The following is a 62776-nucleotide window of genomic DNA, read 5'->3' on the forward strand; positions in this document are numbered from 1 at the left end:
AGCAAGCCAAGTTTGTGGTGTCTTGGTAAGAGGACCAGTGTTGCTTTCCTATTTCGAGTTTGGGAGCAAATCTCTGCAGGTAGCACAGCCAGAAGTGCAGGAGTGCACTGTTTCAGATTGAGAGGCCCTTCGAGGTGACTTTATTTTTCTGATTTGAGGCCGTTTCGGGGCCCGTTTTGAAGGCGGAAGTTCTTCGCAGGCACTCAGAAAAAGACCCTGTTTTTCGCTGTGCGACCACTGCGCGGCTAGTCGGTGGAAAGGTGCCACAGAAATTGCATCGTATGCCTATGTGCAGAGATATTGGGAGTTGCTGATTCATGCCTGTTGCCAGTTGATGCAAAATCGTCACTAGGAAGTGACTGTGTGGTGAAATACCACTTTCGTCAGTGTTGCAGATCTGCCCCTGTGAGGCTTTTTGTAGAAGTTTTGCTACTTGCCCTTGTGAGGCATTTGCTGTGTTTACAGGTTGCTGTTGCAATTCGTGATTTGTAAAATGTCTGAGAATCTGTCTACCATTGTCAGTGAGAAGCTTGACAAGAACAACTTCCAAGCATGGAAGTTCAGGATGACAAACTTCCTTATGGGAAAGGGAGTTTGGGATTACATCAGTGGTGAAACTACAGAACCAGTTTTGGGTAATGCTCCCACTCCTGCTGAATTGAAGGCCTTTAAAGAATGGCATGAAAAAGTTAGAAAATGCTTGTATTGGCTGTCTGTTAGCATTTCAGATTCTATGATTGTGCATATACAGGATGTAGAGATGCCTAAGGAGGCATGGGATACATTGGTGAAGCTGTATAGCACAAATACCAAAGCACGAAAGATGCAGCTAAAGCAGGAGTTGCACAATGTGCAAAGGAAAAATATGAATATAAATGAGTATTCCTTGAAGGTGAAAGGCCTTGCAGATTCTCTTGCCTCCATTGGAGCACCTGTTGATGATGAGGACTTAGTGTCTGTGACCTTGAATGGTCTTGGGAAAGATTATGCACAGTTTCGGACATCCATTGGAGTCCATGAAACATTTCCTGATTTTCAGGAACTTATTGCTCTCTTGCTAAGTGAAGAGCAAAGGAATGGTGGTTCAGCCACCTCAACTTCTCAAGAGACTGCTTTCTACTCAAATACAGGTAGAGGCAGGGGTAGAGGAAGAGGCCGTTTTGGTGGCCGTGCAGGAAATCAGAATCAGCAGCAACAACAGGAAAACCAGTCCTATGGAGGAGGACGTGGTAGTTCTAGAGGCAGGGGGAGCCAAAGAGGCCGTGGTTCATGGCAAAGGAACCAGCAAGTAAATAGCAGCATAGAATGCTATTATTGTGGAAAGCCTGGACACAAGGAGAATACATGCTATAAAAAGCAGAATGACATCAAAAGTGGGAAGTTGCAGCAAAGCAACTATGCATCATCAAGTGGGCATGGTGACGACAGAAATGAGCACCTTTTTGTGATGCAGCATATGGTTAACTCCATGTCAGGAGATGCTGCAGCTTGCAATGATGTTTGGTATATTGATTCAGGTGCCTCTAACCACATGACCAGTCATGGTGAGTGGTTTCATGATGTTAGAAATTTGGATAAGCCAGGTTATGTTGAAACAGGTGATGATACTGCGCACCCAATTACGCAGGTTGGTAAAGTGCCATTGGCTATGCAGGATGGCAAAACGAAGTACTTGGCAGATGTACTTCATGTTCCAAAAATCACTAAGAACCTGGTTTCAGTTGGCCAGATGGTTGAGCAAGGTCTGCAGGTTAGATTTAATCCTGATGGATGCTTCGTTGAGGACTTGAAAAATAAGTGCCGCTTGGTTGCGAAAGGCAACAAAAATGGCAGAATGTTCACCTTGGATGTTGATATGCCTGAGGTGAAAGCTGCTATGTTTGCACATGGGAGAGGTGTCATTGCAGATATTGAGATATGGCACAAGCGCATTGGGCATGTGAATATACAAAGGCTGAAATCTATGCAAACGAAAAACATTGTTGCAGGTTTGCCTAAATTCAGAGTTGAGGGAATGCAAAAGGTATGTGAAGCATGCCAAATGGGTAAGCAGGCCAGACATGCATTTCCCAAAAATGCTAAGGTGAGTAGAAGACCTTTGGAAGTGATCCATTCAGATGTTTGGACAACCAAAGCTGCTTCTATTGGTGGATGCCATTATTATGTGACGTTTATTGATGACTACACTAGGAAGGTGTGGATTTATTTTATGAAGCACAAAAGTGAAGTGTTCAGCCATTTCAAGGCTTTTAAGGCCATGGTTGAAAAAGAGAAAGGTGTGCATATTAAAGTGCTAAGATCTGATGGAGGGGGAGAGTACTTTTCAGAAGAATTTTGTGAATATCTGAAAGAACAGGGAATTCAAAGGAAGTACTCATGCAGGTCTACCCCTCAGCAGAATGGGGTTGCAGAAAGGAAGAACAGGCATATTGCAGAAGTAGGACGGGCGATCCTAAATGAGAAAAACATGCCTGATTATTTTTGGGCTGAAGCAGTAGCAACTGCTGTTTATATTATGAACAGAACCCCCACTGCAGCTGTCCATGGCATGACACCTGAAGAAATGTATACAGGCCAAAAACTAGATATTTCTCACTTGAAGGTATTTGGTTGCATAGCTTATGTTCATGTTCCTGATGAGAAGAGAACAAAGCTAGATCCAAAGGCAGAAAAATGTATCTTTATTGGATATGCTCAGCACCAGAAAGGGTATCGCTGTTATAACCCTTCCACTCGCAAAATGCAAGTGAGCAGAGATGTTGTTTTTTATGAAATGAGCAGCTGGTATGCACCAACTGTTATGGTAGGAGATGCAGATGCAGGAAATGGGAATGCTGCAATAAATGCAGAGCAGCAATCTCAAGCCTTGAGTGGACCCAGAGAGTCCTCTACTAGTGGATCTAATGCATGGACAGGGAGATTGAGATCTAGTGAATCGTCACATGGCAGTCCTGATAGTGTTGTGCAGGTATCACATAAGGGAAAAGAAAAAGTGGACCATACTCCAGTGTTTGATGTGTCTGCTGGTAGCTCTCATGTTGATGGAGAGTCAAGCGGCTCTGAAATGAGCCTTGATGAGGAACTTGGGATTCCTTCTGTTGTTACACCTGGTGCAAGGAAAAGCAGGCATGATTTAAAGACTCCTGCAACTGATCCAGTTGTACGGAGGTCCACTCGTATTAAGTATCCAGTTGACAGGCTGAGATATGATGGGTATACAGCACATCACTATGCTTATATGGTCAAGGTTCTAGAGGAGACAGAGCCCACATGTTTTGAGGATGCAGCAGGGCATAAAAATTGGGAAGCAGCTATGGATGAAGAGATGGCTGCCTTGGATGCAAACCACACTTGGGATTTGATGCCTTTGCCTCATGATAAGAAGGCTATTGGCTGCAAGTGGGTTTACAAAGTAAAGCACAATGCTGATGGGTCTGTTAGCAGGTACAAGGCAAGATTGGTTGCCAAAGGTTTTGCGCAGACATATGGAATTGACTATGAGGAAACTTTCAGCCCAGTTGCAAGGATGGCAACCGTGAGAGCAGTAATTGCTATGGCTGCTGCAAAGGGATGGTCTTTGCATCAGATGGATGTGAAAAATGCCTTCTTGCATGGTGATTTGCAGGAAGAGGTTTATATGATGCAGCCAGAAGGTTATGAGGATAATGCACACCCCGATTTTGTATGCAGGTTGCGCAAAGCCTTGTATGGCTTAAAACAGGCGCCGAGGGCATGGTCAGACAAGATAGGGCAATATCTTGTCACTATTGGATTTCAGATTTCCAATTCAGATTTTTCACTTTATGTGAAAAGGACAAACAGAGGGATTGTGCTTATAGTCATCTATGTTGATGACTTGATTATTACAGGTGATAGTGATGCAGACATTAATGAAGTGAAGCTGCTGTTGAAGCAAAAATTTGAGATGAAGGATTTGGGAGAGCTGCGTTACTTCTTGGGCATTGAGGTTATTAGATCCCCGAGTGGGATATGGCTGTTGCAAAGGCAATACGGTTTGGACATGCTGTCCAAATATGGGATGACAGGCTGTAAGCCTATCTCTGTTCCATTGGAGCAGAATGTGAAGCTCAATGCAGAGACAGGTGAGCTTCTTGAAGATATTACTATGTACAGGCGCATAGTAGGTAGCTTGATTTACATGACTATAACCAGACCAGATTTGAGTTATGCTGTGGGGCTGGTGAGTCAGTTTATGCAGGCACCGAGGAAGCCACATTTGGATGCGGCTAGACGCATACTGCGGTATGTGAAGTCCACATTGCATTATGGACTGTTTTATGAAGCTGGGTGTGCATTACAGGTACATGGATACACAGATGCTGACTGGGCTGGTAGTGTCTCAGACAGGAGATCTACTAGTGGTTTTATGTTTTCTCTTGGGAGTGCTGCCATCAGTTGGAGCAGCAAGAAGCAGCCAACAGTTGCCTTGTCGAGCACAGAGGTTGAGTACAGGGGTGCAGCAATGGCTACATGTGAGGTAGCTTGGTTACGGAAGCTACTTGCAGATATGGGATAGTCAGTTCATGCAGCAGTTGTCATTCATTGTGACAACATTAGCAGCATCATGCTTGCTAATAACCCAGTTTATCATGCTAGAACGAAGCACATTGAGGTGCACTATCACTTTGTGAGAGAGAAGGTTCTAGCTGGTGAGATTGATCTTGTCTATGTCAGCACTGAGGAGCAGGTGGCTGATATTTTTACGAAGGCATTGGGTACCAAGAAGCTTCGCAGATTTAGGAGCTTGCTTGGTGTACGTGAGATGGATTTGAGCTTGAGGGGGAGTGTTGAGATATCAAGCTCTATCCCCGACATATCTCCTGGATGACTATCATTTATGTCACCGCCTATGTTAGTTGTACTCGTGGTGTAGTTAGACTACCACGTATGTTTTGGTTTGGGTTCACATATGAACCACGTATTCTAGGGTTTGACATATAGGGTATTTCCCTCTTCTATTGTATTGTTGTTGTGTGCAAAAGTGAAGAAAGGCTTCACCCTCCAACCTTGTGTCCTCTCTCTTTTGAGTGTTGTGAAGAAAGTTGAACTTGAGTCTCCTATCTCTCTCCCTTATTCTTTACACTTGGAGTGACTTTTGTGATCACATGAAGTGTGTAAATTGTCTAACGTATCGTGGGCTGCAACAAGCTTGGTCAAGCTGAGCAAACAAGTCCCCATACAATCTCATAGTTTGATCTCTGTTGTCCTAGAGACTATTTGAATAGTTGCAATAAGTTGTATCAATATTAAGTGTGGAAGCTTTGTTGTAAGTTCATTTGTGATTTTGGTTCTCTTTTTTTCGACAAGGAATACTTTGATAACATCAACCACACCAAAAAAAAAGTTAAGATCAATTGTTGACCAATCTGACCTTGACAATTAGAGAACTCTATCAAATTCCTTGGAAAGCATAAGGTGAGAGGAGGATGAGGCAAGGAGAAGCTAGGAGCAAAGGAGGAAGAGGATGGGAAAGAGGATTTGGAATGAGGAGGAGTAGAAATGAAGGAGGAAAGGAGGAGGAGGAGGAGGAAAAGTAAGTCTTGTAAGATGAAAGCATGCTAGTGCACATTGATAGTGTAATTGAGCATGGACACAAGGAGATCGAGCACATGATTATTATTAGAAGTGAAACTGAGCCCCAAAAAGTGAGAGATTCATTCCATTAAGAGATATCTATACATGTTCTTGAGTTCCTGTCTTTATGTGGAACATGTATCAATGATTTTGTCTTTCTACATGAATCATGTATCAATATTTTTCTCTTTCCACACAAAAGACATTAAAATAAAGAAAGAAAAGTTAGGATTAAGACAATTAAAGTGGGAAAATGCCAAAAAAGAAGAAATTTAGGGGTAAGGAGGGGATGAAAAAATTGGGGAAAAAGCTGAGTACTTTGGAACTAGGGGGTTTGAGGAAAAAAGCTAAGAGTACTTTGGAACGGGGGGGGGGGGGGGGTGTAATTAAATACAATACAAGAGAATTATGACAAACCAGAGTTCAAAAAAGGAGGGGAAATTTGGAACCTGAGAATCCGCAGGGAATAGATGGTCGTGGGAAATGGTACGCGGTGTACATCGAGACAACCCGAGGACTATGTGGCATGCAGCAAGGTCAGTACACAATAGTGTGTGAGCGGTGCGGGGGCTAGCAAGGGCATCATAGCTAGCCTAGTACTATAGGCTACGCTGTTGCAATAAGGGTTGGAACTTCGGGAGGCTTAGAGGTGAGGAGCTATAGGATTAGGGGCAGTCCATCGAACAGTAGAGGCAGGTAGTCAACAGTACGATGAGCAATTGGAGAGGCAGCCAGTAGTATGATGAGCTAGTGGAGGGGCTACAGGACTCTGTGGGTAGAGGATAGTGTAGATAGTAGATTGCGGGCAGAAGGGGTATGGGTAGGGGAGCAAATAGGGAGTGCATCAGGGGTTTAAGTAGGAGGAGACAGGGGGTAGTCAGGAGGATTAGGTCGGGGAGGGGCACAAGGCCCATGAAAAGATTAGAAAAAGGTAGTTTAGATGCCTAAATAGTTTAGAGAAAAGACTAGGAAAAGGTAGTTTTTAGAAAAAATTAACCACTCTACCATTAGGAAAAGGTAATTACTTAATAAGAGGAACCGATAGTTTAGAAAAAATTTGGGGAATAATTAGGAAAAGTTTTAGAAATAATTAGGAAAAAAGGAAATAAATAGGAAAAATTAGGAAGACATAAATAGGAAATATATAAAAAATAGATAGGAAATAATTAAGGGGAATTTAAGTAAAATTAGGGGGAAATAAATGAGAAAATTAGGGAAAAATTAGAGGGGGGGGTAGGAAAATTAGAAAAAATATATAGGAAAATTTTAAGGGAAATTTAAGCAAAATTAGGGGGAATAAAGGAGAAAACTAGGGAAAAATTAGAGAGGGGGTGGGGGGAAGGAAGGGAAAAAGGAAGTGGGGGAAATTAAACATGGAAATAAATAGGAGGAAGGGATAAAAAGTAAATTGAATGTAAAGTGGGAAAGGGATAGTAAGTGTGTGTGTGTGTGTGTGTGTGCGTGAATGAGAGAGAGTGCAAGTGAGATAATTATTAAATTAATGTGTGTGTGTGTCCAACGGATATTTATTTTTTTGTTCTTTGTATCTGCTTAATTTATCATGAAAATGCGTATAAATGAATGATATTTTAGGTTACAATGATTAGTCAATACCTCTGGTCATGCTCAAGGATGAAGAATAATCATTACATTATCATGATGAGGTGCATAGCAGATCGAGTGGAGCCACAACTCATTGTAGGCATGCAATGGTGTGCTTGCCATTTGATGTAGTAGTGGTGACTCCTTGCCATGACCTACGAGTATTGATCATGTTGTAATTGAGATTGCTATTGCCTATTTGCTTTCGAGAGCACTCATAAGGAGTTACAATCGTATGGCATATGGTGCTTGGGTATACATTTTAGAGGAGGTCACATTGCCAAGGAATCACGTTATCACATTTATTCAAAATTTTTGCCTCAATTATTCAACTATTTGCTTGGAGTGATTGGCATCAACTATCTACTTACATCCATAGTTTGTCAACCTATGGCATACGTATAAATGTTGGATTGCCTATAAAGGGAGAGGGAGCAAGCTATGGTGATCATTTCTATATAAATGGCAGGCCTTAAATGCAGCATTATAGGATTAATAAAAGATCTATGAGAGATATGCCCTAAACAGCCCCAAAACAAAGGCAAGCTCAATGGAGCAAGTAGTTGTAGCTCAACCTTCAAAAACAAGATCTACTCCATGTGGAATGATGGCATAGTGAGAGATGCCAAGCACAAGAGTAATAGCACAAAGCCCAATAACCTGCTTTGATACCAAACTTTGGCGGACACACAAAGCAATGTACTATATTGCAAGAGTGTGTTTTAACTATGGAAAGCCTTAATGAGGATACTTAACTGCTACACTAGTACATAAAGCTTGCCTCATGTAATTGATCACCCTTGTTATCCTCACACATTAGAGAAGGGCTTATTATAGCCACGATGTCCTCTCACACTTAGAGAAGAGCACATCAATGCTAGGAGGTGATTATCCAATGGTCAAACCTTGTTATGGCATGTAGTGCTCAATGTGCTACCATCTAGCAACCTGGATCTTGTTCAAAGTGAGAAACTCATAAAGAAGCTAGAAGACAATGTTTTCAAACTCAAGTTGAGGTAGCAAACAATCGATAAACAAGTTGCCAATAAGTAATGAGGCAGTGATTCTCACAGCATATGTTAAGAATCCTCTAGAGATGTGACTTGGTCAGGGAAACTAAGACTCAATCATCCCTAATTTGAAATTGATTAGGTCTTCCTAAATGTGCAAACACTCCCTTGATAGGGAAGCTCCGTTTTCATGTATAGAGTTATGTGAATCAGGAAGACTTCTTCATTTCTCCACTGAAACATCATACTGTAGTCTTGGGTATGCCTTGGTTTCATCGCAAGGCAGTGAAGTTGACTCTTCTTGAAAGAGTGTTGGAGTTTGTACATAGGGGCAATGTACATCATGTGGTTGCTAGGAATAGAGGGGAAACTATTCCCATTGTATTAAATAGCTTTGTTGGAAAAGAAATAAAGTCTATAGTTTCAGCTTACATGATTTTTGTAAAAGAGAGAGATGTGGAAATGCATGTTGAAATAAGTGAGGCAGATCAGAATAAATTTCAATTTCTTGAAAATTTTAAAGATTACATTTCTGATGCTTTGCCAAGGGAGCTACCCCCTGAGAGACCTAAGGATCATGGCATAAAACTCATTCCTGGTAGCGAGCCACCCAATAGGCCCCCATACAAAGTTAGTGCAACTCAGCGAGAAGAGATTATGACTCAAGTGTAGGACTTGTTGTCCAAGGGGTTGATTCAGCCTAGTTCTTCTCATTTTTGTTCCCTTGTACTGCTAGTATAGAAGAAAGATGGTTCATTCCATATGTGCGTTGATTACCGCGCACTTAACAAAATGACCATCAAGAATAGATTCCCTATTCTGCGCATTGATGATGTGCTAGATCAGTTAAATGGAGCTTCAGTTTTCAGCAGGATAGACTTAAAGAGTGGCTATCACCAAGTGAGGATACAGCCTTAGGATGTGCATAAGACAGTGTTCCGCACTACTTTTGGGTTGTATGAATATCTGGTGATGCCTTTTGGATTAACAAATGCCCCAGCTACTTTCAATAGGATGATGGATCATATCTTCTGACCCTACAGACAGTTCCCTGGTACCTTCTTCAATGACATAATTTCTTTTCTAAATCCAAAGAAGAGCACAAGGAACATCTTGCTATAGTGTTTCAAGAGATTTCTAAGAGGGATTATTTCTAGCCTTATGCAAGTACAAGTGGAGCTTTGCTGCTACTCTACACATACATTCTGTTCTACCTAAGTCCATGTTGGCACAGAGACAACATGCTCCCGGATCCATTTTATTACTTGTCCTCCGGTTATGGCTTATTTTGATTCAGGAGTTGGGATGACATATGCGTAACCCAGTGGCTATTGAGCTTGTGGCATGCAAGTCATTCCTACTGTAATGCTTTTGCACCATACAATTTGTGGTCTATAGTCAGGGAAGCTTATCTCCTCTTAAGGAGGGGTAGATGGCTGTGAATTTCAGAGGGGATCTTGTAGCTGAGGTTGCGGACTCTGCCATCAAATCTTCTTGGGAAGAGGTTTGGCGGGGGTCTCGTTGTTGAGGCTAGCATTTCTTGCTATCTTGCATACATGTTGGATGTGATTGCACCCGTATCATTGAGCTTGTAGATAATTTGTATGCAAGTCTGATATTTTTGCATATAGGAGATGACTATGATGTTTGGCGGGGGGTGTCGTTGTTGAGGCTATAGACTCTTTTGCCAATTCATCTTGAGTTTTGGCATAGCTTCTTGTCTTGCTTGTGAATTCATTGCATGCTTTGAGAGTATGGAATGAAAGTGTGTGATACTATTATTGATGCAATCTATTATGTGCCTACACAAAAATAAAAGATTTCACTAAAAAAAGTGTGTGTGTGTGTATGTATGTGGTGTGTGCTGAGATTTCACCCCCAAGAAAAAAAAAAGTGTGTGGTGTGTGGTGTGTGTGTGTGTGGTGTGTGAGGAGTGATGGAGGTGACCTGCTTGCAGCCAGCACCTTACACAGGATGAGATTGAACCGTAGCCCATCATTCATATTGGCAAAACTATTTTACATATTGTCTCATTGAGTGTTTGGCAAGAGTACTCAATGAAATGAACAGAAGAGAAAGATAGATAGTAGAGTGCAGTGGAAATGAACAGAAGAGAAAGATAGATAGCACACCTCACGCACACTGAGAAGGAGAGAAAGGAGAGAGAGGCACAAGAGAACTGCAAGTGATCTCTGGAGAAAACCCCGCTACAACTAGGGGGAAAACCTTGGAAATGATGGGCTGCTCAAGAGCTCGGAACACATAGCTCAACAACCAAGTGAACTAGGAGCACGAGGTAGTGGATGAACTGCTCCACAAGTGATGTGTGGTCTGGCTCTGCACCTGTGCCAGGCTCCACTAGATGATGGACTGAACTTCTCCACTGGATGCACTATTGGAAGAACTGCTCTAGCTCTAGAAGATGCTCTAACAAGGAGTGGAGGGGGGGCTATACATAGCCCCTCACCTTGCTCCAGTCAGCTACAGCATTCAGGCTAACTCACTGTCCCTATGAGGGCTGACTCTAGCTCATAGGGCTGGGCACATCCCTATAACAAGGGCACCTAGGGGGCCGACCCCCTGCAGCATATGGGCCAACTAGGCCAGGTGGGCTGACCCACCTGAAGGGCTGCCTACCACCCTATAAGGAGGGCTCAAGCCCCCCTGCACATGGCCAGCAATGTGACCGACGGCCCACCCTCTGCTCCATAGCCCAGACAAGAGGCACCTATAAGGTATAGAGAAGTTTCAATAGGCCTATCACCTCTTTAGTTGGCAAGTGATTGGCTACCAACAATCAACCTTGAGTCTTCCCTCTATTGAGCTTTGTCTCCTTGTTCCACTCGTTCTTATTAGTTACCTAATATAGAGACTCATGTGCGTTGATGCACCACTATCAACATACCAAACTATTACTCATACTGAACGAACTGTCCTCTAGATTGGGAAAATAACTTTTTAAAAGAAAGGCCACTCTTCAACCACATAGTTGGCTGAAGCATTGTCTTTGTCAGCATTTGAATCTTTAGAAGCTGCAACTGACCTTCCAATTTCCTTCTTCTCTTTTTCCAATCTTTTCTTGCAGTCATGGATATAATGACTTAGCTTCTTTAGTAATGACATCTTCCCTTCCGTGCTTTACCTACTTTATCCTTTGACCTGTGAGGAGTATTTTTAAACTGTGCACCATTTTAGGCTTTCGTTTACTCCTCTCATGGACTACAAGAAGACTTATTCTTCCTTGTCTACTCCTCACATAATAACAAACCCACTAGCTCCTCAAATTGCAGAGGATAAGCATTGCCTCTCAAAGACAATTTGAGAAAATTGTGGAACCTTAGGTAGGACTCCAGTAGTGATTGAAATGTCTTGGAAATCAAGTCTTTTTCTGAAATGATCTCGTCACATGGAAGAAAAACCTCACTATGAGCATTGGTAGGACAATTCACCGGGTACACGCCATGTATAGGATGAAAGTCTCTTTCACTCTAGACTTAAAAACTTACTTTCTAACTCTATGAAAAAGGACAAATAGAATGGAAACCGGCGACCAACCTGTTAGAGTTAGCTCAAATGTCCACCTCTCATGTAACCCACCAATATTCTGTGTACCCAATGTTGTAAGGCCCCCATATGAGGAGAAGCCATGATGGGTATCAGATATTGGGAGGGATCCCCAGTTTAGACACTGGAAGGGGTCTTAGAGTAGACCAGATGGTTATGAGACGGCTTAGGAGCCAAGAGTAGATACCCGTCTGCACAAAGGGGGGGTTCGGGGGGGCGATAGCCCCCCCGATAGCAGGGGGTCCGGGGGGCGCAGGCCCCCGGTGGGGGTCTGGGGGCAAAGCCCCCAGCGGCAGGGTCCAAGGGCTGCCGGTAGCCCCAGGCCCGACGGTATGACCTATGCGCGATCCTTCATCTGCCCGACGGCATGTTTTCTGAAGGGTCGGTTGGTCTTCCAGGCCGACTGTCTATTAGGCCGACTACCTATTACAGGGCCGACCGTCAACCACTTACACTATATAAGTGGCCACCCCCTATCATCAGATCACCAGTTCTTCACACTCATAGTCCTCCGTCCAGCATCTGTCTAGATCACCATCGAAGCTCTGTCTGTAGAGCGCACGGGTGGACAGCCAACCATCAGTTGTATCAGCAGTTTGGTATATCAGAATTTTTGTATTCTCTCCAGCTTTCCATCGTGTACTTGCGTTTTGTTGTTATCTTCCGCTGCGTACTATTTTCTTACATGGTATCAGAGCTCAGGCTATCTGAGTAACGACTTTATTGCAAGTTCAACGAGCTTTGTTAGCAAAGGCTACTAGGAGTGATGGCTGCACCAACCCCGTTGCGAATTCGTCCACCTGCCTTCAATGAAGGCAAGCTTGATGGGACGAATTATACTTTGTGGAAATTCAAGATCAGCGCGATCTTGGATTCATATGAGCTTCTGGATACTGTTCTGGGATTGGATCCAGAACCGGTTGGATCACCGAATCCAAACAACCCCAACGTCATAACGCCACCGAATGCAGATCTTCTTCGGGCATGGAAACGAAGGAACGCAGATGCACTCTGTGCTCTTGTTACCAGTTCAAGTGATTCTGTTTTGACTCTGATTCAGCACACAGACAAGGCAAGTGAGGCTTGGAACATACTGAAAGGTCAGTATGAAACGCGGAATCAGACCAGAATTCAAAATCTGGAGAATATGCTTGCTGCAGAGAGGTGCTCTGATGGAGAATCAGCTGAGACATTCATCACACGGATCAAGAATCTACGTGATCAGATGGCGGCGGTTGGGATTACAAAGACCAGCGAAGAGTTGGCCAGAAGGTGCATTCGGATCCTTCCACAAAAGTACGATGCGTTGGTCATGACACTCAACACGCAGGTAAGAAATCCACCCCTCACTTTTGAAGAGTTCAGCGCGATGCTTCTAGAGGAGGAGATGCGAATGAAGACCCGCGATGGCGGAAGTGATGCAGCATTCTCAACCACATCCAAAGGGAAGGGTGGAGAGAAGAAGAATGGTAAGAAGAAGAAGTTTTCAGGTAAGTGCCACTACTGCAACAAAAGCGGTCACATGATCAAGGATTGCAGAAAGAAGCAGCAGGATGAAAAGAATGGCACTACACAGTCTTCTTCGAAAGGCAAGGAATCTGCCAACACAGTTGAGACTGAGTTGGAGCTATGGGTTGCAATTGAAGAAATATGCTCCTCAACAGAAGTTTCAACAACGAATGATTCGTGGCTCCTTGATAGTGGAGCGTCCCGTCACATGACCAGAAAGAAGGACTGGTATAGCTCTTTCAAGCCTCTACAAGAGCCCATGAACGTGACGGTCGGTAATAATGCAAAATGCCCTGTGGAAGGTACAGGTACTATCTCTCTTTCCATTCAAGAGGGTGAAACTAAAGAGCTTTCTGATGTATTACTAGTTCCTCAGCTAAAGAAGAACTTGCTTTCGGTTGCTGCGATAACTGATCGCAACTTGGAGGTGCGTTTCAAGAGGACCGGAGCAGAAATCCTTAATGCAGCGGGCAAGGTGGTCGGCAAGGCAGTAAGGAAGAACAATCTCTACGAGCTGACGGCACTAACAGTCTCTTCAGGAGTGGGCATCAGTAAGGTATGGCATGAAAGATTTGGTCATCTTAGTTATCCTATTCTTTTGGAAATGCAGAAAACAGGGATGGTTGCACACTTGCCTGCACTCTCAAAGGTGCAGGAACCTTGTGAAGCTTGTATGATGGGCAAGCAACAAAGGAAGGCTTTTCCACATGAGAGCGGCTATCGGGCAAAGGCTCCTCTAGAATTGGTTCATGCTGATCTCAGTGGGAAAGCTCCGACTCAAGCTTTGGGGGGATGTAACTACTATATGCTTATCGTCGACGACTACAGTAGATACATGTGGGTGTATTTTTTACGAGATAAGGCTGAAGCTCTTGGAAAATTCAAACAGTGGCAAAAGATGGTGGAAAACGAAAGCGGGCTGAAGGTAAAGAAGCTTCGCACGGATCGAGGAGGAGAGTTCCTGTCAAAAGAGTTCGACACATACTTGCACGAGAATGGCATTAAGCGCCAACTCACGAGACTGCACATACTCCGCAACAAAATGGTGTTGTAGAGCGTCGCAATCGTACTGCCATGGAGATGGCACGATGCATGGCACTAGGTAAAGGATTGCCTAAGTCTTTTTGGGCTGAGGCAGTCAATATAGCAGTCTACATCCTCAATCGAAGCTTCACAAAGGCCTTGACGGGCAAAACACCTTTGGAGGCTTACTCAGGTAAAAAGCCTTCCGCTTCTCATTTCAGAACATTTGGATGTGAGTGCTTTGTTCATGTTCCAGATAGCACCAGAAAGAAATTAGATCCAAAGAGCAGAAAGTGTATCTTCATGGGCTATAGCCAGGAGTCAAAGGCGTACCGGCTATATGATCCAGAGGCAAAGAAGATCGTGGTCAGTCGTGATGTGGTGTTTTGGGAACAGCCACATACAGTGGAGGAGGAGGTATGCCCTTCCACTTTATCATCAGCCGTAAAAGTAACTCACCTTGTGCCCGTATCTAAAGCAGAGTTGCAGAATGAGGAGGAGTACTTCGAGGAACAGACTCCACCAACACCACAACATGCCTTGGCTCCACAAGGTAAGCCACTTCCAAAGTGGGCAAGGCAGCTCTTTGATGAGAAGAATCCGGTTCCAGACTTGGCGGAGTCATCTGCAGATGGACTTCGACGATCAAAGAGGATAGAGGAGCAGAAAAGGGCTTCTGAACACATAGTCAATATGGCCTTGATGGCTGAGATTATGAAAGTTCAAGAGCCTACGAATTTGGATGAGGCAATGGACGATCCAAATTGGAAAGCTGCCATGCAAGAGGAGTATGACAGCATCATGAAGAATCAGACTTGGGACTTGGTTGATCGTCCAGAAAAAAGGAAGATCATTGGTACCAAATGGGTATGGAAGGCCAAGTACAAATCTGATGGATCTTTGGAAAAGTACAAGGCTAGGCTTGTTGCACAAGGATACTCTCAAGTTGAAGGCTTTGATTTTGAGGATTCATTTGCTCCTACAGCAAGGATGACAACTATTCGGGTGGTACTTGCCTTGGCTGCTCATAAGCAGTGGCCGGTGTTTCAAATGGACGTGAAATCTGCGTTCTTGAATGGACATCTCAAGGAGGAGGTATATGTGTTCCAGCCACCAGGATTTGAGGTGCCCAATTCAGAGAACAAGGTTTGCAAACTAAAGAAGGCATTGTACGGGCTGAAACAGGCCCCAAGGGCATGGTACCAACGGATTGATAGCTTTCTCATATCTATTGGTTTCTCAAAAAGTGCTTCTGATGCTAACCTGTATGTTTGTAAGCAGGATGGCAAGTATGTGGTAATAGTCCTTTACGTGGATGACTTGATCATCACAGGAGATCATGAGAAGATGCTGCAAAAGTTGAGGGAGTCGTTGAGTTCCGAGTTTGAGATGACAGATTTGGGGCTCATGCACTTTTGCCTCGGCATTGAGGTTTGGCAAAAACCTGGCAGGATTTTCATCTCTCAGCAGAGATATGCTCGTGAGATCTTGAAGGCATTCGATATGACCGAGTGTAAGGACGTGGTCTCTCCCATGGAGGTGAATGGTAAGCTCTCAGTGGAGGATGCATCACCACTTGTCGACATCAAGGAGTATAGGAAACTTGTGGGGAGTCTCATTTTTCTGTGCAACACTAGACCTGATATCAGCTTTGCAGTTGGTGTACTTAGTAGGTTCTCAAATCAACCTCGAGAGAACCATTGGAAAGCAGGGATGCGTGTGCTAAAGTACGTGAAAGGTACACTGGAGTATGGCATTACCTACAGAGCAGGGAAGACCTTGGCGGGTTACTGTGACTCAGATTGGGCGGGAGATTGTGATTCTAGAAAGTCAGTTTCTGGATATTGTTTCTCACTTGGTTCAGGAGTGTTCTCTTGGATTAGCAAGAAGCAACCAACAGTGGCACTATCTTCGACGGAAGCTGAGTACAAGGCAGCATGCATTGCTGCTTGTGAAGCAGTTTGGCTAAGGAGGATCCTGCAAGACATAGGAGTTCCAATCGAAGATGCGACGGTTCTGAAATGCGACAATCAGAGTTGCATGGCCATTGCAAAGAATCATGTGTTCCATGCTCGTACAAAGCACATAGAGATCCAGTATCACTACGTACGAGAGCTCATCGAGGATGGAGTCATAGAGCTGGAGTATTGTCCCACAGAGGATAATTGCGCAGACATCTTCACGAAGGCTCTTGGGAGTGATTTATTGTTGCGGCATCTACATCGACTCGGCATTGGTCCGATCACATAGTTCATCTTCGGGTGAACATTGAGGGGGGGTGTTAGAGTTAGCTCAAATGTCCACCTCTCATGTAACCCACCAATATTCTGTGTACCCAATGTTGTAAGGCCCCCATATGAGGAGAAGCCATGATGGGTATCAGATATTGGGAGGGATCCCCAGTTTAGACACTGGAAGGGGTCTTAGAGTAGACCAGATGGTTATGAGACGGCTTAGGAGCCAAGAGTAGATACCCGTCTGCACAAAGGGGGGGTTCGGGGGGGCGATAGCCCCCCCGATAGCAGGGGGTCCGGGGGGCGCAGGCCCCCGGTGGGGGTCTGGGGGCAAAGCCCCCAGCGGCAGGGTCCAAGGGCTGCCGGTAGCCCCAGGCCCGACGGTATGACCTATGCGCGATCCTTCATCTGCCCGACGGCATGTTTTCTGAAGGGTCGGTTGGTCTTCCAGGCCGACTGTCTATTAGGCCGACTACCTATTACAGGGCCGACCGTCAACCACTTACACTATATAAGTGGCCACCCCCTATCATCAGATCACCAGTTCTTCACGCTCATAGTCCTCCGTCCAGCATCTGTCTAGATCACCATCGAAGCTCTGTCTGTAGAGCGCACGGGTGGACAGCCAACCATCAGTTGTATCAGCAGTTTGGTATATCAGAATTTTTGTATTCTCTCCAGCTTTCCATCGTGTACTTGCGTTTTGTTGTTATCTTCCGCTGCGTACTATTTTCTTACATGGTATCAGAGCCCGGGTCTGATCCCCGGCGGCCACCTCTCTCCATGATCGATTGGAGGGGGGTGTTGGAGGTGCAAATCTCTCATGGACAAAGGGGATAAGAAGAAGGAGAAAGGGTTGAATTATCCCACATACAAAGGTGTGTGGAAGATGAAGGGACATAAATAGTCCAAGTTACCCCTCCTATCTTCAATTCCCCCAAGCTTGCCTTTTGTGGAGGTTGGAGGGCTGGCTAGGCAAGGGTGCCTTATGGCAGGGGTGGGGACCTGCCATACACACATGCCAGAGCCTCCGTAGTGGCCATGAAGGTTGTGCACTTCCGTGAGGTGCTAGCGGTCTTGGCGGGGGGCACGCTAGGCACATGCTCTTGGATTCTAACACAACCTCCCAAGAAGGGGATAAAACACTATTGCAATATATACCTTTGTAAGACTAGAATATATCCAATCATACAAATTTAGATTTTTTGTTGTTCTAAAGTCCAAAAATCTACACAAAAAATAAAAGAGAATATGAAAGAGCAAAAAAAAGAGGTAACAAAAACTTTTTGAAAAACAAAAGGAAGACATACTTAGCAAGCAAAGCAACACTTATGTCATCATCAATGCCCAAGCATAAGCAGGTATACTGGGTTTCTCAAGACTCACGGAGTCTCTTCGGCAAACCCCGTGCTTACTAAAATACGTCAAATAAACAAAAGAGAAAGAAAACAACAAATAAAGAAGAAAGGAAGAAGGTGACTAAGGAAAAAAAAAAGCAAATCAAGAAACAAAATCTGCCAAAAAATAGGAATAAACTCTCTCTCTCTCTCTCTCTCTCTCTCTCTCTCTCTCTCTCTCTCTCTCTCTCTCTCTCTCTCTCTCTCTCTCTCTCTCTGAGACCCGCAATGCAGGCATGCTTGGGCAGAGGATACACTTCATTGGCCAGACTAGAGACGCAGTGCTTTCAGGAACCACGGACTAAGGGGCTGCTTTTTACTCCTTGGTTCGCCAAGCGAGGATGTATGGCAGCCCTTGCTAGGGTCCAAACTTGTCGGATACAAAGCGGGATCGTGTGGAGCGGCTACAAGTTCTCATGCTCTCACGGATGATTCGCGGTAAGTAATTTGTTCCTCACCAAATCATTCAGGCTGAGTTTGGGTCATCCCCATTACAGCTAGATGCTATATTTCAGGTCATCACGTATCTGTACCAAGTCAAGGAGTATGGGGATTACACGTCTGGGCATAGCAGGCTACCATGGCTAGCATTGTCCTCCTCTATGGCACTTTTAGCAGGAGGTGACCAGAGATGCTTTGAGCGATTGGGGCTCCACATGGATAGACTCCCTCCCTTCTAGTACAGTATGGATGATCCGTTTTCTCCCCTCCTGTCACACGAGGTCAACCAAGTAATCCGTGATGAGGATCTAGCTACACACATTCTGGACATGGTTGGGACCGAGAGAACTCTCAGTGAAGCTTAGCTTCTACAGAGATCACTGCTTACATATCACAGAGTAGGGTTTCATTGACCCACCAGGATACACGCAAATCCACTTACCCCCCTCACTAAGGATCTCTATTGGGCAATTCCAGGTCTCTTCACATAGACTTTGTATCGAGAGCGGCAGAGCAAAGCGCCTACCTAAGGAGAGGCGCATGTGCACATTATGTGACATGCAAGAGGTTTAGACGGAGGAGCACTTCATCTTTAGGTGTCCTATTTACTATGAGATCCAAGGGTGTTTCTACAGCCTCTTCAGAGATAGCTTTGGGGTTTTGTCTCGATTCCTCTCCTATCCAGATCAGAGATGCTTGGCACGCTTCAGTCATGAGGTAGTCAGGCACCGCAAGAGGATACTTCGATCATGGAGACAGGAGCAAACTTCTTCCATGGCAAATCCCTCTTAGAGCTATATCATGGAGTTCTTTTAGCCAGATCACTTGGACCCCCACGAGATGAGAGGCCTCCACATGATCGTGGCATAGAGCCAGTGATTCGACAGCTCAGACAAAGGGTTGGCATGCAAATTACACTTGGGGATATCTCCTCCTTGTTTAGAGTCGGTGGAGCTTGGCTGACAGGGGTTGCTATCGTCGTTGTTAGGTGCACAGCTATGACCAGGAGATGTCACACAGTCGCACTCGTGAGTGGGCAACAACACTCTATCACCGATTTCAAGCCTCCATTGCCTCATCCACCCTGATGTGTTGTTGATGATGATGTGATTGATATGTAGTCGACCACCAACATGACTATGCTATACTTAGTACGCTATACTTAGTACTTAGTACTACCACTCTGCATTTTTTGTGTTCTACATCGGTGTGGATGCTCATTTAGTAGCTCCACCCTCACAGCTCGTTTGTACCAAGATATTCACAGTCTCATAGACCCATCGGTCTTTCGAAGACTTTAATAAACACACACACACACACACTCTCTCTCTCTCTCTCTCTCTCTCTCTCTCATTTAAAACATAGAAAACTAAATGGACCCCTTACACTTACGTACCGCTTCCTACAAAGATGCAAAACTACAATCCTAACTTAGAAAGCACATGCATACTCAATCAAACTCTCTTTTGAAACTAAAAGAAAAACGAGCTATTCAACTCCCCGCTTTTTGTTTTCGGCTTATGTTCAATCATTCTAAACATGCCTAAGGCCGATACACCATAGATAAAAGACTTCACATCTAGAAGAACAACCATTCATTTTTGGATCTCATGGCTCATTGCCTATAGAGAGTGCTAGCAACCATGCTAGTGGTCTATATGCCCAACGAATACCCCTCGCAGAAAGGGTGCAAAAAACTCCTACTAGCCATGTCTGGCAGAAGCACTCCCACATCTTGACAGTCGCTCTCGAGCCTGGAGTACCGTGCTCCAAAATGGCACACGATGTGAATATAATATCCTACCAGATGGCTACTAGAGTAGCCATCAAAGGGATCGTCTAGCCCCCCATCACCTTGCAATCATGCCATTGGAATAGGATCACAGTCCCACCATACAAATTTGTCCATTTCTTGAGAGACTCTAAGAATCTAGGGATAAAGTGCCACGGTTGCACCATTGGAATAGGATCATAGTCCCACCTTACAAATGTTGAGATATCGAGCTCCACTCGTGATATGCCAGAGTGACCATTGTGCATTTATGTCACCGACTTGTTAGCTGCAAATGCGGTTGGTACACCGCCCATGAATAATAGCTGGATGACAGCTACCTTTATGTACTGTAGTTAGTGGCTCAATTAGTATGCCACCTAGGTTAGTTGAGTTTGGTTTGAGACCCACATATAGGGTTCACCTATTCCTTTTGTACTAAGAGAGATTTTTTTGGCTTTTACAACTAAGAACAGGAAAACTATTTTCAGCCTCCAGCTTTGCGTGTATTCCCCCATTGTGTATGTGAGAAAGCTACAAGTGAGACTCCTTACTTCTCTCCCACTCCCTTCACATGGTATCAAAGCTTGGTTCATCGTAAGGAGCTTAAGAAATCAAACCAAGTTTGCGGTGTCTTGGTAAGAGGATTAGTGTTGCTTTCCTTTTTCGAGTTTGGGAGCAAATCTCTACAGGTAGCACAGTCGGAAAGTGCAAGAGTGCACTGTCTCAGATTGGGACGCCCTTCGTGGTGTGGCGAGAGGGTAGTATATGCTACGGGAGAGGGCAAAGCCTTCCACAAGCACTCAAAAAAGTGCCCTGTTTTTTGCTATGCAACCACTGTTCTGCAAGTCTGTGAAAAGTTACCACAGAAATCGCATCGTATGCCTGTGCGCAGAGATATTGGGAGTGACAGAATCATTTTTATTGCTTGTTGATGCAAAATTGTCACTAGGAAGTGACTATGTGGTCAAATACCACTTTCGTCAGTTTTGCAGATTTGCCCTTATGAGACAGAAGTTGTGATTTTTGCAGTGACAGAATATTTTTGCAGTGTTTTGTAATGGCGTCTGATGCTCTTTCACAGATAGTCACTGAAAAGCTTGACAAGAACAACTTCCAAGCATGGAAGTTTAGAATGACGAATTCCCTTAAGAAAAAAGGCTATTGGGAGTTCATTACTGGAGCTGGACAAGAACCAGTTGTTCCTAATGTTCCCAATCAACAGGAGTTGTAGGCATTTAAAGGATGGCATGGGAGAGCCAGAAAAGCTATGTATTGGCTGTCTATAAGTATTTCAGATTCTATGATTGTGCATATTCAGGATGCAAGCATGCCGAAGGAGGCGTGGGATACTTTGACAAAAACGTATAGCACAAATACACAAGCCAGAAAATGCAACTTAAGCAGGAGTTACATAATGTGTAGAGAGAAAATATGAGCATCAATGACTACCACATGAAGGTGAAGAAGATTGCAGATGCACTTGCTTCCCTTGGGTCGCCAATGGAAGATGATGATTTAGTTTCTGTGACCTTGAATGGTCTAGGAAAGGATTAGGCACAATTCCGGACATCCATTGCCATTCGTGAAAAATTTCCTGATTTTGAGGAGTTGATTGCTCTTCTAATTTCTGAAGAGCAGAGAAATGGTGGTGCATCTTCTTCAGGAGGAACTTCAAAAGAAGCTGTCTTCTACTCAAATGCTGGAAGAGGTAGAGGTAGAGGTAGAGCAGGCTGATCTGGAGGCCATGGCAGAAATCAAAGTATGCAGCAAATTCAAGAAAACCAGTCCTATGGAGGAGGACGTGGTAACTTTAGAGGCAGGGGGAGCCAAAGAGGTCATGGTCCATGGTAGAGAGGCCAAAATGCAAACAGCAATGTTGAATGCTACTACTGTGATAAAATGGGTCATATGGCTAAAGACTGCTACAAAAAGTAGAATGACATCATGAATGGAAAATTGTACCGAGGGAATTATACATCCTCTAGTAGACAGGGTGATGACAGAATTGAGCATTTGTCTATGGTGCAACACATGACCAATTCTATGACAAGTGCAAAAGAAAGAAATGATGTGTGGTATGTTGACTCAGGTGCATCAAACCACATGATAGGTCATGCAAAATGGATGCAAGATGTAAGGAAAATGGAAAGACCAGGATTTGTGGAGACTGGTGATGATACTGCACATCCTATTGTGCAGATTGGTAAAAGTCCTTTGTCTATGTAGGATGGGAAAAAGAAATACCTGTCTGATGTATTTCACATCCCGAATATCACCAAGAATCTGGTTTCTGTTAGTCAAATGGTTGAGCAGGGCTTGCAGGTCAGATTTAATCCTCATGGATGCTTTGTTGAGGATATGAAAAATAAAGGTCGCTTGATAGCAAAAGGGAAGAAGAAGGGCAGGATGTTTACGTTGGATGCGGACATGCCTGAATTGAGTGCAGTAATGTTTGCACATGGGACCGGCGTAGTTGCAGATATTGATATCTAGCATGAATGCATTGGTCATGTTAATGTACGACGACTTAAATTAATGCAGGCCCAAAATATTATTGTAAGACTGCCTACTTTCAAGGTTGCAGAAATGCATAAGGTATGTGAAGCCTGTCAATTTGGAAAGCAGGCAAGGAAACCATTTCATAGACATGTTCAAGAGAGTAAGAGGCCATTGGAATTAATCCACTCTGATGTGTGGACTACTAATGCTGCATCTATTGGAGGCTATCATTATTTTGTCACTTGTATTGATGACTACAACAAAAAAGTTTGGGTGTATTTTATGAAAAAGAAAAGTGAAGTGTTTGGACATTTCAAAACTTTTAAAGCTATGGTTGAGAAACAAACAGGCCTGCAAATAAAATGCCTAAGGTTAGATGAAGGGGGAGAGTACCTCTCAAATAAGTTTGCAAGGTTCCTGCAGGAGCATGGCATGAAGCAACAATATTCATGCAGTCATACCCCACAGCAAAATGGACTTGGCATATTGGAGAGGTATCTCATGCCATGCTTAATGAAAGAAACCTGCCAAATTATTATTGGGCTGAAGCAATTGCTATAGCAGTCTACATAATGAATAGGGCTCCCACTGCAGCAATACATGGCATGACACTAGAGGAGAGGTATACTTGTAGGAAACCAGATATTTCTCATTTGAAAGTTTTTGGTTGCATTGCCTATGTTCATGTGCCAGATGAGTTGACATTAAAGTTGGATCTAAAAGCTAAGAAGTGCATCTTTTTGGTTATTCTCTGCAGTAGAAAGGGTATAGATGCTATAACCCTTCTATTTGTAAGTTTACAATGAGCAGAGATGTTGTTTTTGATGAGATGAGCAGCTGGTATAAACCAGTAAATGTGATTGATGATGTAGATACACAAAATGGTAATGCTGCACAGAATTCATAGCAGCAATCACAAAATATTAGTGGACCTGTAGTGTCCTCTAGCAATGGTTCACATACTTCGCCATGGACAGGCAGATTGAGATCAGGAGAATCTCCTCAAAGCAATGCAGATAGTGGTATGCAAGTATCACGAAAGGGAAAAGAGAAAGTAGATCAGCCCATGGTTGATGTGAATGCAGGTCACTCTTATGTGGATGGTGAATCCAGTGGCTCAGAACAGAGCCTTGATGATGAGTTGGGTATTCCTTCTGTTGTTACACTTGGAGTAAGGAAGACAAGGGATGTTTTGAGAGCACCTGGTAGTGAGCCTATTTTGCGCAGGTCTACCAGAGTTAAGTATCCTATGGATAGGCTGAAATATGATGGATTTACAGCCATTCACTATGCCTATATGGTCAAAGTGATACACGGGTGATACACGAACCGGAACCCAGTTCTTTTGAGCAAGCCATGGGAAAAGAAAAATGGGAGAAAGCCATGGATGAAGAAATGGATGCCTTGGAAGCAAATGCTACATGGGAATTGGTGCCTTTGCCTAAAGACAAGAATGCAATTGGCTGCAAGTGGGTTTATAAGGTGAAGCACAATGCAGATGGTTCTATGAGCAGATACAAGGCAAGATTATTTGTCAAGGGGTATGCATAGACATATGGCATTGATTATGAAGAAACATTCAGTCTGGTTGCAAGGATGGCAATTGTAAGAGCAGTCATTGCTATGGCTGCATCAAAGGGATGGTCTTTACATCAGATGGATGTAAAGAATGCCTTCTTGCATGGTGATTTGCAAGAAGAGGTCTATATGGAGCAGCCACCAGGTTATGTACATGCTGTTCATCCTGAGTTGTTTGCAGGTTGAAGAAAGCCTTGTATGGCTTGAAGCAAGCACCCAGAGCATGGCCTGACAAGATAGGACAGTATCTTGTCACTACTGGCTTTCAGATTTCCAAGGCAGATTTCTCACTTTATGTGAGAAAAATAGAGAAAGGCATTATGCTGCTTGTCATTTATGTTGATGATTTGATCATCACTGGTGATAGTGATGAAGATATCCTTCATGTGAAAATGCTATTGAAGCAGAAGTTTGAGATGAAGGATTTGGGAGAGCTGCGTTATTTATTGGGCATTGAGGTGATAAGATCCACAAGTGAGATATGGCTCTTGTAGAGGCAGTATGGATTGGACATGCTGTCCATATATGGGATGACAAGCTGTAAGCCTATTTCAGTTCCTTTGGAGCAGAATGTGAAGTTGAGCACAGATACAGGTGAGCTTCTAGCAGACCCTACTATGTACAGACGCATAGTAGGAAGTTTGATTTATATGACTATTACCAGGTCAGATTTGAGCTATGTTGTTGGGTTGGTAAGTCAGTTTATGTAGGCTCCAAGGAAACCGCATTTGGATGCGACTAGAGGCATACTGAGGTATGTGAAGTCCACATTGCAGTATGGACTATTTTATGAGACTGGGGTTCAGATACAGTTGCATGGATACACCGATGCTGATTGGGCTGGTAGTATTTCTGATAGACGATCTACCAGTGGATATGTGTTTTCTTTTGGGAGTGCTGCAGTCACTTGGAGCAGCAAGAATCAGCCTACAGTTGCCTTGTTCGAGCATAGAGGCTGAATACAGGGGTGTAGCAATGGCTACATGTGAGGCGGCTTGGTTGCATAAGCTACTTTATGATATGGGCCAGTTGTCATTTATTGTGACAACATGAGCAGTATACACTTGGCAAATAACCCAATCTATCATGCTAGAACAAAGCACATTGAGGTGCATTATCACTATGTGCGAGAGAAGGTTCTAGTAGGTTTTATTGATCTAGTTTATGTCAGCACAGAGGATCATGTAGCTGGCATATTCACGAAGGCATTGGGCGCAGAGAAGCTACGCAAGTTCAGAGACCTTCTTGGTGTGCAGGAATTGGGATTGAGCTCGAGGGGGAGTGTTGAGATATCGAGCTCTACTCGTGATATGCCAAGGTGACCATTGTGCACTTATGTCACCAACTTGTTAGCTGCAGATGCGGTTGGTACACCGCCCATGAATAATAGCTGGATGAAAGCTATCTTTATATACTCTAGTTAGTGGCTCAGTTAGTATGCCATCTAGGTTAGTTGAGTTTGGTTTGAGACCCACATATAGAATTCACCTATTTCTTTTGTACTAAGAGAGATTTTTTTAGCTTTTACAACTAAGAAGAGAAAAATTGTTTTCAGTCTCCACCTTTGTGTGTATTCTCCCATTGTGTATGTGAGAAAGTTGCAAGTGAGACTCCTTACTTCTCTCCCACTCTCTTCACAACAAATTGGTCTGATTCTCCTTCTTTGATCTCCCAAAACACTTTTGATATCCCTTTATTTTCATGGGTAGGTGGCTTGAGAGTTTGGATGGAAGAAAACACACTACATCAGAACCACATGTAGCTTCACTTTCTTATGTATCAGATCTTGGTTCACAACATCCCGTGCTCCATTGTAATCCCCCTGTGGATGCCTACAGCCAAAATAATTCCATGTCATCATCATGCCAATTAATGTAGGACACCCTTCTTTTCAAAGAAGGAAGCACACTTTGCTTTAAACTGAGAAGCTGCACCATCTGACCAAACCCAATATTGTCGTACTAGTAAATCTTATAGCAAAAACCAAGTGTCATGTAGCTTGAAATATTGTTAATAAATAGAGTGTCATGCACCTTATCATCAGATGTGTAGTAATAGATGGTTTTTCATTCCATGACCCTTGTCCAAACATATGTTATTTGAACAAGAATAGTGACCTAATTTGAATGGCACTACATGTATTGTATTGCAATTTGTTCCTTGAATGAGTAGCTTTCTACAAAGTCCACCACAAACACAACAATATTTTGAGGCAACCCTTGGACACTCTCTCTGAATGGTGTAGCTTGCCACTTTTATATGAAGTTGTGCTTAACAAATTTCTTAAGGTTATCTTGAGACATCTATAACAAAGCATTGGAACTCATTTTCTTGATTGTAAGTATTGTTCTTCTCTTTGTTTCTGCCTTAGCACCAAAATTTGCAGTCACATCCTTGAAAACCTTGACTCAAACACGGTGATTCTCTCCACCAATATAACAATTTGTCTCCATGGTTAAGGAGGTGATCACTAATCAAGTAAGTTCTATGCGAGCTTTTTTTACTTTAGTGAGTTCATTATTTCTTTGTTTGAGCTATATCGTGGTGAGTCCTCAGATCTCTGAATCTTTGTATCCTTCAACTTATGTGTTTGTCTAAGGATCTTAACGCTTGCGGCCCTCCCTCTGAAGTAGTTTTGTGCTTGTGTGCCATTTTGATTGATATTGCATATATCATTTTCACCCTATTCAACTTGTGGTACTACTTAAAGCATATGATTATATTGTGTGTCTTTCTCCTCATCATCATGATAACAATCATCTTTCAAACCAATAACCCGTGAGATCATCATGTTCTTCACTCGAGATTCTTGCTCTAAATAAAGATTAACTCTATTTACTTTGTTGCTAGCAAAGTAGGAAAATGGGTGGTTTATCAAGATGGGCCAGCATTAATTAAGGACTTCAAAGTCCAAACCCAAAGATTCTCGGTCTTAAATTGACGTTATCAAGGCCACCTTATGATATTGGAATGTCATTATGCCCTATAATAACTCGAGAGGAGCTAGCTTAGTGCACTCATCCCCCGATTCGCTGGTTATCCATATGTACAAAGTCACCTTTTTGGTTACTTGTACTATCTCAGAGACCCGTGAGGTCTTCTAGTACAAATGTTAATAGATCTTTTCTTTGTAGGTCACCTCCATTAGACCAATGTTTTCACTTTTTGAAAAAAATGTGGTGCTAGTCGAGCCTAGCTAAGGGTTAAACTCATGCACGATCTCTACCTCAACCACCAAGCTAGGATCCTATTAGCCTCACCTTCCTACTTTGGTAGTTCCAAAAAAAAGGTAGGATCCCTTCATGTGAGTCAAATATTCTCAATTCATCATAGTGTTTATGTGGCAAGGTCTCCAAGTGGGACATATCCAACTATCCTATGCACATGAGATTAATTAGAGAGGATTATTATGCAATGACTTGATCCTTGGTGAAAAACCAAAGTAGGTCAAATCCTAGCCTAATGCATAAAATTAAATGCCATATTGTTCATATATTATTTATTATGCTATAATGCTCATTACAAAACCTAAGGTATGCAAGAACTCAATGCATTATAAATGAACTAAGGTATGCATGCAAGGACTCAATGCATGATAAATGAACTAAGTGCATGCTAACACTATGGATACAAAACCTAAGGTATGCATGCAAGTACTCAATGCAAAACTTAAGGTATGCATGCAAGAACTCAATGCATGATAAATGAACTAAGTGCATGTTAACACTATGAAATTCCAATCAAATGGATTACTTAGGTATGTAAATCGTCTCTTGAATATGGGACTCACATCACGAAGCCTTGGTGGATAGGTTTGGCAACTTGGCAAATGGAATGACAGGAAATATTGATGTGCTTTACCTTTCCACAGAAATTGTGATCTAAGTGTTTCCCCTTAGACAACCCAAGCTCACTAGAAGCCTTTGCAACCGTATTGCTTCACAAGCAAACTTGGACAAAGCAATATACTATAGACAAACCAATCTTCCCTAACTCCAGGGCCTATGCCAGCACCTGTGCAGACCTGCACAGCAGCCCACTTGGCTGCAGGGCCACAACAGATCCTCTGCCCATGTGGCTGCCCTAGAGAGTCCGCTTGATCAATACCCACATGGCAGCGTGTTCAATTCCACATGGCAGTCCCTCTCACTCCCCTGTCTGTGGACATGTAGCACAACCCACACCCAAAATCCTGTAGTATCAAGCCCCGTCGCTTTCCTCATTTGCGCGTTCACAGGTGGGGCACTGACCCTATGCTTCCATGAACTTATATTGTATTTAGATCGTGGGCTTTCTTGGCTCCTTAATGGTTTCTGGAGTCGTAAGTTACTTTCTGGTTCATAGGTCCTAATGATTTTCAAGACGTTGATGCTGCTGTGCTCTGGATTTGTTTTCCAAACTACTGCAGGAAGTTGCGTGAAAGTTCTTTTCAAAGGAGATAAAGACTTTAGGGGTACTCTCTCACAGCCTGAAAGATCTAAATACAACATCAGTTCATGGAGTACTGCCTCAAGCAACCACATTAATTTAGAAAGGGTATTACAGTACTGTCAGGTTGTGTCCATCACCTTGATGTCAAATGAAATGGTGCAGCTAGATGCCGAGATATGTAGCATCATATCTCTAGAAAAAAATATAGTGGTCAATTTATATCAGGACAAAAGCCACATTCGTCGTATAGAAAGTAAATGTGTGGTCATAGGCAAAGTGAAACCATCAATTCCATCACCTATATTAGGAACTAGCACCATGGCATTCCCACCAACATTATCAGCACCTCCTTGAGTGCACAGACCATTGTATCAACATATGGTCTCACACGAGAATGCATATCCACATACTAGACACACGAGCATCTATTTGTAAGCCCCCAAAAAAAGTCATGAAGAACTCTTTCATAGTTTCAAAGAGAAAAAGCAGACTGAATCAGTAACAATCTACTCCTGCAATGCTCTTAAATCACCAAAACCAGGAAAACCTCACGTCCTGCTGAGAGATATTGTTGAAAGGAGTCAAACACAGGTCACTCCACTTGCTGACTGTGAGTGACGTGTCATGCCAAAAACAACACATTTACTCACAAGACAAAGCCTGCAGATGCAAAACCATCTACTGTCTCAATCTCAGTTTGATAGAAAGAAACTTGGAACTAACCAAAACACATGGGAAGAGCACAATAAAAGCGTATGCAGAGATCCCTCAGCCAAATAAATAGGTTGTCTGCGATCAGCTGCACAGAAATGAACTATGTACGAATGTATGTTTGCAGACAGAGCAGGGGTGGTCCCCAGTAACAAGGAATGTAGAGCTTTCGTAACGTTCTTTGACAAAAAGCCAATAAAGACGCTGGTACTATATATGTAGGCTGACTGGTTGATTCAAAAACTGTAATCAGTCAACCTGAATCGATATCATGTTATATTGTCAAAAAATTTAATGAATAAGACTTTCACATCTGATTTACACATTCAATAACAGAGGGCAGCAATGGCGCTGTGAATGCAAGGAGCTCCATCTCTTACTCACAAGAAAGAACAAGGCCTACTCCGCAGAATGGACGTCTGTTTACTTGCTCTCCGCATCATAAAGATCGGTTCTGTAGTGATAAGTGTCAAGAAAAAAAGTAAAAATGGGACAAACACTTGTCCTGCGTTAGTTGACGAAGGAAGAAGCTTTCCTAATGCTTGAAATTTTGTGTGTAACGTGTGAATGCAAAAATAGAAAACAACATATTTGGATACACAAGGTAGATCCCATGTACCAAAGCTGCACCCAAAACAACGGTAAATACTCGATCCCTGATGACAGGCTTATGTCGCAAACCAATTCTAACTGCCATGGCAACAAGAAACTGTGTGAGCACAAGCATAACCCGATCTGAAGGACAGAAGCACGACTTGCGAGAATGTAAATTCATACTCAGTGGCAACACTGGAGCATAAATCAAAGGCACCAAGAACTTGAAAGGAGGTTTCCTGGGTTCTCTGCGGTAGCTATCCCTGAAAGGAGAGGTGTAGTAATAGTTACGTAAGCATGCGCCGAATCAAATTCATCGATTCGGAAAACGGAAAAGACGAGAATTATGAGAAGCAATGTCATACTGTGAAGTGCTGGAGGCCGGAGAAGCCATTCTTGCAACTCGAGTTTGTTGAAGGGGTTTGCAGTGACACACTATAGTTTTAGCTCTGTTCTTTTCTTCCACTTATTGTCAAAGATGCACATTAGAATTTAGCACTTTGGGAAGACTTATATGTCAATTAAAATTTGTAACATTTAGATTATTTCTTATCATTTAGAATTAACTCACCATACAAATATGCAATGACCTTCTCCTCTTTCTAATCAATTTAAAATGAGGTACATTTGTCTTTTGAAATCCATGGCATCAATGATCATGGTAAGGTAGCTCTTGATAGTGAAATTCTTCCTTTCTTTGTCTTTGCATTTTTTGTTGTTCTACAATTTCTTGATTATGCAAATTTCATGTATCCTTCGCATTAATCATATAAAGGCTTCAGCTTTGCACATATGGAGCACCTTCAATGACGTCACATACTTATTGGAGTTGTTGGTCTCATTTTATCATAGGAGGTGTGTCCATGGCTATGTGGATGGGAGTATGATCTTGTATAGCTTCTTGATTCCAGTCTAGGTACCCTTGCTAGATAGTGTATGCAGATTTTCACTAGGGATCCTTGCTAGGGGATCAAGATGGGATTGTGAGCTTGTGTAGCTTCTCGATTCCCTACTAGGTATCCCCATAATGTTATGTACTTATGATTCTAGTTGATATTTTGAGCTTGAAAGGGTGTTGCATCACCCTCTTCCCTCATCTTCGATGTGGGGATGTCAAGATCTTCCACTAGTTGATACTTTCTCTTCGGGATCTCTTGCTTGTTAGGGAGAACCCCACCCCACCACTAGCCCGCTTCCCTTTTATACTAGTCAATGTTTATTATTATTGGTTAATATTTATGTGGATTTCTAAGGTCTCAAACGCATCATGCAAGCAAGCCCGAACGGTTGACTGGTCAAAAGATCATTGAAGAAGTCTTTATTGATTCATCTCAATGTTTTTCAGTAAGGCAAGCCTTTAGAAGAAATTCAAAATACATTAGCTATGCCTAAAGCCAAAACTAGAAATTGTGGCATTAGGGTGGTGTAGTAGGACGTATACAAGCCTTGAAACTTAATGCTTACATCAAGATTCTTGAGTTGTGACAACATGAGATTACCACTATACAAGGCTTAAGAGAGCTAAAAGTAGTCTAAAATCTTGGAAGGGCCATGATCAACAAGTATAGGCTTAAAAGACCTGAAAGTAGTCCAAAATCTTTTTGGAAGGGCCATGATCAACAAGTATAGGCAGATAAGTCCATGGATTGTGGAGACACCTACAATAGTACTAAACCAATTGAGCCTAGCCTCGCAGATGAATGGCATCCATACAAGCACCAAACTAGTCAAGCCGAGTTGGAGGTAAAAGTCAAGCATCAACATACAAGGCCTCAAGGAGTCCTTACGAGCTCATAAGAAGATCAAACGCATTTAGCTAGCCAGTAAAGAGCAACACAACATCACGTTTATCCAAGAAACAAAGCCTGGTAAGCACAACCAATGTAAAAAACGATAAGGTTTTTAGCAAACAAGTTGGCAAATCATATATAGGAAATTGTGACTGTCCAAAATCAGCGCGGTGGTTGAAAATTGTTTTGCTTCACTATATACTTTAATTAGACTGTGTTTTGTATTCTTTTAGTAGTAGCAAAAAGAGGGCTCATTGTTCTGTTGTTCCCGCATATTGGGTTAGTACACGAAGTTGTATCTCAAGTTTGTGGATCAAAATCCGGACATTTCAATTGGGCAGAGAAGCTTTGAGCATTGTAAGCCCTGGTACATCAAGAAACTCAAAGACATGAATGTTTGTTGTTGCAAAACACACATAGAGTTTGACCTGGCCTGCAGCAAGCTATGAATGACTTGAGATATGGTCATCTTGGAGCATTGCTCCATGGGGATCGATGTCCATGCCTCCCCAATGAATGCGTATTCTATAGGCCATCTGGATCCTCATCATGTGTTGCAAGGGAGGGCAAGTTTTATAGCCTGAGGTCTTTGTGGGAGCCAGTGGTTTGTCCATAGGGAGACCGTGACTGGCACAGGATTGAATGCATTCATGGCACATGCAAGCATTACAATTTAAAGCTGAAGAAGAAGACATTCAAGCTTCTCCGCTCCATTGATAGGGAAGGCTGCATTTCTCACCTTTGCATATAATTCCCATTGACCTATAGGATCTCCCAACACTCGAAGGAAAATTTTAATTGACTATCACTTTAACATCTGACCGTGCCATTTGGTCACGCAACTCATGTACATAAGGTCAAATGCTCAGGATAGCATTTGATTGCATAAAAGATTTGAGGTCGCATGGGGCACGGATTTCTTCGTCACTCAATCCTATCAAGTGTTCGATCGTTGTCTTACAAACAAGCATCAAAGGAAATGAGGGAAGAAAACCATGTTGCTCTAAAATGGAGGAGATTTGAAAATGTCAATGTTGAAGGATCTGATAAAAAGAGATGGCTACTGTCATATAAGAGCACCCAACCAAGGGAGCTTATAGGTCACGTGGTTTAATCCATCCCAAAATATGTGTTTCACAATTTCACAGCCAGTTGTTGGCAGGATAAGTAGTTCAGAACATGTCTTGCCAATTTTCTCGGTGACATTATTGTATCTGTCATAGATTTTGTAGAAAATTATTCTTTTCAAGAATAAGATGAGATACAAAGTGCTCATTGGTACAACAAACAGATAACAATTCTTGTGCATATTGCATATAGTCATTTGCTTGATTCTTCCAAGCCTAATGCCAATCTGCTTGTTGACTCACAGGAGTCTAGGTCAATGAAACACACTTACCATTTCTACATTTCAGATGATAGGGAACATGACATCCTCCTATTTGTGCACCATGCTTTTCTACTGCATTGGGAATGGCTGAAAAAGGAAAATCTCCATGCAAAAAATATAAAACAACATTGGGTGTGGTCAGATGGTGTTGCCTCTCAATTTAAATCAGCACGTGGATTCTACTTTGTCTCAAGGTTCAAATACTTGACCGGCGGTCTAGACATGATGTGGAATTTCTTTGGGTCTCTAGCCATGGCAAGGATGAACATGATGGATGCAGTGCTGTTATTAAGCAAGCTCTATTTAACCACCAATTAGCATGCCCTCAAGAAAAACTCAATGATGCCCATGATGTTGTAACATGGCTTACATCCAACCTCTCCATAGGCATGCATTCAACATATAGTAAACAAAGCCTTATCCTTTCGCATCTTTTCTAGCTCCTTGTCCACCATGTCCCCATCATTTCTCACTCCTTTGAGCCTATCTCGGAGCTCCTTCATGCGCTTCTTTGCTTCTTGTCTTCTATGCCTTTCCATGTCGACCATTTTTGTAGTGGCCTCAGCTTGCTCTTGTGCCTACAAGGCCCTCGCTTGTGCCTCCTCTACCTTGGCTTCTGCACCTTCCCTGAGACTTTTCTCAAGTTGCCTTGTCTTTGCTGCATCAGTGACTTTCTCTTGTAGAAAAGTCACATTCTGAGACATCTACCTTTCCTATTGCTCAAAAATTCCTTTGAGGGTAGATGCCATCAGGTGCATTGTAACTTCTGTGAACTGAGATGACAATTGGGATTCGCCATCCATGCAATTATCATGTCCCTTCCATTGCTTCTCAAAAAAGTGTGCTTGCAAACTGCCTCCAAAAATTCCTAGAGCATTTTCAATCACGCTTTCATTCATGGTAATCTTCTGACCTTGACAGACTAGTTGCTCCTCCTTCATGCTCACCTCTTGTACCAACCTAGTGAAGTTTTGGAGAGCATCCAAATTGGGCTTTTGAAGAGCGAGAGAGGAGCTCCCATATGTCACAATTTCAAGATCAAGGGAGGAGGGGCTCTTGCACTGTGCTACAGAGGAGGAGGAAAGATTGTGTGAGGAGCTCTCGAACTGCTGTGCAGGTCCATTACGAGAGGGGATAGAAGTTGTAGGAAGAGTGCAAGGGAGATAAATGGTCAAGAGGGATAGAAGAATTAAAGGGGGTGTCAAAAGATGATGGGCCTATATAAAACATTTTTAAAAACCCTAACTCTCATTATTCAATGGCACGAGTGAAGAACACTGCTAGACCCACAAGACGTTGCCTCCACCCTTCCTCCTCAAGCTCCTATTGAGAGATCATGCTCAACATTATGTGATCATATGTGCATAGCACTAACCCAATAGAGTGCTATAAAGGAAATGGTTAGATGCCCTAACCATAACCTTAAATGGGTTTGCATATATTCTACATTTTCAACTAAATCTAGTGTACAAATAGTCATTTGTGGTGTGCTCTCTAGCTATGCCCTCTCTCCTCATCTCTACTCTTCTCCTCTCCCCTCTTCATATTTTGTCATGGTATCAGAGCATTGTTCTACCTTCCGTTGAGGCACCATCCTTGTGAGAGAGATTGAGAGATCAAGAGATTAAGCGTTCTTGAGTGTTCTCTTCCGTTGAGAGAGCTTTTGCATTACTTGTGAGAATTTCCATCCATGTTGATACAATTCCATCCATTGAGTGAGAGAGAGAGAGTTTTCCATCATTGCATGTAAGTAAGAGAGAGAGAGAGAGAGAGAGAGAGAGAGATCTCCTTCCTTGTTTCTCAAGTGATTCATTGAGAGTTTCTTTTTGTGAGTGAGAGAGAGAACTGGCTTGTGAGCTCATTGAGAGAAAGCCTACTGTGAGAGATTGCACACAACTTCACGAAGGCATCCTACAATAGCCTACGTTTTCAAAGGCCTCCCAGCTCACGGGCAGCCTCCTAAGATATCCTTGGCTTCATCTACTTCAGCTGGTCCATCTATGGGCAATAGTCTATAGCCAACCTTGTGATTGCAAATCCTCTACACAGTAGCACGTCCATCGTTGATTGCTGTTATCCACATCTTCTTCAACAGCACACAGGCATTCCATATGTAGCCCACCTTCTCCTATTGTCTATAGCCACAAGCTGTAGCTCTTGCAATAGGCTCAAATGCCTCTCCAACACATGGGTTCACAACAACTAGCATCTGCTCCAATTGCCCTTGCCTCCATCATCTACAAGCGCTCTGACAAGGTGTTAGCTCATGAGCCTTCTCCATCCGATGCCCACAAAGCTCACACAGTCAACCTTCAATCGCCATGACGACTCCAGACATCAAGGAGGATGCAATGCCTTTCATGAGCTCTAAAGCTCATAGGCACTGGCTACTTCAATGAACACTCAGTCAAACGGAAGCTCCATACGTCCTGCAACAAAGACCTACTTCCCATCATGCCATTAGCAATGCCCCAGTGCCAACGCTCCCACAACCACCTACGAGACAACAAGACGAGCTGCTCCTAGTCTCTACTCACAGTCGACACCTTTATTGACCAACGAGTAGCGCCTCACAGCTGCCTCCACACCACGCCTCTTGAACCTTCATAAGCCTCCTGCAAGGCATCTTCCATCGACTTCTTGCTCACAGCGTGCATCTCCTTCAAGCTCCGTTTGACTCTATAACTAGCGCTTCTCCTAGATCCCAACTCATCGATTGATCGGTCTGACAACCCACGCAAGCTAAACTATAGCACCAGCCATCCAACGCTTGACCTGTGCAGTCACCAATGACGCTCCATTGCCTCCATGAGCGATGCCTAATAGAAGTACCTCTACAATGGACGTCTAACTACAAGCGCAACTCCAACCTCTATGCGAATGGAATCTTCAGAAGATTTTGTCAAAATCCCACAAGATTTTGGTTGCTTCCTTGTTGACACGTGGCACAAAATCCACCCAACCTTATCCTCAAGGTCAAGGTCACATCCCTAGGCTTGGTCACCAAAGTGCCACATGGCACCTTATCGTGCCATGTTAGCATCTGGCACCCCATGTGCCACATCATCACCTAGCCATATCGAGAGAGAGAGAGAGAGAGAGAGAGAGAGAGAGAGAGAAGTGTGTGTGTGTGTGTGTGTGTGAGAGAGAGAGAGAGAGAGAGGTAGGTAGAGAGTGAGAGAGATAGATTGATTGGCCCATTAACATCTTTCTTTGCTTTCTATGTAGATATCTTTCCCTCTACCAAAGTTGAAACCCAGCCTTTGGATAGTCTCACAAGAATATTTTAAGCTTTCCATTCAAATATCAAGGAGTTAATGTTCTCAGGATGGAGTGCTGCCTCCTTGACAAAGTCTAGTATTTTTTTCTATAATTCATGTTACCAAGTTCCTCGAAGAGAAGGTGCATATGGAAGCCTCCCTCCTATTCCTCTCCCTAACTTTGATAGTCCAAAATGGCCTCTTCCTAATCCATTCTCTATAGATGCATTTAGAATGAAGATGAGATCAGATATTTAATCATCAATGAAGTTTACCTTCAGCTCAAAATCTATGGGTGTTAGTTGGTTCATGCCCTCCATTACATTAATTTATTTTTTCAAATCAATCTTATTCACATGACAAAGACCATGTGGGTATGCAAAGGCCTAGAAAATGAATTTCTTGATAATCTTCTATACCCAATGTGGGATGTATCTACTTTTGGAGAGAAACTAGCAAGAAGAATCATGGCGGCTGCTGCTATGGGTGCTTCGACAGGTGTTTATGATGCTGGGTAGCTTGTAGAATCTTTCAGTGAACCCACTGTTTTGTCAACTCAGAGGAGAGCAGCAATAGTAGCTAAAGCTAAGCAAGCAAATATTTTGTAAAAAGTGTATCTATTGGATGCAATATACAATAAATATTGGAAAGACATCAAAATTTAATATATATTTCTCTTGTTTTCCAGATGGGTGGTGTTTTGTATTATAATTGAATTTCATTTCTTGGATTTTAGTGTATTCTTGTATTCTCCAAAATTTGCATCAAGTAGAGCTTGTTTTTTAATTAAAAAAGTCAAGTAGGACGTGAGGCTAGACCAAGAGGGAGAGTACTATACATGAACTTGATGAACTGCAAAAGTGGATAATTATAAATGATACTATAAAATTCCTTAATTTAAATATACGGTTGATTTTGAAGAAAAAGTGCATTCCCTTATCAAAGGTTTTAAGAATTCTTCAAGTTACTAGGTGTATGAATAGACAAGATCAAGTTTACCAATGAACTCTAATCAAGATAGCAACAAAAGGTATAATTGGATGCACAAATTTGGATGGGAGGGGAGTGGCATTTCAAAGAGAGTGATATGGTCTTGTGTATTGATAGGCACCTAGACCATCAATTGGAGGTGGTGGAGGAATGAAGCAATAGATGTGTTATGGTCCAAAAGCTTAAAGAGCCACATGGAAGGAAGAAATTTTACAAGTAAAATCTCAAACCCTTCCATATTTAGATTCATCTTTGGACTAGGAATGTTTTGCATCCCAAACCTAGGAGGAAAATAGAACAATAATATGGTGGCTAATTTAGTTATGTGCATGGTTAGTTGGAAGGAATAATGTAAAATAAGAGGATATATGCTCCATGATTTAGATGAAAGCTCTCACTTATGCCAATGGTTCCACATGGAGATGGCAATAATCCACACATATACTTGGTTGGTGTTTGTGTATTATCAAATTTGGATAAGGAACAAGCATATGACTGACTCAATCCTGGCATAGGAGATTGGGTTTTGACTTTTATGGAAATTGAGGCTAAGGGGTGCTACACACAATTGAAGATGTAGGCCCTTATGGTGTAAAATGTTATGCCATGTTGTTTCAATATTACAAAAATAAGCGCTACAACACTTACCAAATCTCACTATAATCCATTTGTAGAATGTCAAAGCTTGTATCATACTTATTCATTATTAGAGCTTATAGGATATTGTGAGCATGCCTAGTTGGGGTCATCTTATAAAGATGCAGCATAGCACCTTAGTTGATTGAAGAGGGTATTTTTAATAGGGGGCTTACCTCGGTTTTACATGTAGTTTACATACATAAGAATTTTTAAAATACCAATTCAATGTTTTTAATTCTTGTAATATTTTTAGAGGAGAGATTTAAATCTAACATCCAAATATGTACACATATCAAGGGGACATGCAATTATGGATAAAAAAGCAAAGTATAGAAGATAGGGGTATTTTAAATACCTACTTAGTTGCACATGCTATATATGTGACCCCCTTTTGTGTTTTGTGTGTGCATTTTTCATTGTTATTGAATGATTAAAACTTTCATGGAATGCATAGAGGTACCACATAGGGAGAAGTTGAAAAATAAGCTATTAGGCCTTGAAGCATTTTGTTACAAGAGGACCCACAACTAGAATTGCTTTTCCACCATAATCCATTTTGATTATTCTCTTTACCCAAGAGTTGACATCACGGAGCAGCCCCTCCAAAAAAAACAATGTGTGTGTGTGATGCATCACACATACACACACCCATCACACACACACCCACACACCGAGGGGCCCTAGTGCACGTAGGTGCAACTTTGAGCTAGACAAGGCCCCCGTCTAGCCCAAAGTCATGCCTGCATGCACTAAGGCTCCTCGGGGCTTTTTTTTGTTTTTTTTTGGGGGGGATGCATCCCCCATCACACACGCACATCACACACACAAGAAACATACACAAGAAACGGAGTGTGATAGAAATTCAAAAAGACCCTATGCATAAATGGCAATGTGAATGCATATTTGAGCAAAAAAAATCTTTCATGTTAGCAATAATTCTGGTGCGTGCAAGCATGACTTTGAGCTAGACGGGGGCCTCATCTAGCCCAAAGTTGCGCCTGCACACACTAGGCCCCTCGGGGGCTTTTTTTTTTTCTTTTTGGGGGGGATGCATCCCCCATCACACAGACACACACCCATCACACACGCAAGAAACATACATAAGAAACGGAGTGTGATAGAAATTCAAAAAGACCCTAGGCATAAATGGCAATGTGAATGCATATTTGAGCAAAAAAAATATTTCATGTTAGCAACAATTCATAGCTAATAGTCTCTGATAGCTTTTTACACAACATATCAGGATGAGACTTAAGAGACAGGAGTAGTAAGGGGATCAGAGGAGTCATAGTACTATACAAATCATCCCTCATCGAGACAATTTTTGTCAAGAGGCAATATATACACACTAGATTTTTGTGGAATTGGATACAACCCCCTTCTCAAGGGGACCTCTTTATTGTAGTATGTTATTTCCCTCTAGAGACCTCACACACTGCCTCACACTCTGCCTACGTGACTTGGGGCCAGAGTCATGCCTACACAAAAAAAATCTTTCATGTTAGCAACAATTCATAGCTAATAGTCTTTGATAGCTTTTTACACAACATATCCGGATGAGACTCAAGAGATAGTAGTAGTAAGGGGATCAGAGGAGTCATAGTACTATACAAATCATCCCTCATTGAGACAATTTTTGTCAAGAGGCAAGATATACACACTAGATTTTTGTGGAATTGGATACAACTCCCTTCCCAAGGCGACCTCTTTATTGTAGTATAATATTTCCCTCTGGAGACCTCACACTGCCTCACACTCTACTAGAGACTTGCGTGAGGGTGAGCCATTGAAAAAAAAAAAAAAAAAAAGCCCTCAAGGATCCCTGGTGTGCAAAAGCACAACTTTGGGCCAGACGGGGCCCCCCTCTGGCCCCAAGTCGTGCACTTACGCGCAGCAGGGCCCCTCGGGGGCTTTTTTTTTTTTTGGGGGGGGGATGCATCCCCCATCACACACACACACATACACACTAGCAACTATAGCAACAGCAACATCAACTGCAAAAAACAAAAACAAAAAAAAAGCCCCAAAGGGGCCTTAATGCGCACAGGTGCGACTTGGACCCAAGTCATGCCTGCACGCACCAGTGCCCCTCTGGGGCTTTTTTTTTGTTTTTCTTTTGGGGGGGGTGCATCCCCCACATCACACACACACCCCAAGGGGGAGAGGTGCCCAATTTAACATACAATGATTTAGGCCCCAAATTCGACTCTTTAAAGTTGACGTTGAACCACCTTCATCAATTTCATTAATTTGCCCAATATATTATTAACAACTTAGAAAATTTAGAAAATATTAAATTAACTCTGCACGGATGCAAAGTATATCTACAAGAAACATAGTTTCCAAAGGTATTCTACTACAAAAAACATTTACAACCATCTTTGCACAAAATTGCTTTTGACAACCAAAATTGGTGTCCATAGTGAATACAACAAAAAATTTGATCTATGGCCTAAGTTGTGGGTCTTCTCTGATCCGCCTTGCCAGCTGCATGTCTTTTGCCATGATCATAACCCTCTTGGCATGGATTGCACACATGTTTGTGTCCTCAAGAAAGGTTATTATAGCCACTTCTGCTGCTTCTTGTATGGCGACTAGTGCGCTTGATTGAATACAATAGTCGTCCCTGTAGGACTGCAAAATCTCTTTCACCAATCGAGCGAATGGTTTTCTTGGGATTAGAAGGTTCACGCTACTTTGATACTTTCTTATCTCTTAAAGCCCCTTCCTTCTAGGGTTTCTGCGGTGTCTTCTAGGGATTCCTCCACCTCCACCTCCACCTCCACCTCGCCTCTCACCTCGCCTACTGCTAGCTTTGCCTTTTCCTTTTGCTGTGCGATGCAATTCTGGCAAAGATTTTCCACCCTGTCTAGAATGTGGAAAGTCCTGAGTAGCATTGTGCCATGCGGGTTGTCATTGTTGGATCTCCATTCGTGCCCTTTGTTGTTGAGCCAATCGAATCCGCATTTGCCTGACATCTTCTTGTCCTCTAGCCCATTCTTCCAATCTGTGTCTTTTACACTCTTGTTCTGCTGGTCTGCTTTCTAGCTCTTGAGGTGCCTCGAGCTGATTCTAAGGATTTGATTGCTCCCCATGATCTTCTTCATCGTCATCGGTTTATGTCCTCTTTTCCTCCTCCTCCTGCCTCCTCTTTCTTCTCTCTTTGATCATTGCATTGTATACATCGGGAGGGATTGGGAGCTTTGTTCTCGAAGCAACCAGTCTTCCAATCTGCTTTCGTGTCGGTGATGGTGTGGCTATGGGAGATGTGACGATAGGAAGGAATGTACTAGTATGAGAGAGTACTGGTGGTATTGAGAAAATGAAGGTATTTTCATATATATAGTGGTACATTTATTTTGGACATCATTATTAATTAGCCCCCTCCCCTTTCCCCCTTTACCCCCCCTCAACCCCTCCTCCCCCCCCCTATTTGTTATCGCCCCCTCAAGGGTTAACCTCACAAAATTTTAGTGTACCACGTGCGTTGTAAAGAAGGGATATTTTTCAAAAAATTTACTTAGTTCATTAAAACATTGGGTTTTTTCATTCAGCTTTAGGAAAAAATTATGTAAAGAGGGGTGTTTAGCCTACATGATTCTTGGGCCAAGGACTGATGAAGTGAGAGCCCCTATATGTGTGTAGAAAGTTGTATTCCTAAAGAAGGAGGTAGAAATAGAAGCATAAGGAGAAGCTCTTGCACGTGGGGTTGTTGATGCTCGATCTAAAGGATCAAGAATCTTTTGTCATGCTATCTCAATGTCCAATCTATCTACAAGTGCCTAAAAACGTGTGGTATCTACAGTCAGAATATTGCAAGACCATAGTTAATGGCTCCCCTCCTTACTTTGAATAAATGACTCTGCACTCGATCTAAGCCTCCAGATTTTTCTTCATTATAATGGGGACAATGCCACTTGTGTGCTCCTCATTTTGACTTGTCATAGATGCATCCAGGTCTCACCATCTTCCACCACTCAGATTTATGGTCTTGGTCGATGCCACAGAGAGGATCCATTCAGACAAGGGAGGCTGAGAGAAGAAGAAGGGGGGCCTAATAGAGTGGGCTAAGAGAAGGAGAAAAAGAGAGAAAGAAAGAAAGAAAGAAAGTTATTAACGTCTTCGGAAGACCGATGGGTCTATGAGACTGTGAAAAACCTAATACAATGAGCTGTGGTAATGGAGCTACTAAACGAGCATCCACACCAATGCAGAATGCAAAAAATACAAAATGGCAGTACTAAGTACAACATAGTCATGTCGATAGTTGACTATATATCAATCTCAGCATCATCATCAACATCATCATCATCAACAGTAGCAGGACGTCAAGATGGATGAGGTAGTGTTGGAGGCATCACATCGGCAATAGAGTGTTGTCGGCCCGTCAAAGGTGCAGTCCTGGTACGTCTCGTAGTCGTAGCTCTGCGTCTAACTAGGGCCACTGTGACCCCCGTCGATCGGGCTCCGACTCTAAACAAGGAGGGGATGTCCCCAAGTATGATATGTGTGTCAACCCTCTGTCTGAGCTGTCGGGTCACAAGCTTTAGGTCACGGTCATGTCAAGATCTCATCTCATGGGGGTCTATGTGATCTAGCTGACAGAACTCCATGATAGAGCTCTGTGAGGTATCAATTGAGGAAGAAGTCTTCTCATGTCTCCATGCTCGGAGTATCCTCTCACGGTGTCCAAGCACCTCGTGAATGGAACCTTCCAAACGCGCTGGTATGGGTAGGAGAGGAAACAGGCCAAAATCTTATAACTATCTCTGCTCACATCCATTGGATCATGGATGATCTAATGTATATGATTAAAGTGATACATCATTGTATCATGGATGTTGGATCATGGCTTGATCCAATGGCATGGGAAGACTGTCGTGACGACAGACTGGTGCTTGTGGGCACGTGGCAGCATGCGGGAGCATGTACTCATAGCATGGCAAGGAGTCTGGCCACCCATAATAATGGCATTTTTGTGGATTGAGGGGAGCCCTTGGATGAAACCTTGGATCCAACCATCCACATTTTTTCAAGTTAGTTTCGTTAAGAAACTAAAATGTTATATTGGCTTTGAAAGTTTGTATGCCCTAATAAAAATAAACGTTTGAAACATTCGCCAGGATTTGAAACTTTTTTGCAAAAAAATTTAAAGTTTCGCCAAGATTTACATTTTTTCCTCCAAATTTCAAAATAAAAAATATAAAAAAGTACTACATTCTACCAATATTGTGAAACTTAAAAAATGAGCTTGAAAACTTTCGCCAAGATTTTATATTAAATATAGGCATAGCTTTAATAAAAACATCCTTGGCGCCCTTGGATGGGAGTATGGATCCAATGGTCCAAAAAAGGCGATACGTGTGAGCCCTTAGATCATGAAAAGATCTACAGTGCACACTTGTAGCCCATAGTCTACAGTGATCCATTGGATCAAAATATGATCAACGCTCCAAAAAAGGCGTCGCATGCGAGCCACTAGATGACGATCGAGATCAATGATGGAGAACTAGCACCATCTTCAATGCCATGATGACATATCAAATCCCCCCTTTACCACAAGTGGTCCACGACCTTTTCACCTAGAGATTAATGAGTTAATCTTTTTCTTAATCTCTCCCTTGTGAGGCCCTTTTTGAGCCCATATTTCCCCTAATGCTCAAGCTCATCAATGTAGAGGCCAAACAAGGTAGGTGATAATGGACACCTTTGTTTGACCCTGATACTGCTCATGATCTCGTCTGTCCATCCAGGACTCTGCGTGAAACTCGCTCATAAAGTGCCATGACAGTCCAAATGATCTCTTGGTCGTAACCCAAATCCTAAAAGTGTCCTATGTGAGAGAGAGAGAGAGAGAGAAAGAGAGAAGGGGGAGGGACTCGAGAGTGGAGACAAGGGATGGAGAAGGGGTTATCACGAGTGGAGCTCGATATCTCAACATTTGTAAGGTGGGACTATGATCCTATTCCAATGGTGCAACCGTGGTACTTTATCCCTAGATTCTTAGAGTCTCTCAAGAAATGGACAAATTTGTATGGTGGGACTGTGATCCTATTCCAATGGCATGATTGCAAGGTGATGGGGGGCTAGACGATCCCTTTGATGGCTACTCTAGTAGCCATCTGGTAGGATATTATATTCACATCGTGTGCCATTTTGGAGCACGGTACTCCAGGCTCGAGAGCGACTGTCAAGATGTGGGAGCGCTTCTGCCAGACATGGCTAGTAGGAGTTTTTTGTACCCTTTCTGCGAGGGGTAGTCATTGGGCATATAGACCACTAGCATGGTTGCTATCACTCTCTATAGGCAATGAGCCATGAGATCCAAAAACGAATGGTTGTTCTTCTAGATGTGAAGTCTTTTATCTATGGTGTATCGGCCTTAGGCATGTTTAGAATGATTGAACATAAGCTGAAAACAAAAAGCGGGGAGTTGAATAGCTCGTTTTTCTTTTACTTTCAAAAGAGAGTTTGATTGAGTATGCATGTGCTTTCTAAGTTAGGATTGTAGTTTTGCATCTTTGTAGGAAGCGGTACGTAAGTGTAAGGGGTCCATTTAGTTTTCTATGTTTTAAATGAGAGAGAAGAAGAATATATTATCGTCCTCTGAAGACCAAAACCGGCCTATGGGACAATATCACAAGTACATGAAAGCTCCTCCCGAAGATGGGAGGGTGGAAAGAGAAACCACCTTCTAGGATTCAGGTGGATTCCTATGCTTGAAGAGCTTATACACAAATGTTCCTAAAGCTGAAGGTGACCCTTTATGCAGCAAATCAGCCAGTTTGTTATGTCCCTCAAGGAGGTGATTGAACTCTTCCCTAGTGTGTGCATAGTGAGGGCATATCATTACCATGTGTTCTTCTGTTTCAACCATACCTTGATCACATAGTTGGCATATTCTACTCTCCCTTGGCATCTTTTTCCATCCCCCTGTTTCTATTTGCAGCTGGTGTGATCGGGTGCGAAGTGAGGCTAAAGCCCTCCGTTTATGCACTGCTATAGGTGTACATATGTACTTCTGCGTTGTTGTCTCCCTTCCTGTATAAATTGACCAATATTCGGGGTTGATATATGTGCGATAGTACTCAAATTTATCTTTGTTTTCTGCTGTTTGCCATTTCCTGTGTAGTGCATTCAGCAGGTCATAATGAAAAGCCTCTTCATCAATCTCCTCTGAAGAGAGAGAGAGAGAGAGAGAGAGAGTGTGTGTGTGTGTGTTTATTAAAGTCTTCGAAAGACCGATGGGTCTATGAGACTATGAATATCCTCGTACAAACAAGCTGTGAGGGTGGAGCTACTAAATGAGCATCCACACCAATGTAGAACACAAAAAATGCAGAGTGGTAGTACTAAGTACTAAGTACAGCATAGTCATGTTGGTGGCCGACTACATATCAATCACATCATCATCAACAACACATCAGGGTGGATGAGAAGGGAGTGGAGAGAAGGGGACTGAAGGGGTTGAGAGAGGAGAAGGGAGTGGAGGGAAGTGGGCTGAAGGAAGAAGATGGAGTATATGGAGGGAGTCTGAAGATGGAGACAAGGGAGAAGTAGTAGTAGATGGAGGGAGTAGGATGGAGCAAGGACCTATTAGAGTGGGCACCGGCAGAGCAAGAGTCGTGGGCGCCGTCGAGAGTTTTTACTAGGGCCAAGAGCAAAATTCTAGAACAGCATTTCCTAGTAACACATGACCTGGGATCATTCTGGCCACATTCCAAGTGTTCCTGGTGCCACTTGTTTTCTGAAACAGCATTCCAAAAGTTTCGGTGCGGCAATGTCACTCCATGGTAACTATGGTCCTAGGTGTTGACGATAAGTTGGTCTTATAGAGATTGAAGATTTAACCTTTGTAGCATATAAACCTAAATGTATTCTTGGATTTTGTGAACATCAGGTCAAAATACAATCACTGAATACAAGATTAAGTGAAGGATCGTGCTGAGGAGGATTATACATGGGAGACATTGACTAACCTTCAAAGGGAGTTTTCATACTTTCTTATGTACTCAGGAGTGAGTTCTTAGATTAGGGGGAGTATGTCTTGTGCATGGACCGTATCTTATGTGTGATTTGGGTGCACAGGACTAGCTTAGGAAGCCTGGGGAGGCTTGGGGCTAGGCGGTATTTTTAGCTGCACTAGGCTCGAGCCTATATAAGAAACCTAAGGGTTTAGTTTTTAGTGCCCAAGTTAGAGCAAGCTCAGCTCTTCCTTGCTAGTCTGGAATAGCCCAAGACTAGCAGATGATCCAAGGCCCTTGGGCACCACCTGGTGGAATGCGACGCTAGGTTGGTTGAGATCTGGTTGGGAGATGTGCCAGCTACTTAGCTTGTGGCTCAAAGGGGATGTCCAAGTTCTCCATACTTTCCTCGTGGACATCATGGTTAGGTGGTGGCCTAGCCCACACTCATCTTTGTTGTTTCTCTAGTCACTTCTCTATGTTTATTTGTAGATCCAAGATTTCAAGACTCTAGGAGGTCATATCATGCTGCAAAAAACTATAAAATTTTAGATGGCCAAATAGGACACTCCAAAGCTTTGCAGCAGCTGATGTCACCAATCAGTATTCCTCCCAAGAACTAAAGAGGAGTCTTTATCAAATTTACTATGGTCAAAGAAAGTTGACTTTGGTTAACTAGAATAAGTTTTATTGTTTTTGCTTTTGCTTTGCATTGGTAAAAGAGAACTATGGTCATGCCACAAGGGAATAGGATTAGTCCAAGAACTAGGAATGCATGCATTTCGCTAACCTTTAATAGCTTAAAGTGTTGGTGTTTTGTAAAACTTGGAAAAGTGCAAAAGAGCTAAAGGCCAAAAGCCACCAGGGAGATGGTGCAATTAAAGAAGACCCCACAAGGATCTAGAAAAGGCTTAAAAAGTGGCCCCACTATAAAGCAAGAAAGTCTATTTTTGTAAAAAGTTCCATTCAAAGCGGGCCCATCATTTTGCTAGCCCAAGTCTGTAAAAGAAGGGCCTCATGTCTCCCATATCATTTAAGAGTTGTACTCAGCCTAATGTTCTTTTATGAGCTAGTTGTACAAATCTTATTCTACTGCAATAAAGACCTTCGAGAGGGTGCAACCCTTATTTCTAGGCCTAGTTTGTGTGTTCTCTATTCTTTCTCTGGTCTTGCGTCGAGCCTCGTCCAAGAGACCGAGACGCATGACACCCCTTGACGGGCGCCAGCGTCCCATCACCAACTATGCACCAGCCAAGGCAACATGACATACGGAGGATTCCGCTCCGCTCCAATCCTTTTCTTTTCATTGTTACATCCAGATGTATTTGATCATATATGATCAAACTTAGGATTCAGCATGGGTGATGATGCTCGTTTCAGTAGCTCCACCCTTACTGTGATTTGTATCAGGTTTTCTTTCAGTCTCATAGACCCATCGGTGTTCCGAAGACTCTAATAAAATTTCTTTCTTTCTTTCTTTCTACCTCTCTCTATTTTTCTCATCATATGCATCAGTGTGTGTAATATGTGTTGATTCCTTCCCCTCCCCACTATATGCAAAAGTTGTGAGAAGTGCAATGGATTTGAATAGAAATGGAGAGAAAGAAAGAAAGAAAGATGTATTAATGTCCGCGGAAGGCCTCGTGGGCCTATTGGACAAGGTACAAAGTACACCAAAAAGAAAAATCTCATACAAACCTCAATGGGCTAGACAGAAGGACGCACTAGGGCCCTTGTTGAGTGCTAAACTAATCTACTGACCTCAATAGCTCAAGCAAAATCAGATATAAATATATGAATTAGGGTCAGAAACTAGCTAAAGTAGGCTGAGAGCTCGGACTCAGAAGGCAAAGCCTGGCACCGTGGTGGCTCGTTTGTAGGTAGCGAAAATGTATCTGATCTACATCTGCCAAACTATCTCACACTATGGTGGCTGGGGAGGGCATGGTCTCCTTGATCTCTGAATCCGTTGGGCTATGTGCAGAGTGACCCCTGTCTCGAGCAGTCTCCTTTGAGGAAAGTTGTGATGGGTCGGACCTAAATAAAGTGAACTCATTGCTCTTCGTGTTGCAGGTAGTCTCTACGTCCCTCTCTCAGTGATCCAGGCTACCCGCATGTCAACTATCTCCTCCTCTATCTCGCTGTGTCTTGGGGATGACTCAAGTGCATAGAAGTCTGTGACGTGTCGCTATGCTCTATCAACCTCTGTATCCTGTGGTATGGTCACCTCCTGGTGCTATCTAATTTGTTGTAGTAGTCTCCATGTGTTGGCGCATCTTGAGTACATATAGGCCAATGCAGACCTGATCCTGAAAGTGGATCAATTATAAGAGTGAGCCGAAGCCGCTCTGCTCATGGAAGAGGAAATGTTATCACCCTCTGATCTCATAATAGGCTCGGTAGGTACATAGAAAGTGCTCCTCTATCCCAACCACTCCTAGTGTGCATAGCATACAAATCTCTTGCTCTCTGGGTATGTCTGCTGCTCTCCCCGTCTCAATCCTCAACAGGTTATAGATGAAACACACATTTGTCCAATGGCAATCCTCAGTGCATGCGAGACTCCTCTATCCTCGAGATACTAGGGTCTGATGATATGATGAATCCATCCTTTGATACTCTCAGAAAGTGGTCACAGTAGTATGAAACTTGGTGGGGAGCTCCTGGTCTCCCCCCCAAGTCCGAGATGTGTGGAGCTGAAGGAGATCTATCCGTAAGATACGGTTAACCTCATCTCGTGGGATCAACGCAGGAGGTGCAGTCCATGTTGTATCGAAAAGGGGGGAGCCTATCCATCTGAATACAGTGTCTGGCAAACCATGTGGATATCCGTGCATATGATGTGGCTGCTCAACTCTCTACTAGTCGTTTGAATTGCTCCAGAGCTAATCTTGGTAGTCTCCATCCAGGTAAGTTCTAGACTCTATAGATGAATATCATTGTCTAAAAGATGGCATCAACCTGTAGAGGAGTCATGACGAACTCTCCTGGCACTATCTCATGTGGGACTAAGGGCTTACTCCAAATCATCTTGGACCCCATAATCACCAGTAACTACTCAAATTTCATCCACTCGATCGTTGGTAGATCACATCCCCAGAACAGTGATGTATACATGGCAGTCAGTCGCACGAGTGTGTCGAAGAGCTAGCCCTTTGTCTGTGGGTCCTAAAAGTTGCCTAGAAGCACTGTCTCTCTAATCGGGCCAAAGAAATCCACTCTCGCATAAGTCGTGCCTGGGTTGCATGGATCATCGTGAAGAGGGATTATGTGTAGCCAGCTTCCAAATATTTGTACGACTGCACTATCTCTACTGGCTCACCACAATAAGTGAAGCTAAGTCGACAGGCCATTGCATGTGAAGTGTTAAAGACCATAACCTTGGTCTTTCGAAGGTTGATTGTCAAGTCTCTCTCTACAGAACACCTCGAGAGCCTCCAGATGTCTTTGTAGCCGCATTAGGAAAGAAGGGAACTCATTTTGGGACCCTCTAAGAAATTCACTATTTGCCTATTTTTGTTGCACTCAAAATATGAAAAATGCCATAAAATATGGATACTTACTACAAAAATGTCAGTCTGATACTCAGGCTTCACATTACATGTCTATATAAGATCCTTGATTTTCTGTGTAATTTTTTATGATTATGACATCGCCAGCACGTCCGGAGCAGGCCAAAACCCCCAAATCGACCCTAGAGACATCAAAAACCAATGCTTGGAAGCTCAAAAAAGGATAAAAATGCTTGGAATGGGAGATTTGCATATAAACGCAATTTGGCCAACTGGCACTGTCCGGACGTGCTGGCGATGTCGAATCATCAAATACTGCACAAAAAATCATCTCTTGAAAATCACATATGTCAGACATAATAAAAGAAGAAGATTTTGAATGACTTATTTTATATTTTTACATGGTTTATGTTATTTTTCCAACGTGACGTTGGCACTCTTCTGATTGGTCGAGAGCCTATTTTTCTAAACCCTAAAAGGCCCCAAAATGAGCTCCCTTTTTTCCTAATGTTTTGCTAAAGATGATATAAGAACTATGTCATCAACGTATAGCAACAGCTCTATCTCATGAGATCAACCAATAGTGATCCCTCGCCTCCTAGGCGGTCTATGGAGGATGTGATCTCATCAATATAAAGCCCAAAGAGGATCGGTGAGAGTGGACATCCTGGCTTTACCCCAATCGTTCTCTCGACCCACTCCGATAAACCACCTGGAACATGGGCTCTATCTCTAACTGACACATAGGCTCACCACATCCCAAATCAACAACTTTGGAATCTGCAGCTCCTGTAGTCTCTTGACCATGCGAGATCGCGGGACAATGTCGAAAGCCTTCCGTAAGTCTACAAAGCATGTGTAGACTTTCTAGCATCTGAACCTTGCGCTCTAAGAGATGCACAACAAATGTGGGGAGGGGGCCTATATAGGTAGCCATCCCCCCCTGACCAGTCGACTGTTATATGGGTTGACCCTTGCTATAGGTTGGTTGATCCCTATAGTAGGTGGTCAGACCCCCCCCTTTCCATGCACTAGCCGATGGGGCCGCCTCAACTAAGGGCTGCCACGTCGTAGCCTATATGGGGTTGTGGCCCTACCCCACTGCCTGACTGAGCTGCTCCAAGAGGGCCAATCCCCTCCATCCCCCTTATGGACCGCCACGCAACCATCTAAATGCGGTGAGCCCCTCGCACCAAGCCAACCAAGGGCAAGGTGACCGACAAGCACGTCGGCCCACCTCAACCTACAAAAGGCTTCCATAGGGGTAGGTCTGTAGCTCCATGGGCAGCCACACAGGCCCCCAATACTAGCCACCAAAATGTGTCAAAGCACGGGCTGCCCTGTGGCAACCAACAGGCCAAGATGGACTCTCAGTGGGGCTTCCATAGTGGACAGGTTTGCTCGCAGCCCTACACTGGGCACACCCACAACAAAGGCCCTCAAGCAACCTACCCTAACCTCTCATAGGGCTGGCACAACCACAAGCAAGGCCCTCTCTCTACACCATGTGACATCACGAGATGTTGACCTCCAACAAAACTATCAACTGGGATAATTGCACATTCCCTTCTTTTTCTCAACCCCCTTCTCGGCATCCTTGCCACAAGTACTAGTGGAAGCAGGCTTGCTTCTATTACGCCTAGGGGGTTTCCCTTTTCCCTTATGGCCTACAACAAAAGCCGAATCCATATAGCACTAGTTTTACCTAGATTGCTCCTCTTGCAAGAGAAACATTGCAAGCTCATCAAATGTAAATGCATCCAACTTCTAGCTATAAACATATGTCTGGTTGGCAACCCCTTGATATGAATGAATACAACATGGCATTATGTCACGGGGGTGTGAGATTCTAATAATTTAATTATTAGGGTTTTACGTGTGACCACCTAAGCCCTAGAGTGGTAAAGAGGCTAGCCTTGTGAATTAATTCATAGGGCCGAGGGCCAAGGTTGTAAATTAATTCCTAGGGCCAAAGGCCAAGGGGAAAGTGGTTAGAAGGGGCAAAATTCCTTTGGAATATAGCAAAGCTTTTCAGGGCCACGTGACATTAGTGATTTTGGGCAAGTGATTTTTGGCAAAGCAAGAAAGCAGTGAAAGTAAAGCCTTCCCAATAGGTTTAAACGAGCAGGCAAGGCTCTCCTTCCCATGGTGCGATTTGTTCCAGGAAAGCTCCCACTCTAGCCCAGGCGCCCAACGCCAGGTCCCTTACAATTCCAGCTTCCAGATCTCCACGCCTCCACACATCCATTCTCTCTCTAGTCGCAATCTTGGACAGCTCTCTTCATCTCTATCGCCAGCTTCTATCATCTTCTCTCCCAGACGCATTCTTCTGCTCCCTTTCTGCTATCCTTTCCCCAATCGCATGCTCGTGTTCTAACCTGGCAGATTGTCTAGAGTGGATTGTGGAGTTTTCAAACTGCCAATATCTGAATTGTTGCTATTTGAAGCTATTTGGAGACGCCAGTCTTCAGTTCGTTGCATCGGAGAGCTTCAGTTTGCAATCGCACCTATCAGGAGGAGTTAGCCACTAATTTCAGCATCCTGTTACTAGCTTGGACCAGCAAGGGGTAACAGACAATGTTCTCCTTGTCAGAAGAGCCAACCTTTGCAATCACAATTTTCAGCCAGGCGATGTTCTTGCATTTTTTTCAGTTATTGCTTTGTCCAAAGATCTTGCCAGATGCCCAGGGACAGTTAGGGTTTGCTGCCCTTCAGTTTGTAGTTTATCTGGGCAGTTGACAGTGGTTGTTCTTGATGCCCTTCATCTGTCTGAGCTTGTCCTGAGGTCCTACCCTAGATTACTAGGGTTTTGCACAAGGTTATGTTATCAGTATTTAGTGATTGATCTATCAGAAATTGGCCAAGCTATGGCTCTGTTGTAAAATTGCTCTCTCTGATAATATTAAAGAAATACCGCAGGGGGAGCCACGTTTTGGGGCCAATACAGTGTTATGTGTGACCCCGGGGCAACGTAGCTCTAGGATTGTTGTTCAAAGTTTCTTTCTTGCAAATTTGAATGTTCTAAGTGGCTGTAATTTATGTTCATTGATCATTAATTGTATCTACCACCCTTCGGGGATTCCCAAGGCCGATGACAGTGGTTGCATTGTCGAGATCCCACAATCTTTCTTGAGAGGTGAGCCCATGGTTGTGTTCGGCAGGCACAGATAACTGAGCAAAAATTTCAGCCAAGAAAATTCAGTCACTATGTCTCATAGAGAGAGGTCGCAGACTTCCTCTCCTGAGTTTGATCGGGAAAGCCTTCATGATACTGAGAAGCACGAGACCTCTGGGGATGAGGATTCTCCGCGGGAGGAGAGGGCAGCAGCCTTTTGGACAGCAGAAGTCTGGACAGCAAGCTTTTGGGGCCCAGATGTTTGCATCGCAGGTGTATGGGCAGCAAGATCCTGGACAAGAGGTACGTCAAGCAACTCCTGTTCAGTCAGAGCAGGAAGAAGAACATGAGGCTGATACTATGATACGAGAGCAGTTGTTTGAGTCGATGAATATCTTGACCCAGTTGATGCAGAAACCTCGACTTCAGAAGATTCTCAACCCTCCCAAGGGGAAGAAGAGGGAGGCGCACACACGTCGACAGCCACGCAGGCGGTCGTCGAAGCCTCAGCCAGTTAATCCTCCACCTAATTCCATGCCTCAAGTTCCTATTTAGCAGTCAGCTTTTGGTCCAGGTGTTGGGCCGAATGAGCAGGCCAGCAATTTCCCATTCTTGAATTTCAGACAGCAACCTCTTCCTCAGCCCATTTCATACCCAGGCTACTTTGGGGACGGTTCAGTATTTTAGGCCATGGTGGGGCTGACCAACAATGGTATGGGCATGGTTGGAAATGCCCCGATGGGATCTCAGCCTGGTATTCAAGGTTTCCAGGGTCAAATGCTTGGAGGTACGCAGCCCGGAATGTTGAATGTGGTGTATGGGAATGTTGGAATGCAGCAGGGAGCCCTCCATCTTTCGGGGTAATCCCAAGGGTATGTTTTGGATGGCTCCTATAGGGCCCGGGGTGGTCAATCCTTCAGAAAGGTCTGGAACAGGTGCACAGAATACAGGAAATATGATGCAGCCCCCGTAGCCACCATATTTACAACCCCCAGTCTACGACAATCTGGCACCTAAGGGCAAAGCGAAGGAGTTCAAGGAGAGAGGTTCAAGTGTCAAGTTTGAGACATTCAACGGGATGCAAGATCGGCTTAAGGCGCTGACTTTTTTGCAGCAGTTTGATGCAGTCTACTCTGGCAAAAACTTCACCGAAGCTTCCAAAATTCGTAAGGCAGCCACTTTTCTGAAAGGTACACTCTCCAATGGTGGGACCAATCTACTTCTGCAAGGTTTAGCTCTTGTTACTTGGGTTGGTTTCAAGCAAGTATTTTCTCTTTCATGGCTGACCACAAAATTTGAGATGGATGTGATGACGGCCTGGCATGATCTAAATGCTAGGAGATGTGCTAACCTCGAGATTTATAACCAAAAATTCTGGTAAGCTCTCTTACCTATCAAGCTCATATAGGTTTGTGCCCTTATCAAAGCAGGTGGAGAAGTATTGTTGTGGGTTACCCAAAGAGCCAAGAGACTATTGCACGAAGACAAGGGTCGATAATATGTTTCAGTTGATTGAGAATGCAAATACAGCATGTGCCCTTATGCAAGGGAAGTGCTCTGGTTTCGGGGAGGGTAAGTCGAAGAAAGGTGCAGAGCCTGTCAAGGGTTCCAAGGTTGCAGATTAGCAACGTAAGTTCAGTACGACTAAGTATAAGAGATTAACTTTTGAGGAGAAGAGGGAACTAATGAAAGAAAACAAATGCTTTAGAGAGGAAGGCCACACAGTAGTTGACTGTCCAAACAAGAAATGCAAGGAGCCCAATGATGAGGAGGAACAGCAGAAGAGTGAGCGAAAGGGGGAAGAAGCCTAAACCTAGTGTAGGATTGATGCCTGATGTTATCGGTGAGGAACAGAATGATGAGAAGTCGGTCGAGCTTGGGGGAAGGTTTGAGACCAATTGACCCAGGAGCTCGCCCAACTTCATCTCACCCGAGCTAGCAGGTAAACTAGGTATTCGTCTCGAGGAGATGGGGACACTCTGTGAAGCAAATATGGCTGGCCCTGAGTTCACTTCTACTATTACTCCAATTATTGGGAAGCTTCGCTTGCAGATTCAGAACTACACTGACTCCAAGGAATTTAATATCATGCCCTTGTCTGAGTGTGACGTTCTATTGGGTATACCCTGGTGCTACAAGGTAAAGGCAGTGATGGATACTTTTAATAAGAAGGTGCCCCTAACTCATCGGGGAAGACAACACATTTTGGATGTAAAACTCAAAGGGGAATCTGTTCCTGTTGTATCGGCTTTGGCCATTTCTTCGGTAATGAAAAAGAATCTTTCTGCTTACTTGATTTAAAAGAAATTCCACTAAATCAAGCTAAGTCTCATCTTTCTAGGCTGGAAAAAGATAGGACAGATTTTCTTTATGAGTTTAAAGATTGTTTTTCTGAGTCTTTGCCTAGAAAGTTGCCACCAGAAAGACCAGAGGATCATCCAATAGATATAATTCCAAGGAGTACCCCGCCTAACAAGCCGCCGTACAAAGTAAGTGCAGCCCAACAAGAAGAGATTATGAGCCAGGTGAATGATTTACTTCAAAAAGGACTCATAAGGCCAAGATTCTCTCCTTTCACTTCCCCAGTTTTGTTGGTTCAAAAGAAGGATGGATCTTGGAGCCAAGGTAGAAGCAATCCGTTCTTGGCCAGGGCTCAAGAATGTTCATGAGGTACAGAGTTTTCTCAGTTTATGCTCCTACTATAGACGGTTTATCAAGTATTTTGCTAAGATTGCTTCGCCATTGCATGCTTTGCAAAAGAAAGGGATGTCTTTTTAGTGGACTAAGAAGGAAAACTCAGCTTTTGAGAAGCTAAAAGAAAAGTTGTGTTCAATCCATTGCTAATCCTTCCAGATCTTTAGAAACCCTTCATTGTTCAGTGTGATGCCTGTGGCAACAGCTGAGGAGGCGTTTTGCTGCAAGACGGTCAGGTAGTCGCCTATGAGAGTAGGGTTTTGCAGCCAGCTGATATGAGTTTGGGCATCTATGAGAAAGAGATGCTTGTTGTAATTCATTTCTTGTCCATGTGGAAGCACTATTTGCTTGGTGCTGATTTTTATGTACAGACAGATCATTCTTCCTTGCGCTACTCCCTTACTCCGGGGAAGTTACCAGAGAAGCATATGAGGTGGGCAAACTTCTTGTCTATATTCCATATTGAGATTGTTCATGTACCAGGCAAGAAGAATGTGGTAGCTAATGCCTTATCCAAGAGACAAGTGCCTGATAAGGTTTCCAGGAAGCCTCAAGTCTCAGCAGTAGCTATTGCTTATCATAGTGAGTTGTATGCTATGAAGGAACAATATGCACATCATGATGATTTCGCAAGGATATCTGACCAGCTCATTGATGGACAGAAGCATGATCATTATACTCTCAAGGAAGGTTTTCTTTTAATGCATGGTCGCATTTGTGTCACAAAGAAATTGAGGCCGAAGATTCTTACAGAAAGTCATGCTCCACCGTATGCAGACCACAGAGGTATTGAGGCCACGCTGAAGGCTGTTGAGCATTTCTTTTACTGGCCAGCTTTGAGACGAGATGTGGAGGCATTTGTTCAGACATGCATCATCTGCTAAAAGGTTAAGTATGACCGATAGAAGACACCAGGACTGTTTCAGCTGTTGCCCCTTCCTGATAGACCTTGGCAAATTATTGCTATGGACTTTGTCTTCGATCTTCCTCGTACACCATCAGGTCATGATGATAATTTGGACCATTATTTGCAGGTTTAGCAAGCAGGCCCACTTTATTCCCGTGAGGAAGAAGATTTCAGCTGATCAAATCAAAATGGCAAAATTGTTCCTAGGCAATATCCTTCGGTTACATGGTATGCCAAAGTCTAGTGTTAGTGACAGGAATCCACGGATGACGAGTCTTTTCTGGAGAGGGCTTTTCAAGAAACTTGGTACAACTCCTAAGTTCTCATCCTCCTTTCATCCACAGACTGACGGTGAGTCAGAGAAAGGTAATGATACAATTCTAGATCTTTTGAATTGCTATATTTCAAAGCATAAGGCAAAATGGGAGGAGTATCTGCCACATGTGGAGTTTGCTTATAACAATATAGTTCATAGTGCAACCGGTAAAGCACCTTTCGAGATTGTGGAAGGTGGTAGAAAAGTTCCATCCATGTTGCATACTAAGGATAAGATCTTTGAGGCAGACAAATATATGGAAAGTTTGGATGAGGCTCACGAGAAAGTCAAGATAGCTCTTCAGAGGCCTCGGAAAAGCAAAAGAGAGCAATTGATCGCCATAGGCAAGAGTTGGTCTTCAAGAAAGGTGATTGGGTTCTATTGCAAATCCGTAGAGCGATACTTCGGAACAAGAAGGATAAGGAAAGGTCGTATGTCAAGTTGAACATGCGTTATGGGCGTTTCCAAGTTTGGAGAAGATGAGCGATGTAGCTTACAGGCTGAAGCTACCGGATCATTGGAAGATCCATAATGCCTTTTATGTTAGTCTATTAAAGTCGTTCCGTTTGCCTCATGAGGAACAACCTGAAGTTTGAAGAAGAGGATGAAATTATGGTACCAGAGCAAATCGTTGCACAATCAGAATGCAAGATTAGAGGTAGACCTTCTGGTTAGGTTTCGCAACTATTCAACGTTGCATGCGATGTGGATGGAAGAGGGTGCATTGGCAAAATACCATACAATTTTGCAACTCTAACTAGATGCTCGTTTGGGCTCCCTCAAGCTCAGCAGAGCACAAGTCAGGAGCATTGCCTGATGCTCAAGTGGGAGGTAGCGCTTCCCCTCCCTAAGTTCAGACAGCTCATCTAATGTCATGAGGTTGTCTGATAACACTTTCATGTCTCACCTGAGGTAATGCTTGTTGACATTATTTCTGCTGTGGGGCCTATCATTTGTGTACTAGTCACTATCAGATATGCCTTCAAGTTTTTGGTATGATTGGCTATGTGCACCTCTACCATATCATATGTATCTGTTGTTATTTGTTATTTCTGTTCGGACACATCTCTCTTTTGGATCCAAAGATATTTGATGTTTATTCCGAAGACCTATTGTTCTTTTCAGATCGTGTTATGTATTTGCGGTTTAGGCATTATCGGACATGTTCAGTTTTCTTTTTACCACTTGATTTCACTTGGACAGCAAATGGGGCCATTTGCTGGGTTTCCAAGAGGGAGATATGTCACAGGGGCGTGAGATTCTAATAATTTAATTATTAGGGTTTTAGGTGTGACAACCTAAGCCCTAGAGTGGTAAAAAGGCTAACCTTGTGAATTAATTCCTTGGGCCAAGGGCCAAGGTTGTAAATTAATTCCTAAGGGCCAAGGGCCAAGGGACAAGTGGTTGATTTTGGGCAAGTGATTTTTGGCAAAGCAAGAAAGCAGTGAAAGTAAAGCTTTCCCCACAGGTTTAAAAGAACAAGCAAGGCTCTCCTTCCCATATTGCGATTTTGTTCCAGGACAGCTCCCACTCCAGTCCAAAGGTGCCCTACTCCAGCTCCCTTACAGTTCCAGCTTCCAGATCTCCACGCAGCCCTTCTACTGGCCTCCACGCAGCCATTCTCTCTCTAGTAGCAATCTTAGACAACTCTCTTCATTTAGGTCGCCAGCTTCTATTATCTTCTCTCCCAGACGCATGCTCTGGGAGAGAAAATCATGAGAACCATCGGGGTTAAACAAGGGTGTTGACACATCCCAGCACTCCTGAAACCCCTGATCTGCAAAATAACCACACACAACATCAGAACTGAGCAGGCTGCTTGCCACCCAACCGTGACATCTACGGGATGTGATCCCGAATCAGAAGATGTCCCCCCGAGCCACGAGCTGAGCTACTGGCACGAACTCCCAATCAGATCCCAACCAGCTTCTTGGTGTCCCATACCACCCGGTGGCGCTGTGAAGCCCTGGATCTGCCACTGGGCCTTGGGCTACGCTAAGATGCAGGCGCGCGTCCGCGACACAATCCAGGATCAGACCTTGCACCTGGGAACGAGACTTGCTCCCAACTGCACACTGAGAACTGAACCCCCTGGGCCTCTTTTATAGACTCGGGCCCCGGCGCCAAAAATAGCGAAGACCTATAAATAGTTCGTACCCTTGCCACTCAACCCAAGAATCAAGCCTGCCTAGCTCTAAGCTCTGTGTAACTAGTACACGTCAGATACCACTCCGTGCACATGACATACTCCCCCTCCTCTAAGAACTCACTCCTGAGTTCGCTAAGAAATCGGGAAATGTTCTTTGGAGGTTTTGTAATGTCTCCCATGTTGCATCCTCCTCAACACGATCCTTCCACTTAATCTTGTATTCCGTGATAGTACGATTTCGAATCTGTCTTTCACGGAATTCAAGAATAGATTCAGGTTCGTGAGGAATAAAAGTTAAATCTGTAACTTCTATAATCTCATGAGGAGAAACAATTTGATCATCTGCACCCAATACTTCTTTCAGTCTACTGACATGAAAGACTGGATGTACTTTAACATTAGGAGGCAATTCTAGTCGATATGCAACTGGTCCAATTCTTTTAATGACCTTGAATGGACCACAGTATCTGGGGGATAATTTCGGAACCAAACCAGTACTTAGGCTCTTGGATTCCTTAGGAATTCTCAAATATACCATCGTTCCTTCAGAGAACTCTCTAGGTGAACGATGTCTATTAGCATAAAATCTGTCCCGATCTTGGGCACTTCTAATAGACTCCTTGGCAAACTGCAACATTTCCTGCATGTCTTGCAAGAAGTTCTTAGCAGCATCATTTTGAATCCCTTTTAATCCAACCATAACTGGTGACTTAGGTTGAAACCCGTACATAAGCATAAAAGGACTATAACCTGTACTAGAATGCTTTGCACTGTTGTAAGCAAATTCAATCATGGGTAGATAATCTTCCCATGAAGACTGTCTCTTAGATACATATGCCCGAAGCATGTCTTCAACCAACTGGTTGACCTTTTCTGTACTGCCATCAGATTGTGCATGATCTGAGGAACTCATACTTAGAGTAGTTTCCAACTTCTCAAATACAAGTGTCCAGAAGTTACTTGTAAACTTTGAGTCCCTGTCACTGACTATGTCAGATGGCAAACCATACAACTTGAACAAGTGGTCCACAAACTCGTGAGCCAACTGAACAGCTGAAATAGTTGTTCTTGTAGGTAAGAATCTAGCCATTTTTGTCAAACGGTCGACTATGACCCAAATAGAGTCATGACCCTTGCGCGTTCGAGGTAAACCAGTAATAAAATCCATGGAAATACTTTCCCATTTATTACCTGGAATCTGTAATGGCTGTAATAAGCCCGCGCTCCTAAGACGTTCAGCCTTAGTAACCTGACAAACTCGGCAACCTACTACATAGTTCTCTACAAATGCACGCATCTTAGGCCAATAAAAGGTATGCTTCACAAGAGACAGAGTCCTATGTATACCTGGATGTCCCGCACTAGGAGCATCATGACACTCCCAGAGAATCTTGGATTTAAGGTCCAGAACATCAGGCACACAAATCTTTTCATTCCGGAACAGCAAGCCGTTCCTAATCATCCACTGACCTCCCGCCCCCTGTATCCTAGGTGGCACAATCCCTGAGTCCTGGTCAACCATGGAATTCCCATCCTGGACTCTCTGCCAATAAGAACTGAAATGACTATCAGTTGCGTATAGCCCTCTCAAGGATTGAAATAGGTCTAAGGATATTTCCGTAAATGACAAAGCATTTACAAACTTAACCCGACTTAAGGCATCCGCCACGCTATTCAACGAACCCTTACGATAACGTATTTCGAAATCAAAATCCTGCATTAACTCTGCCCATCTGGCTTTCCTTCCTCTCAAGCCTGATCCATCACACACATACTTAATTGACTGGTGATCAGTCAATACAAGGAACTTTGAACCATACAAGTAGTGTCTCCAAACCTTGAGAGCATACACTACCGCATAAAGTTCCTTCTCAAGTGTGGGCCAACGATACTGAGTGTCGTCTAGCTTCTTACTCTCAAAAGCTACAGGTCTGCCCTCTTGGAATAGAGCTGCCCCAATCGCATAATCACTCACATCGGCCTCTAAAACATAAGGCCGGGTAGGATCAGGTAATGCAAGAACGGGTGCTTCCTTGATAGATAACTTCAAGGTTTCAAAAGCCTTGTTCATTGCATCATTCCAAGGGATCGGCTGAGTAGACCTGCATCCACGACCTTTCAATATGTTGGTCAAGGGTACCGTGATTTGTGAATAATCACGGACTGACTTCCGAAGAAATACCGTAAATCCTAGGAAAGAGCGAAGTTGTTTCACAGTCTGAGGGATAGGCCATTCTAAAACCTTCTGGATACGATCCAGATCAATGCTAATACCTTCAAAAGAAATCTTGTGTCCTAAGTAAATGATCTCCTTCATAAAGAAGTCACATTTACTCATCTTGGCATAAAGCTTATGCTGTCTTAGAACAAGTAAGACAACCCGGAGGTGTCCTATATGATCCTCAAGCGTTTTACTATATACCAAAATGTCATCTAAGAACACTACAACAAATTTGCCCAGATAATCTCTGAACAAATCGTTCATCATCTGCTGAAAAGTAGCAGGAGCATTGGTCAAACCAAAAGGTAATACGAGGAACTCGTAATGACCATACCTAGTCCGGAATGCGGTCCTATCTATGTGTTTAGCATAGATACGGATTTGGTGATAACCCGTACGCAAATCAATCTTAGTGAAATACTTCGCTCCGGCCAAACGGTCTATCAAATCATCAGAACGAGGTAAAGGATAGCGGTTCTTAATTGTAACTTTATTTAGTCGTTTATAATCTATACACATCCTCCAGGAAGAATCCTTCTTCTTTCTTAAGAGGACAGGTGCACCCCAAGGTGATTTACTTGGGCGGATATAGCCCATATTCAGGTAATCCTGAAGCTGTATAGCTAACTCATCCTCCTCTACCTGGCTCATCCTATATGGTGGTACACTGATAGGTTGAGCCCCTGGGACTAAGTCTATGCGATGATCTACTGCCCTTTCTGGAGGTAAACCTTCCGGCAGTTGAGCTGGGAATACGTCCTTAAAATTATCTAACAACGTTCTCAATTCTCGGTGTTCAAACACACTTAATTCATTTTTGTTAATTACCGAAACAACAAATGAAGAAAGTGGAATCAAAACACACTGATAGACATCATAATGAGAAGTGTTCAATATATTCCGAAGCTGCATCGCAGATACAATAGGCCCCTGAGAAGGGGTAATCTTATCACACTGAATACAAAATTGGGTGCCTTTGTCTACAAAAGAAAGCGTATGCTCCGACCATCCGATCTGGATATTGTGGGTTTTAAACCACTCTATCCCATTCAGCAAGTCTACATGCTCTAAATGCATAACATAACATGTGAGAGCTCCCGTGTAGGCTTGAATCCGGATGGGAAGCGCTTCAACCTTGCGATCCCAAAACTGCTTCCCAGCTGGAAGCTGCACCTCGTAGGTGTGGTCGCTAGGTACTGTGGACAGCCCCATCTTCTGCACAAATTTGTAATTAACAAAATTGTGAGAGCTGCCCGGATCAAAGAGAATGTGAACCTGTTGGTCCCTAACTTCTCCATAAACTCGGAAAAGATCATGGGAACCAAACAACGAAGTATTAAAGGTACAATTACAAGAAAGGGGGCAGGTAATGACATTTACTGAAATACCTGTCATCGTAACCTCGTTGGCTCCCTTCGCTGCGGTTCGTGGACCTGCCTGGAGCTTGGGTCCTAGCACCAATTTCTGGTTCTTCCGCTTAGGACACTCATTCTTCGTGTGGCCCCGCTCCTCGCAATAAAAACACCGGCCCTCTTTCTTGAGCCTGAGAGTGCGAAGGAAACGGGCCTTACCATTCTTCGTAGGAGTTAAGCTTTTCCTGGAGGCGTTGTCCGTAGACTTCGTCTCCCCAATACCAGTCGCATGTTGAAAAAACTTGCGTTTGTTCTTTCCGCTGGTCTCGGTAACTGTGGTTGCCTTGGTACCGGCCATGGTATCATCATATATGCGCGCATATGTCATGGCCTCCTGCAATGTTGTGCACTTGTTATTCTTAATCTGTAACTTATAGGAGTCTGGCAAACCATCCACGAAAAAACCTAACAAGGTTACAGGATCCATTTTGGTGGCCCTGGTTTGCAGATCCCTA

The 62776-nt window shown here is 43.4% G+C and overlaps 1 protein-coding gene across 2 annotated transcripts; it reads right to left on the minus strand.

Moving 5' to 3' along the window:
- Positions 1-29301: 29301 nt before the first annotated feature.
- Positions 29302-30454, minus strand: LOC147884423 (SH3/FCH domain protein). Of its 2 annotated transcripts, XM_087399089.1 has the most exons (5): positions 30328-30454; positions 30146-30225; positions 29968-30058; positions 29753-29822; positions 29302-29595 (listed from the first exon to the last, which is right to left on the minus strand). In XM_087399089.1, exons 1-4 carry the CDS (start codon positions 30354-30356, stop codon positions 29792-29794), a joined length of 231 nt encoding a protein of 76 aa, XP_087255215.1. In that variant the 5' UTR covers positions 30357-30454; the 3' UTR covers positions 29302-29595; positions 29753-29791. The 2 variants fall into 2 exon arrangements, with proteins under 2 accessions (XP_087255215.1, XP_087255214.1); XM_087399088.1 differs by having other exon boundaries at positions 29307-29822.
- Between the last annotated feature and the right edge of the window lie 32322 nt (positions 30455-62776).

Source organism: Dipteris shenzhenensis, chromosome 27, assembly GCF_047967505.1.
Source record: "Dipteris shenzhenensis isolate YYH24624 ecotype China chromosome 27, Dip_SZ_1.0, whole genome shotgun sequence".
NCBI lineage: Eukaryota > Viridiplantae > Streptophyta > Polypodiopsida > Gleicheniales > Dipteridaceae > Dipteris > Dipteris shenzhenensis.

Bases quoted from the DNA above. Each gene is read 5' to 3' on its own strand.
- LOC147884423 (XM_087399089.1), bottom strand. From the start codon at position 30,356: ATGGCTTCTCCGGCCTCCAGCACTTCACA. The intron at 30,226-30,327 runs GTATGACATTGC...CTCTCCTTTCAG, and splicing joins CCGGCCTCCAGCACTTCACA to GGATAGCTACCGCAGAGAAC. The intron at 29,823-29,967 runs GTATCCAAATAT...TTATCACTACAG, and splicing joins GTACATGGGATCTACCTTGT to AACCGATCTTTATGATGCGG.